The sequence below is a fragment of the Eptatretus burgeri genome, chromosome 2 (genome assembly GCF_056783735.1).
Source record: "Eptatretus burgeri isolate ZD-2024b chromosome 2, Ebu_testis_v1, whole genome shotgun sequence".
Taxonomy (NCBI): domain Eukaryota; kingdom Metazoa; phylum Chordata; class Myxini; order Myxiniformes; family Myxinidae; genus Eptatretus; species Eptatretus burgeri.
This window is the reverse complement of record NC_140962.1, coordinates 3517602-3589690: the sequence shown is the minus strand read 5'-3', so window position 1 is coordinate 3589690 and position 72089 is coordinate 3517602. Positions and strand designations below refer to the sequence as shown.

At 43.7% G+C, this 72089-nt stretch overlaps 2 protein-coding genes across 4 annotated transcripts in view; one reads left to right on the top strand and one right to left on the bottom strand.

Moving 5' to 3' along the window:
* The first annotated feature begins 24726 nt into the window (after positions 1–24726).
* Positions 24727–65193, top strand: UFC1 (ubiquitin-fold modifier conjugating enzyme 1). Its single transcript, XM_085861018.1, has 6 exons — positions 24727–25010; positions 42244–42311; positions 47982–48045; positions 51128–51204; positions 63144–63234; positions 64821–65193. The coding sequence occupies exons 1-6, from the start codon at positions 24888–24890 to the stop codon at positions 64902–64904; spliced, it is 507 nt and encodes a 168-aa protein (XP_085717144.1). The 5' UTR covers positions 24727–24887; the 3' UTR covers positions 64905–65193.
* Positions 65194–69165: 3972 nt separating this feature from the next.
* The window catches only part of LOC147031276 (lipase member H-like), a 75665-nt gene continuing 72741 nt past the window's right edge, over positions 69166–72089 (bottom strand). Inside the window, exons 12-13 of one of the 3 annotated variants that reach the window (XR_015052653.1) lie at positions 69634–69780; positions 69166–69543 (exon numbers count right to left, since the gene is read on the bottom strand). Coding sequence is in view for 2 of the 3 variants with exons in the window: in XM_085860994.1 (XP_085717120.1) it covers positions 69705–69780 (76 nt within the window). In the remaining variant the exon portion in view is untranslated. Of the gene's footprint in view, positions 69544–69573; positions 69781–72089 lie in introns of those variants that run through there. The other 2 variants (XM_085860994.1, XM_085860974.1) reach the window with 2 other exon arrangements.

Genomic DNA, 72089 nt, shown 5'->3' with positions numbered 1-72089 from the left:
GAAATAAAATGACTTTATCCACATAAGAGTTGCAGCTTAATGCAGAATGACCCTGGAGACATCGCAAAGTTTAATGACCCGTGAAATAAACATTGCAGAAAATTTGCCATTTTGCCTACTCATCTGTGCACGTGTCACGTGGTACATCAGTTCAGGGTCCAAAGAAACATAAAGTTTTGTTAAAATGTACGTTTTTTTTTTACCAGATTTACTTTGATTCCCTGTAGAGCACTTTGCGAAACCTCCTAAAATATAGACACAGATCTCGCAGATGCTATGTATGGATCGGCAGTCCCTCAGGGGACAGGGCACGAGGTCGAGCAGTGAATGCATTAAATCATACAGCTCAATGAAGATGGTTCCGTGAAATAAACAGTGCAGAAAATCTGCCATTTTGCCTGCTCGTCTGTGCACCCGTCACGTGGTACGTCAGTTCGGGGTCCGCGCAAACTTTATAACTTTTTTTTTAAGTCCATTTTTTAAACCAGATTTGCTTTGATTCCTTGTATAGCACATCGCGAAACCTCCAAAAATATTGACACAGATCTGACAGACGCAATGGATAGGCAGTCCCTCTGGGGGGCAGGGTATGAGGTCTTGCAGTGAATACGTTAAATCATATAGCTCAACGAAGCTGGTTAATTTTGTTACGTTCCTAAATTTTTGTTCACTCAATATTATTCTCCAAACAGTAGAAAAAGATAAGTTTAATGCTTTGGAAATTTCACATTTTCCTGTGTATCTATGAAGATGGAGGGAACATTGCCTTCCTTGCTTTAAGTAATTAGGTATATCGGGTTAGTTATAAGACTCGTTATTTCTTTAAATTATCAGATTTCACAACAGATTTCGACACTTATTTGGTCAAGACAATGTCCGCTCCTCAAAACCGAAATAATATTTTGATGATATACTTTAATTCGTCCGTGAGAGTTGATCGTGGAAAATCTTATGTAATGCATGAAATCGCTCCGAGCTCCTGATTTGAAAACTTATAGCACTTACAAAAGCGAAGTATTCAGCAATTCATCATACGTCTGATGAACAGGCATTCGATATGAATGAGGAAAGTGAGAAAAAAAAACTATCGTTAAGAAATCGTTGCCACCTGTTCCAAGTCATGGCATGGTTGAGCAGGCCAAAAACATGGTGGCTTCAGACCCCCGTAAAGTTACCAAAGAAATGCCTTAAGATCCAGAGCAAGGTGGCCAAAGATATAATTAAATAAGGCCACAAGTTATCTTCAAAAGGGATGTTTTAATTAACCCAAACACCCAATTTTTACTCTTGCACTTCCTTGGAGTTTTCTTGGTATGCATGCAAAGTTTCAGGCTGCTAGGTTTCATGGTTTTGGAGTCATGGAGGACACACACACACACACGCATATACACACACACACACACACACACACACACACACACACACACACACACACACACACACACACACACACACACACACACACACACACACACACACACACACACACACACCTCAATCTATTTGTCTCTCATCATTGTTCCTCCAGTCTCTGTTCCTTATACTTCCTCACCGAGCCTTCGTTTCAACCCCCTCCCTTCCTTACCACTCCAGCCTCCGTTCCTCCACCCCCCCACCCCACCCAGCCTCCATTCTTCCCTCAACCCCCAGACTCCATTCCCCTCTTTTTCTCCTGGTTTATTGTTAACAAAAATACCTTCCCTTACGGTAAACGGTCATCATTTGATTGCTTTATTATTTCCCTTTGTTTTCCTATAAAGTGATTATGCAAAAAGTGGCACTGCCTTGAGTAATTACATATACAAGGACTCGAGAAGGCCTATTTTAGCCCTTTCAGTGCTCCATCCATCCACACTCCAACCACTCAATCTATCAGTCTCTTCATTATCTCTGATGCCAACCCAACTCCCACCATCGACCAAATTTCACCTGAACATACAAAATATAGTGCAAGCAGTGCCCTCTAACAAGAGCGGAAATGCACCGGTGGAGAGGGGAGGTTAGGGTAAAAGGAAGGAAAGGGAGAGGCAAGGCGGATAAGGCATGAATGGAAAAAGGCCGCCACCCCCCTTTCCCCTCAACACCGGCAAGCCAAGGGGTTTGAGCACAATCATCCAATCTTGATCACCTTTATGTCTCTGCCTACAACCCTGTAATTAGTGAAGAGACAATTGATCTCTAAATGTGACAATCATTTTGGAGATCCAAAATCTTGCCTTTGTTGGTCCCAAAAGTTCATTTTAATATTTTGCAGAGTAGAGGATAAATATGATGTTTTCTGTGAACTGGGTAGCTCAGCCTTGATATGTGAAATGAATAGTCAATGGTAGCTTCAAGGGGAAGGTGTCAAATAAGCAGCTCTTGTGTGGGTTAAAGCTATTTAGGTTCATTTGTGATTTACAGCGTAGAGGAGTTAGGGTCATAAAGAGATCGTGGCGGACGTTATCCGATAACCAGAAATGACGTTTGCAGTTACAATACGTGTCCCCAGAGGCAAAGCACCACAATGAACTGAAAGAACAGGAGAAGTTCAATGACTGACTCGATCCAGAGCACAGACATGGCTCAGCCATGCGCTCAACTTCTCAAAGAGAGAACAGAACATCACGTGACACTTCCCTCATAGAAAGTAAGTTCACAGTCAAATACGAACAAAGATGGAAAGCAAATTCAGTGTGAAAAAAATGCATTCAAATGAAGGTGCTTTTTAAAACTTCAGTAACATCAAAGAATGCTGTCTAGACATTCGATGGAAAATATGAGTGAATATTATTAACAGCTCATTGGAATCCTGACAGGTACTATAGGAGTGGAGAGTAGTAAATGCAACACGGTTATTTAACAAAGTGATCCAAAGAAGAATTGTGGAACTGTAGACCTGTTAGCTTGACTTCAGTTGTAGGGAAGGTGTTGAAGACATTAATTAAGGACCAGATGAGGAACCATTTGAATAATTTCTAACTGATTAAAGGTAGTCAGCATGGGTTTACCAAAGGGAGATCATGTTTAATAAATTTATTGGAGTTCTTTGAATCAGTTTCTGATTGGGAGGATGAGGGAAATGTCGTTCATGTAGTCTATCTAGACTTTTAGAAGGCATTTGTTTTGATATCTCAGAGAAGGAGGTTGTTTGGCAAGGTGAGGGCTTGTGGGGTGACTGATCAGGTAGCTACCTGGATTGGAAACTGGATTAGTGATAAGAAGGCAAGAGTGGCTGTGAGTGGGAGGATGTCTTGCTGGGAGGATTTAAGTGGTGTGGTACCTCAGGGATCAGTACTTGGTTCATTACTATTCATGATTTACATCAACGATTTGGATATTGGGCTGAAGAGTCGACTTTTCAAATTTGCAGATGACACAAAGGTTGGAGGCAAGGTGTATAGCAGAGAAGGGGGTCATTATATTCAGCAAAATCTGGAAACTTTTGGATTGGGCATAAGAATACCAGATACAGTTTAACATACGGAATTTAAAGGTGCTGGAATTGGGAAAAACAAAGAAAACTAGAAGGGCACTCAGTGGAACGCATACCTCCGCCACGCAATGCCTGATCCAGGAGGACGTATTGGGCCCAATACATTTTTGGATGATCATTCAAAATAACGTTTTTGGCCTTATCTCTCAATGGTGAAGAATCACTTCAAAAATTCCAGATGTCAGATCCAGATCTTCACCAAAATCTAATGATTTCATTCTTGTCATGCACCCAACCTGTCCACAAAATTTCATCCAAATACGTCCACAACTTTTTGAAATATCCTGCACACAGACAAACAAACAAGAAGAGGACGTCATGCAGAGCACAGCACAAGCAAAATCCATAAAGCAAATGTGACCGAAAAAATATTTGGTGGTTGGATTCAATGACCACAAATGCACCTCTTCTTCAAATTAAAAGTCGATGGGATGAAAATTGACAATTTGATAAATTTGGGCTATGTTGACCTTTTGGCCAAGGTTGACCTCAAAAATAATTGGCTGGTTGAATTCAGTGAACTGAAATGCAAATCCCCTTCAAATTTCAAGTCAATCGGATGAAAATTGAGGATTTCAGACATCTCACCCAAGTTGTTGACCTTTGGTCTGTGTTGACCTTTGACCTTTTCATCTCAAAAACAATTGGCTTCTTCCTTATGACAAACTCTACCATGTGGTAAAGGTTCGTGAAGATCGGTTTAAAATTCTGACCTATATGTGACAAACAGACAAACAGAAAAACAGACATCGACAAACAGACAGACAGACAAACAGACAGAATAACAAAATGGACTGACCAATATACTTGAAAAATCTTTGATTTTGCAAGTAACAAACAGACAAAAAGGGGTGCAAACATAACCTCTTTCACCTTTGGTGGTGGAGGTAACTAGAACGACACTCGGTGGAGTGCATACCTCTGCAGGATGAAAAGTTTGTTTTATATCCCACTGACAGGCCAGATCTGGATCCTGTCCTGAACCAAAATCAAATCAACTTGTTCTTGTCACCTAACCAACTCATCCACCAAGTTTTGTCAGAATCCGTTCATAACTTTATGATATATCCTGCTATATGTTGTTTTTGGACCGATCTCTCAATGGTGAAGAATCACTTTTTAAAAAAAACTTTAAATTCTCATGTGTGGATCCAGATCTTAACCGAAATTGAACCAATTTGTCATTGTCACACACCCAACCTGACCACCAAGTTTCATCCGAATAAGTCCTCAACTTTTTGAGATATTATACTTTATCGTTTTTAGCCCCGTCTCTCAATGGTGAAGAATCAGTTGAAAATTAAATAATTATTGTATCCAGATCTGGATTTGGATCTTCACCAAAATCGAATCAGTTCTTCCTTGTGGCACTCCCAACCTGTCCACAAAGTTTCCACGGAATCCATCCATAACCTTTTGAGATATTGTCCGAGATATCATCTTTGGCCCGATCTCTTAATGGTGAAGAATCACTAAAACAAGCGCGAATGAGCTAAGATCCTCGTCCTCTTAATGATGACGTCATAAAAACAAATATGACGTCATTGTGATGCATCAGGTTTGCGATAAATTATCTGTGCTAATGCCCGGCTTGATTCCCGCAAACAAAATTCAAACAGCTTGCCTAGTTTCGGAGATAATGGTATAGGCGATTTCCATTAGCGGCGATATTGTGACGTTAACTTTTTTTCTCGGAAGAATTTCCAAAATCGGAGATGGTTACTGCCTGCGCCTGGGTTTCTGCATATACATGGCAGGTTTCACGAAGATCTGATGAAAACTCTGGGTTGTGAAACAAAAAATATCAAAAAAATAGGAATGACGTCATAAAAATTGATATGACGTCATAGTGATGTATCATATGTGCGGCAATTCATCTCTTCTAATGCCCTGTTCGATTCCCACAAACAGAATTCAAAAAGCTTGCCTCGTTTTGGAGATAATTTTTTAGGCGATTTCCATTAGCGGAGATATTTTGACATCATAACTTTTTTCTGGGAGGAATTTTCAAAATCGGAGATGGTTACTGTCTGCGCAGGGTATTTTTACATATATATGCCAAGTTTCGGAAAGTTTTGATGGAAACTGTAGGCGGTGAAACAAATGAAACAAAAAATGTCAAAAAATAGGAATGACGTCATAAAAATTGATATGACGTCATAGTGATGCATCATATGTGCAGTAATTAATCTCTGCTAATGCCCTGTTCGATTCCCACAAACAGAATCCAAAAAACTTGCCTAGTTTCGGAGATAAATTTTTAGGCGATTTCCATTAGCGGAGATATTTTGACATCATAACTTTTTTTCTAGGAGGAATTTTCAAAATCGGAGATCGTTACTGTCTGCGCAGGGTATTTTTACATATATATGCCAAGTTTCAGGAAGTTTCGATAAAAACTGTGGGCTGTGAAACAAAAAAGTCCACAAGAACAACAACGTGAGTAAGACTTAGAGATCCTCCATGAGGATCTAAAAATTCTCAGATCCTTATCTGGATTCGGATCTTCACCAAAATTAAGCGTTGCTGTCCTTAGCCAGTCACCTACACACACAAAAAAAATTCAAAACGATTGCTTGAAATCTGTGGCAAAAAATCGTGTGACAAACAAACAAACAAACAGAGACAAACACGACAGGCCAACCTACTTGACAAAAATTTTCGCCAAGTAACAAACAAACTGGTATACTGTATACTGCATTGGAGTGGCGACCCGTCCATGATTGTGCCCAATAGCCAAGGAGACTGCTTAGGCAGTGCTGCCCGAGAAAGGGTCCAGTGTAGAGCAAACAGATTGATTCCAAGGCTAACTAGAGGAAGATGAGGAGCAGCTGAAGGAAAAACGACTCATACATTAGAAAGGAGGTGGTCAAGAGGGGATCTAGTAGAGATGTGCAAGATAATGAAGGGTATCAACAAAATAAGTTCATTTGGATTTTTCAGCAGAAAGTACACCGACAGGCCAAAAAGGCACAGTTTGATGAAAGAGAGTTGGGACGGTAGTAAGGCAAGGGTCTTTCAATTAGAGTAGTTAACGCATGGAATAGTCTCCCTGGAAAGGTAGTGACAGTAGAAACTGTAGATGTACAGGGCCCAGAATGCTACCTTGAGGAACTCCAGCCTGGACAGGAAGAGGGGATGAAAGAACTCCATTTATGGCCACACGTTGACTGCGACAGGAGAGGAAGTCTGCGAGCCATGAGTGGAGATGCCCTTGGATACCATAGGAAGAGAGTTTGGTGAGCAGGGCAGGGTGCCAGACTGTGTCAAAAGCACGTGATATGTCCATGGATACGGCTCGGATTTCCTGTCTGGTATTGAGGGCTTCCATCCATTGTTGGGAGAGCAGAAGCAGCATATCCAGGGTAGAGTGACCTGGTCTGAAACCAAATTGATGATTGGAAATCAAGCCATTGGAGAAGAGGAAGGATTTAATGTCTGAAGCGATGATGGATTCCATAACCTTGCTGATGATTGGGAGAAGGCCAATTGGTCTGTTGTTGCAGGGATCTGTTTTTGCACCTTTTTTGTGCAGGGCAGTAATGTTTGCTGATTTCCAAGCAGATGGCAGATGACCTTGAGCAAAGGAGAGGGAGAATAGAACAGAGAGAGGGTGAGCAAGAGCAGAGGAGCAGGTTTTTAGGACACGTGGGCTGATGTCGTCTGGACCAGTTGCAGAATCCGAGTTGAGGTTTGACAGCAAGCTCTCCACCTTGTCAGGAGAAAAAGACACAGAGTCAAGGGACAGTTGGGTGCGACTGGGTAAAGTGGGAAGAGAAAGTGATGGGTTTTGGACACAAGATTTAGCTGCAAACACCGAGTTTAGGCATTCAGCCTTTTCACGTGCGGTATCAGCAGTGCGGCCATTTGGGGTAAGGGAGGGGATGGAGGGGGAACATACACAAGAAACAGATTTGATTAGATGCCACCAGGATTTTGAGGAGGGAGAGAGGTTTGGGAGTTCAGACCTGAGATTAGAAAGATGTTGTTTTCTGGCTCTCCTGAGGGTAGATACACACTTGTTCCGAGCTTTATGGAAGAACTGAGATTGGCCTCAGCTGGGTTTCTTTCCATGAAGCAAAGGCAACTTGTTTCAGGACAACTGCCTCGCCACAATCTTCAATGAACCAAGGGCGGGAGGAAAGGTAGGACAACTGAAGACGAGAGGGGATAAATCTGTGCATGAGGGAGAGCAAGTTTCTTTGAAAGAATTCTCAGGATGAGTTGATGTTGGAGAAAGTAGCGATAGGAGACCAGCCTACAAGTTTGATGGCTGCTTGGAGACCCTGCCAGTCGGCGTGAGTGAAATGCCAGACTTGACGGCGGTGAGGTGGTTCTCTGGTAATAGCCAGAGAGATGTCCACTTTGACAAGGATATGGTCAAAAGAACCGATTGGAGTGGAGGAAGAGCAGCAGATATTGTCAGGGAAATTTGTCAAAATCAGATCCAGAAGAGATGGAGTACCATTGGTTGAGATCCGGGTCGGGAAGTTGACCGATTGAGTCAGTCCCAATGAGTTGCAAAAAGCTTTTGCTGAAGTGCCATGACAGGTGAGAGAGGTACCCACACCTAGCCAACTGGCATGATGACAATTGAAGTTGCCACATATGAGGAAGAGAGCGTTTGGATGAGAAGATAGAAGTGGGTCCATGTTTTCGGATAGTGAGGTGTAAATGGAGTCATAATTGTTTGGTGGATGGTGCAGTACACATATAAACATGAGGTGGGAGTGGAGGGGAAGCCGTAGCCAGAGGTATTCCTGGGGGTGTGGGGGAGTGAGGGCAGTGCATGGAGAGTGAGGAATAGAGTCTTTGATGAAGAGAGCAACTCTTCCACCAGGGCGAGGCTCAGGTCTGTCATCCCGGAGGAGGGAGTAACCGGGGAGAGATACTTGGGAGTCAGACACGTCTTGGGGGAGGAATGTTTCTGTTTGGCAGTTGCAACCTGTATAGAAAGATCTGTAAGGTTTGAGCGAAGGCCCTGGATATTTGAGGTCTGCACTGTTAATGAAGAGGGAGAGGAGGAGGCTTTGGGTGCAGGGGGTGGGGGAGGGGGAGGGAAGGAAAAGGGACGAGGGGAGGAGGTAAGGAGCGTTGTTGAAAGAGTGTGGGGGGTTGCAGAATAGCTAGGGGAGGGGGCTGAATGTGGTGCTGGGGGAGAGGGGGGACAAGAGAGGAGGGTAGAAGGCAGTTGAGGATTTGAGGAGGTGGAGTGAAGAGATGGAGGTGAGAGGGCAGTGGAAGGAGGCAGCTTTGAGAAGGATGAGTGAGGGGGTGAATGGAGGGAGAAAGGTGAGGGGGGGAGTTTTTGAGAGAGGTGAGAGGGAGGCTTGGAGGGAGAAGAGTGGGATGGTTGCTTTGAGAGTGAGGGGTGAGAGGGGTGAGTCAGCACTGAAGTTGGAAAAAAAGAATGGTTGATGGAAAGCAAACATTCATAGCAAACTGGGTTTTTTTAAGTTTTAGGTCAGAGATGCGATTTAACACAATTCTTGATGGATGCAATAAAGGCAAATTCAGAGAATGGAGAGAAGAAATGCTGTAACAGTTGGATTTTTTAGGCAAGGTATGAAGGAAAGTTCGAATTGAGAGCAGTCTGTTTAAATAGCAGAAGAGTAGTGCATGATGATGCAGTTAAGAGTACCACACGTGTGAAAGAGGAAGATGAAGTATAAGAGATCGTTTTTATTGTTATTATTATTATTGTTTGAAAGAGTTTTCAACAGATTACAGTAGGTCATGGAATTGTTGTAGAAAAAAATCGTGAGGTGAATGGTGAATTTGGATCGGTAAAACGCAGGGGGTGTAAACGGATCACGTGGTTATGATTACAGGTAAGACACAAGATTATTATTTTTTGATGTATTTTTGAAGAACAAGTAAGATTCGGGAATGGAAGGTTGTGGATCAGAAGAAATCGTGAAGCTAATGGCGAGAGAGGGTCAGCTCAGTCGAACAAAGATGGTGTGCCGGCATGAGGCAGAAGAGGAGGATGAAGAAGAAGCAGAAGAAGAATCGAGACTCGTGAGTGTGCAAGGAGAAAGGTAGTTTTTTAATTTAAATTTAAGACAAGAAATAGTGATTAGTTGGCAGGGATGGGGGACTTTAGGAAAGTAGGGAAGATAGAAATTGAAGGTAATGGCGAGAAAAAACAAATAAACATGATCATACACCGAGGGGAACAAAGGGAAGGCCTCAAGCACCAGGTAAGACAAGGTCGCCAAAATAGCACGATTTTTGAAACAAAACCGAACTAGGAATACACACTAACATGTAGGTGAGAAAATAAAGTTAAAACGGGACAGATAATGACCGGAAACTTAACTTTGACATCGACAGCAGAGAACCCTGAAAGGAGACCCGCCGACGCTCCAAACCCAGAACCGGAAGTGATCTTAATTTATTCTTAATTTAAAATACTCCAAATGCATCGGTAAATACGGTGCCTTGTCCAAATAAGCACGGATACACATGAGGAAACACATGGGCGGAGAATGAATATACATGAGGAAGCACACGGGTGGAGAATGAATATACATAAGGGAAACACACGGGTAGAGCATGAATATACATGAGGGAAACACACGGACGGAGCATGAATATACATGAGGAAACACACGGACGGAGCATAAATATACACGAGGTAACACATGGGCGGAGCATGAATATACATGAGGTAACACATGGGCGGAGCATCAATATACATGAGGTAACACACCGGCGGAGCATGAATATACATGAGGTAACACATGGGCGGAGCATGAATATACATGAGGTAACACATGGGCGGAGCATGAATATACATGAGGAAACACACGGACGGAGCATAAATATACATGAGGTAACACACGGGCAGAGCATAAATATACATGAGGTAACACACCGGCGGAGCATGAATATACATGAGGTAACACATGGGCGGAGCATCAATATACATGAGGAAACACACGGACGGAGCATAAATATACATGAGGTAACACACGGGCAGAGCATAAATATACATGAGGTAACACACCGGCGGAGCATGAATATACATGAGGTAACACATGGGCGGAGCATCAATATACATGAGGAAACACACGGACGGAGCATAAATATACATGAGGTAACACACGGGCAGAGCATAAATATACATGAGGTAACACATGGGCGGAACATGAATATACATGAGGAAACACACAGACGGAGCATAAATATACATGAGGTAACACACCGGCGGAGCATGAATATACATGAGGTAACACATGGGCGGAGCATGAATATACATGAGGAAACACACAGACGGAGCATAAATATACATGAGGTAACACACGGGCGGAGCATGAATATACATGAGGTAACACATGGGTGGAGCATGAATATACATGAGGAAACACATGGGCGGAGCATGAATATACATGAGGAAACACATGGGCGGAGCATGAATATACATGAGGAAACACATGGGCGGAGCATGAATATACATGAGGTAACACATGGGTGGAGCATGAATATACATGAGGAAACACATGGGCGGAGCATAAATATACATGAGGTAACACACGGGCGGAGCATGAATATACATGAGGAAACACATGGGTGGAGCATGAATATACATGAGGAAACACATGGGCGGAGCATGAATATACATGAGGAAACACATGGGCGGAGCATGAATATACATGAGGAAACACATGGGCGGAGCATGAATATACACATGAGGATACACATGGGTGGAGCATGGATATACATGAGGGAACACATGAGCGGAGCATAAATATACACGAGGTAACACATGGGCGGAACATGAATATACATGAGGAAACACATGGATGGAGAATAAATATACACGAGGAAACACATGGGCGGAGCATGAATATACATGAGGAAACACATGGGTGGAGCATGAATATGCATGAGGAAACACATGGGTGGAGCATGAATATACATGAGGAAACACATGGGCGGAGCATGAATATACATGAGGAAACACATGGGCGGAGCATGAATATTGTTACGAATTTCGCCGCCCGGCGTGCGATCGGCCACGCAACTCGAATCGCGACGCGTCGCCCACCGGAACGGACAATTCAGTTGTGACCCTCCTGGAACTACCGCCAGGAGCCAGTCACGGGTGGGGGTTTAACCTCACCACAACCCAGTCCGCATTGTACCCGCGTGAAATAGGATGAATCGCCGAATGTCGATATACCTAAGTACCCGCACGGATAGCGTACCGAGGAGTTGTACCACGCCGCAGGTCGACTTCGGACACGAACCGCTTAAGCGGCTCGTTCCGTGCTGCAGGGATAACCGAGCGGAGTTATCGTCGACCTCGACGGTTCAGATTATTTATTGGGTGTCTACACCGACTACCAATCCCTTCCGTGATGCAAGATGGAACTTTCAACCGAAGGAAAGGACGCAACGAAACGGGAAACAATTTGACAAGCACTTTTATTCACACTCAGACAAGCACGTATTCACAACCATACAGTAATGCACATATAACAGTCAAAGCAAGAACAATACGCAGAGTTACTACCGAATAACGCAATGTACAAGCACTTATGCGGGTTTACTTAGTAGACTGGCGCCAGACACACACATTTACACCAAAAGCAAAGAAAACACAAGCCACCCTCACAGGCAAGGAGGCAGACAGGTCCGTGGACCAAATGAACGTGGGACCTGGGTGATCGGCCAGGTCCACGAGACCGAAGGGGTCTTACCCGCGCCCTCGTGGCGCGATGGCGGGCAAGCCGCAATGTCCGCGTAACGCACTTGACTCCGTGCCCCTGGTATGGTCGGTGAGCTCCTTTGGGCGTGTGTCACGCAGGCACGTGTTGGTCGGTCGACACCACGGTTGGGTTGGGGAACGGACGGGGTTACCGGCGCTATCTCAGCGCAGATGGGGGTGGGGGGGAATTGTTGATGCTCGGGGTCGGGAGAGGAGAATGGCGGACGCTCCGTCCCACTAGCGGGGTCCCGGGACCGCACCGACTCCGGCGAACTCTCGCCCCTAGCCCTCTTCCACGTCCCTGCTTCACGCCGCGACTCATCCCTCAACCTCACCTCCGAGCTCCGTCCCCCTCGCCATCCGATCCCCACAACGACAACCTCTCAGACTCCACGACTTCCGACTAGCTCCACTTTCTGCGCCACTTTCACCACACGGTTTCTGCACCCTTTCTTCACACACGAGCTGCGTTGTTCTCACGTCTTTATAGACCGGGGGAGGAGCTTGTATGCAGATTCGCGGATCAAAACGCGCTTGGAGGCGGGGCCACGCCGTCCGACGCTCACCCATTGGACGGAGAAAAAGGGGCGTGAGCCTCTCCTGATCCGTTTTCCTCTCCAAAAAGGACATCCATGTGCACTCATGGCTTGACGCGTTCAGCAAGAATCACCGAACGGGCCCTGGACTGCACAACGTTCGGTGTTGACAGGTGGTGTGGTTGTTGGTTGTGGAAGGAGAAAGGCGAACGTGGTGGGGGGTTTGCTGTGGTGGTTTGGTTGTTGGCGGGCGTCGTTTGGGAATGGCGGTGAAGCGATGTTTGCGGGATGGAGTTGTGGAGGTAAAGAGGCGAAGGTGGTGGTGGTTGAGTTGTTGGCGGCTTAATGGTCCAAAATAACGATAGAGAAAGAAACATGGCTAACTCAAAGCGTTACAGCCCAGATGAATCACACATATTCCCCCGAAACAACAGGTGTGGACGAACTACACATGAACTTAGGGTCATAACTGATCTCAGGACCCTTAATGGTGTATTATGAATTTCCACAGCCGTAACAATATACATGAGGAAACATATTGGTGGAACATGAATATACATGAGGAAACACATGGACAGAGCATGAATATACATGAGGAAACACATGGGTGGAGCATGAATATACATGAGGAAACACATGGGTGGAGCATAAATATTGTTGCGGATTCGCGCCCGCCGGCGTGCGGACGGCCACGTAACTCGAATCGCGGCACGTCGCCCACCGGACGGACAATCCAGTCGTGACCCTCTCGGACTAACGCCGGGAACTAGTCACGGGTGGACCTTACGGTCTCACCACGATCATGCCAATCGGCCCCCGCGTGGGATAGGGTTGCTCGCCAAATTCGACCTACCTAAGTACCCACACGGAGGGTAGACCGGGCGATCGCACCTCGCCGCAGGTCGACTTCGGACACGGGCCACTTTAAGCGACCCATTCCGTACTATCGGGATAACCGAGCGGTGTTATTCGTCGGCCTCGACGGTTCGATTAATTATCGGGCGTTTTAGCCCACGACCAACCCTTTACGTGAAGCAAGATGGAGATTCAATGAAAGAAAAGACGAAGCGAAGCGGGAAAACAGTTCAACATAACTCACATTTATTTCGCGATGAACGGGAAGCACACATATACAATTACACCAAAAGCACATGTAAAAGGAGAAGAAACACAATACTACACAAAAAGCAAATATAAAAGAGAAACACAATGCAGAGCTATCCGACTACCGAGCACACGGCAACACTTATACAATTTTACTTCACAGACGGCGCCGACAACACAGATACCCAAAGCAAAAGAAAAAGAACCACCCTCCAGGATGAGGGGGGTAGACGGGCCTGGGGCCGAGACCGTGTCGGGCCTACCCATCTGATGATGAGACGCAGAGCGGCGGTGCCGCCCCAACTCCCGGGCCTCGCGGACAGTGTCTGGTAGGGGGTGGGAAAGGGGCCCCCTTGTCGCACTATCTCAGCGCGGGGGGGGGGAGAACAGGAGGGGGTTGTTGATGCTCGGGGGGGAGGAGGATATCACCCTGTCTCGGGTCCCGCGACGAGCGTCTCCACCTCGACCTCGGTCGCGCCGCCGGCCTCTCCCTCCGCAGTCCCCGACTCCGACGCGAGCACCCCCTCGATCGCCTTCGCCGCCGCCACCTCTCCACAGCTCCGTCCTCTTCTTCCCAGCTCCACCGACAACTCCCACCCGCGAACTCGAACTGAACTCTTGGCTTCTCCCCTCCGAACTGAACTGTTTGGCGAGCGCGGCCGTTTATATCCCCCGTGGCCTCGCTCCCCCACCTTTGACCCTTTACCTCCGACCCTTCACCTCTAACTGGCTCCCCATTGGACCGAGGAAAAGTGGGCGTGAATGCTTTTTGATCCATGAATTTGCATATAGCGACCTCACTCCAACGCCCTGGAGGCGGGGCCAAATCGCCCCACGCTCTCCGATAGGACGGAACAGAAGTGGGCGTGAGTCGTTTTTGATCCGTTTTCTCGGAAAGTCTGTGATGTTTCTGAACACGCTGCTCGGTGCGCGCCCTGCACGAGTCCAGTATCGGTGCCCACAAGTGGCGCAAGAATGGTGGTGATGCGATGGTGGCGAGTTGTGACGGTAAAGGTCGTGGCTGCTGTTGTGAAGCGGCGTTGTGGTTGGTGGTTGTTGTTGTGAAGCGGCGTTGTGGTTGTTGGTTGTTGTGAAGCGGCGTTGTGGTTGTTGGTTGTTGTGAAGCGGCGTTGTGGTTGGTGGTTGTTGTGAAGCGGCGTTGTGGTTGGTGGTTGTTGTGTGATGGCTGTTGAGACGTGGTTGGTGGTGGTAGTAATGGCGGCTGGTCCAAAATAAAGATAGTAAAAGAAAAACGGCTATCCTGAAGAGTCGCAGCCCGACTGAATGACATTTATTCCCTCTAAACAACGGGTTTGGGCCTAACTACACATATACTTAGAGATATCTCACCTAAGGGACCTGAATGGTGGTTTGTGAATTTCGTCAACCACAACAATATACATCAGGAAACACATGGGTGGACCATGAATATACATGAGGAAACACATGGGTGGAGCATGAATATACATGAGGAAACACATGGGTGGAGCATGAATATACATGAGGAAACACATGGGTGGAGCATGAATATACATGAGGAAACACATGGGTGGAGCATAAATATACATGAGGAAACACACGAGTGGACCATGAATATACATGAGGAAACACATGGGTGGACCATGAATATACATGAGGAAACACATGGGCTGAGCATAAATACACATGAGGAAACACATGGGTGGACCATGAATATATATGAGGAAACATATGGGTGGACCATGAATATACATGAGGAAACACATGGGTGGACCATGAATATACATGAGGAAACACATGGGTGGAGCATGAATATACATGAGGAAACACATGGGCGGACCATGAATATACATGAGGAAACACATGGGTGGACCATGAATATACATGAGGAAACACATGGGTGGACCATGAATATACATGAGGAAACACATGGGTGGACCATGAAAATACATGAGGAAACATATGGGTGGACCATGAATATACATGAGGAAACACATGGGCGGAGCATGAATATACATGAGGAAACACATGGAGGGAGCATGAATATACATGAGGAAACACACGGAGGGAGCATGAATATACATGTGGAAACACATGGGCGGACCATCAATATACAAGAGGAAACACATGGACGGAGCATGAATATACATGAGGAAACACACGGAGGGAGCATGAATATACATGAGGAAACACATGGACGGAGCATGAATATACATGAGGAAACACACGGAGGGAGCATGAATATACATGTGGAAACACATGGGCGGACCATGAATATACAAGAGGAAACATATGGGCGGAGCATGAATATACAAGAGGAAACACATGGACGGAGCATGAATATACATGAGGAAACACATGGACGGAGCATGAATATACATGAGGAAACACATGGACGGAGCATGAATATACATGTGGAAACACATGGACGGAGCATAAATATACATGAGGAAACACATGGGCGGTACATGAATATACATGTGGAAACACATGGGCGGAACATGAATATACAAGAGGAAACACATGGACGGAGCATGAATATACATGAGGAAACACATGGACGGTACATGAATATACATGAGGAAACACATGGACGGAGCATGAATATACAAGAGGAAACATATGGGCGGAGCATGAATATACAAGAGGAAACACACGGAGGGAGCATGAATATACATGAGGAAACACATGGACGGAGCATGAATATACATGAGGAAACACACGGAGGGAGCATGAATATACATGAGGAAACACATGGACGGAGCATGAATATACATGAGGAAACACACAGAGGGAGCATGAATATACATGAGGAAACACATGGATGGAGCATGAATATACATGAGGAAACACATGGACGGAGCATGAATATACATGTGGAAACACACGGAGGGAGCATGAATATACATGAGGAAACACATGGACGGAGCATGAATATACATGAGGAAACACATGGACGGAGCATGAATATACATGTGGAAACACATGGACGGAGCATGAATATACATGAGGAAACACATGGGCGGTACATGAATATACATGTGGAAACACATGGGCGGAACATGAATATACAAGAGGAAACACATGGACGGAGCATGAATATACATGAGGAAACACATGGACGGTACATGAATATACATGAGGAAACACATGGACGGAGCATGAATATACAAGAGGAAACATATGGGCGGAGCATGAATATACAAGAGGAAACACACGGAGGGAGCATGAATATACATGAGGAAACACATGGACGGAGCATGAATATACATGAGGAAACACACGGAGGGAGCATGAATATACATGAGGAAACACATGGACGGAGCATGAATATACATGAGGAAACACACGGAGGGAGCATGAATATACATGAGGAAACACATGGACGGAGCATGAATATACATGAGGAAACACATGGACGGAGCATGAATATACAAGAGGAAACACACGGAGGGAGCATGAATATACATGTGGAAACACATGGGAGGAGCATGAATATACATGAGGAAACACATGGACGGAGCATGAATATACATGAGGAAACACACGGAGGGAGCATGAATATACATGAGGAAACACATGGACGGAGCATGAATATACATGAGGAAACACATGTACGGAGCATGAATATACATGAGGAAACACATGGGCGGTACATGAATATACATGAGGAAATACATGGGCGGAGCATAAATATACATGAAGAAACACATGGGCGGTACATGAATATACATGTGGAAACACATGGGCGGAGCATGAATATACATGAGGAAACACATGGGCGGAGCATGAATATACATGAGGAAACACATGGGCGGAGCATGAATATACATGAGGAAACACATGGGCGGAGCATGAATATACATGAGGAAACACATGGGCGGAACACGAATATACAAGAGGAAACACGTGGACGGAGCATGAATATACATGAGGAAACACATGGGCGGTACATGAATATACATGAGGAAACACATGGACGGTACATGAATATACATGAGGAAACACATGGACGGAGCATGAATATACAAGAGGAAACATATGGGCGGAGCATGAATATACAAGAGGAAACACATGGAGGGAGCATGAATATACATGTGGAAACACATGGGCGGAGCATGAATATACATGTGGAAACACATGGACGGAGCATGAATATACATGAGGAAACACACGGAGGGAGCATGAATATACATGAGGAAACACATGGAGGGAGCATGAATATACATGAGGAAACACACGGAGGGAGCATGAATATACATGTGGAAACACATGGGCGGAGCATGAATATACATGTGGAAACACATGGACGGAGCATGAATATACATGAGGAAACACACGGACGGAGCATGAATATACATGAGGAAACACACGGAGGGAGCATGAATATACATGAGGAAACACAGGGACGGAGCATGAATATACATGAGGAAACACATGGAGGGAGCATGAATATACATGTGGAAACACATGGACGGAGCATGAATATACATGAGGAAACACACGGAGGGAGCATGAATATACATGAGGAAACACATGGACGGAGCATGAATATACATGAGGAAACACACGGACGGAGCATGAATATACATGAGGAAACACACAGAGGGAGCATGAATATACATGTGGAAACACATGGGCGGACCATGAATATACATGAGGAAACACATGGACGGAGCATGAATATACATGTGGAAACACATGGGCGGACCATGAATATACATGAGGAAACACATGGACGGAGCATGAATATACATGAGGAAACACACGGAGGGAGCATGAATATACATGAGGAAACACATGGACGGAGCATGAATATACATGAGGAAACACATGTACGGAGCATGAATATACATGAGGAAACACATGGGCGGTACATGAATATACATGAGGAAATACATGGGCGGAGCATAAATATACATGAAGAAACACATGGGCGGTACATGAATATACATGTGGAAACACATGGGCGGAGCATGAATATACATGAGGAAACACATGGGCGGAGCATGAATATACATGAGGAAACACATGGGCGGAGCACGAATATACATGAGGAAACACATGGGCGGAGCACGAATATACATGAGGAAACACATGGGCGGAACACGAATATACAAGAGGAAACACATGGACGGAGCATGAATATACATGAGGAAACACATGGGCGGTACATGAATATACATGAGGAAACACATGGACGGTACATGAATATACATGAGGAAACACATGGACGGAGCATGAATATACAAGAGGAAACATATGGGCGGAGCATGAATGTACAAGAGGAAACACATGGAGGGAGCATGAATATACATGTGGAAACACATGGGCGGAGCATGAATATACATGTGGAAACACATGGACGGAGCATGAATATACATGAGGAAACACACGGAGGGAGCATGAATATACATGAGGAAACACATGGAGGGAGCATGAATATACATGAGGAAACACACGGAGGGAGCATGAATATACATGTGGAAACACATGGGCGGAGCATGAATATACATGTGGAAACACATGGACGGAGCATGAATATACATGAGGAAACACATGGACGGAGCATGAATATACATGAGGAAACACACGGAGGGAGCATGAATATACATGAGGAAACACAGGGACGGAGCATGAATATACATGAGGAAACACATGGACGGAGCATGAATATACATGTGGAAACACATGGACGGAGCATGAATATACATGAGGAAACACACGGAGGGAGCATGAATATACATGAGGAAACACATGGACGGAGCATGAATATACATGAGGAAACACACGGACGGAGCATGAATATACATGAGGAAACACACAGAGGGAGCATGAATATACATGTGGAAACACATGGGCGGACCATGAATATACATGAGGAAACACATGGACGGAGCATGAATATACATGTGGAAACACATGGGCGGACCATGAATATACATGAGGAAACACATGGACGGAGCATGAATATACATGAGGAAACACATGGACGGAGCATGAATATACATGAGGAAACACACGGAGGGAGCATGAATATACATGAGGAAACACATGGACGGAGCATGAATATACATGAGGAAACACATGGACGGAGCATGAATATACATGAGGAAACACATGGACGGAGCATGAATATACACATGAGGAAACACATGGACGGAGCATGAATATACATGAGGAAACACACGGAGGGAGCATGAATATACATGAGGAAACACATGGACGGAGCATGAATATACATGAGGAAACACACGGAGGGAGCATGAATATACATGAGGAAACACATGGACGGAGCATGAATATACATGAGGAAACACACGGAGGGAGCATGAATATACATGAGGAAACACATGGATGGAGCATGAATATACATGAGGAAACACATGGACGGAGCATGAATATACAAGAGGAAACACACGGAGGGAGCATGAATATACATGTGGAAACACATGGGAGGAGCATGAATATACATGAGGAAACACATGGACGGAGCATGAATATACATGAGGAAACACACGGAGGGAGCATGAATATACATGAGGAAACACATGGACGGAGCATGAATATACATGAGGAAACACATGTACGGAGCATGAATATACATGAGGAAACACATGGGCGGTACATGAATATACATGAGGAAATACATGGGCGGAGCATAAATATACATGAAGAAACACATGGGCGGTACATGAATATACATGTGGAAACACATGGGCGGAGCATGAATATACATGAGGAAACACATGGGCGGAGCATGAATATACATGAGGAAACACATGGGCGGAGCACGAATATACATGAGGAAACACATGGGCGGAGCATGAATATACATGAGGAAACACATGGGCGGAACACGAATATACAAGAGGAAACACATGGACGGAGCATGAATATACATGAGGAAACACATGGGCGGTACATGAATATACATGAGGAAACACATGGACGGTACATGAATATACATGAGGAAACACATGGACGGAGCATGAATATACAAGAGGAAACATATGGGCGGAGCATGAATATACAAGAGGAAACACATGGAGGGAGCATGAATATACATGTGGAAACACATGGGCGGAGCATGAATATACATGTGGAAACACATGGACGGAGCATGAATATACATGAGGAAACACACGGAGGGAGCATGAATATACATGAGGAAACACATGGAGGGAGCATGAATATACATGAGGAAACACACGGAGGGAGCATGAATATACATGTGGAAACACATGGGCGGAGCATGAATATACATGTGGAAACACATGGACGGAGCATGAATATACATGAGGAAACACATGGACGGAGCATGAATATACATGAGGAAACACACGGAGGGAGCATGAATATACATGAGGAAACACAGGGACGGAGCATGAATATACATGAGGAAACACATGGACGGAGCATGAATATACATGTGGAAACACATGGACGGAGCATGAATATACATGAGGAAACACACGGAGGGAGCATGAATATACATGAGGAAACACATGGACGGAGCATGAATATACATGAGGAAACACACGGACGGAGCATGAATATACATGAGGAAACACACAGAGGGAGCATGAATATACATGTGGAAACACATGGGCGGACCATGAATATACATGAGGAAACACATGGACGGAGCATGAATATACATGTGGAAACACATGGGCGGACCATGAATATACATGAGGAAACACATGGACGGACCATGAATATACATGAGGAAACACATGGACGGAGCATGAATATACATGAGGAAACACACGGAGGGAGCATGAATATACATGAGGAAACACATGGACGGAGCATGAATATACATGAGGAAACACATGGACGGAGCATGAATATACATGAGGAAACACATGGACGGAGCATGAATATACACATGAGGAAACACATGGACGGAGCATGAATATACATGAGGAAACACACGGAGGGAGCATGAATATACATGAGGAAACACACGGAGGGAGCATGAATATACATGAGGAAACACATGGACGGAGCATGAATATACATGAGGAAACACATGGACGGAGCATGAATATACATGAGGAAACACACGGAGGGAGCATGAATATACATGAGGAAACACATGGACGGAGCATGAATATACATGAGGAAACACATGGACGGAGCATGAATATACATGAGGAAACACATGGGCGGTACATGAATATACATGAGGAAATACATGGGCGGAGCATAAATATACATGAAGAAACACATGGGCGGTACATGAATATACATGTGGAAACACATGGGCGGAGCATGAATATACATGAGGAAACACATGGGCGGAGCATGAATATACATGAGGAAACACATGGGCGGAACATGAATATACAAGAGGAAACACATGGACGGAGCATGAATATACATGAGGAAACACATGGACGGTACATGAATATACATGAGGAAACACATGGACGGAGCATGAATATACAAGAGGAAACATATGGGCGGAGCATGAATATACAAGAGGAAACACACGGAGGGAGCATGAATATACATGTGGAAACACATGGGCGGAGCATGAATATACATGTGGAAACACATGGACGGAGCATGAATATACAAGAGGAAACACATGGACGGAGCATGAATATACAAGAGGAAACACATGGACGGAGCATGAATATACAAGAGGAAACACACGGAGGGAGCATGAATATACATGTGGAAACACATGGGCGGAGCATGAATATACATGTGGAAACACATGGACGGAGCATGAATATACAAGAGGAAACACATGGACGGAGCATGAATATACATGAGGAAACACATGGACGGAGCATGAATATACATGTGGAAACACATGGGCGGAGCATGAATATACATGTGGAAACACATGGACGGAGCATGAATATACAAGAGGAAACACATGGGCGGAGCATGAATATACATGAGGAAACACATGGACGGAGCATGAATATACAAGAGGAAACACATGGACGGAGCATGAATATACAAGAGGAAACACACGGAGGGAGCATGAATATACATGTGGAAACACATGGGCGGAGCATGAATATACATGAGGAAACACACGGAGGAAGCATGAATATACATGAGGAAACACATGGACGGAGCATGAATATACATGAGGAAACACACGGAGGGAGCATGAATATACATGTGGAAACACATGGACGGAGCATGAATATACATGAGGAAACACATGGACGGAGCATGAATATACATGAGGAAATACATGGGCGGAGCATGAATATACATGAGGAAACACATGGACGGAGCATGAATATACATGAGGAAACACATGGACGGAGCATGAATATACATGAGGAAACACATGGACGGAGCATGAATATACATGTGGAAACACATGGACGGAGCATGAATATACATGAGGAAACACATGGACGGAGCATGAATATACATGTGGAAACACATGGACGGAGCATGAATATACATGAGGAAACACATGGACGGAGCATGAATATACATGAGGAAACACATGGACGGAGCATGAATATACATGAGGAAACACATGGGCGGAGCATGAATATACATGTGGAAACACATGGGCGGAGCATGAATATACATGAGGAAACACATGGACGGAGCATGAATATACATGAGGAAACACATGGACGGAGCATGAATATACATGTGGAAACACATGGACGGAGCATGAATATACATGAGGAAACACACGGAGGGAGCATGACTATACATGAGGAAACACATGGACGGAGCATGAATATACATGAGGAAACACATGGACGGAGCATGAATATACATGAGGAAACACATGGACGGAGCATGAATATACATGAGGAAACACACGGGCGGAACACGAATATACAAGAGGAAACACATGGACGGAGCATGAATATACAAGAGGAAACATATGGGCGGAGCATGAATATACATGTGGAAACACACGGAGGGAGCATGAATATACATGTGGAAACACATGGGCGGAGCATGAATATACATGAGGAAACACATGGACGGAGCATGAATATACATGTGGAAACACACGGAGGGAGCATGAATATACATGAGAAAACACATGGGCGGAGCATGAATATACATGAGGAAACATATGGGCGGAGCATGAATATACATGAGGAAACATATGGGCGGTACATGAATATACATGAGGAAACATATGGACGGAGCATGAATATACATGTGGAAACACATGGACGGAGCATGAATATACATGTGGAAACACATGGACGGAGCATGAATATACATGTGGAAACACATGGGCGGTACATGAATATACATGAGGAAACACATGGACGGAGCATGAATATACATGAGGAAACACATGGACGGAGCATGAATATACATGAGGAAACACATGGACGGAGCATGAATATACATGAGGAAACACATGGACGGAGCATGAATATACATGAGGAAACATATGGGCGGAGCATGAATATACATGAGGAAACATATGGGCGGTACATGAATATACATGAGGAAACATATGGACGGAGCATGAATATACATGTGGAAACACATGGACGGAGCATGAATATACATGTGGAAACACATGGGCGGTACATGAATATACATGTGGAAACACATGGACGGAGCATATTCACAAAGCAAAGTACAGTGTGAGAGACATATTCACATCAATCACCGAAATTTAATGAAAACCATTTATATTCGTCAACAACCGTTTCCCATTCACAACTTTGACAACTTGCAGTGTTTGTACAATCGTGAGAGACTATAACCGGTTCAAAAGTTAATTTCCGGTGAATGTCGTGACGTATATATTTCCGCCAATGTGTGTCACATACACCGCCCAATGATTCAAATGAGCGTTGCAACACCAAATGACACTTGTTCCTTTCAGTCACTTTGTGCAATTAGCCGCAATTATTTTGGGTCGCACTCCGTCCCTCTCAACAATTATGTGAACGAATTTGAAAAAAAAAAAGAAGAAAAAAATTGTGGAAAACCACACTGGAATTGGTCTCAGATGAGTCACCATTATATAAAATTGTGCGGACAACGTGATCCATTGTTAAAAATATCAGACGATTGATTTCTTCAGAATCAACAAAAATAAAAAATGGTGGATGAGGCGACGAAGCGAACGTTAAGTGGTATTCCAATGCTGCGTTGCACGGCTGGTCCACGGGACCGAACACATTGGCCACAACGACTGAAAGAAGAATACCAATCGCTCATTACGGTGAGGTGTGTGTGTGTGTGTGTGTGTGTGTGTGTGTGTGTGTGTGTGTGTGTGTGTGTGTGTGTGTGTGTGTGTGTGTTTGTGTGTGTTTGTGTGTGTTTGTGTGTGTGTGTGTGTGGTGCAATATGTGTCTGTATATAATGTTATGATTACATATTAATATGTGTCTGTATATAATATGTTATGATTACATATTAATATGTGTCTGTATATAATGTGTGTATGATCACATATCAATATGTGTATATTGTTACGAATTTCGGTCCGCCCGGCGTGCAATCGGCCACGTAACTCAAATCGCAACCGCGTCGCCCACCGGAACGGACAATTCAGTCGTGACCCTCCTTGGAACTACCGCCAGGAGCTAGTCACGGGTGGGTCTTTCGACCACACCACAATCGTGCCAATCGGCCACCCGCGCAGGATAGGATTGTTCGCCAAACTCGACCTACCTAAGTACCTGCGCGGGTAGTTAACCGGGCGATCGTACCTCGCCGCTGGCAGGCCTAGGACACGAACCGCTGAAGCGGTCCGTTCCATGCTTCAGTGATAACCGAGCGGTGTTATCGCCGGCCCCGACGGACGTGATTATTTACCGGGTGCTTACACCCCTCTACCAATTCCTTCCGTGATGCAAGATGGGACTTTCAAACAAGGGAAAGGATGCAACGAAACGGGGAACAGTTCAACAAGCACATTTATTTCACACCCAGACAAGCACGTATTTTACAGCCATACAGAAAATCATGCACGTATAACAGTGAAAGCAAGCAAAGGCAGAGTTACAACCGAATACAGTCTTTATTTCACACGCACACTTAGACAATTCTACTTACAAGACGGCGCCACCACATGCATTTACACAAAAGCAAGGGAAAAAACCACCCTCAAAGGCAAGGGTGGCAGACAGGTTCGTGGACCAAATGTGTGTGGAACCTGGATGAGTGGCCAGGTCCACGAGACCGAAGGGTCTTACCCACACCCTCGTGGTGCGATGGCAGGCAAGCCGTGATGTCAGCGTAGCTGCGCCTGGCTTCGTGCCCCTGGCGTGGCCGGTGAGCTCTCTCCGGCGTTCTCTGCGCAGGCACGTGTTTCACTGTCGGCACCATGGTTGGGGAGGGGAACGGACGGGGTTACCGGCGCTTTCCTAGCGCGGAGCACGGTAAGGGAGAGGGGAATTGCTGACCCTCTGAGCTCCTTCCTCTCCGTCGATCGGCCCCCCTGCCTTCAGACTTCAGCTCTGAGCTCCGTCTCTCGACACTGCCGCACCGACACTGCCGCCGTCTGCCTCTTCGAGCTCCGTCCTATTCTCCGACCCCTCCAGACTGCCACTCTACAGACCCGACTTGACTGCCTGCCGACACTGCACTCGACTTGACTGCCCCACCGACACTGCACTCTGCCTCGAGCTGCGTTGTGCTCGCGCTTATATAGGCTGGGGGAGGAGCGCATATGCAAATTTGTGGATCACAGCGGGTTTGGGGGCGGGGCTACACCACCTGATGCTCAGCCATTGGATGGATGAAAACTGGGTGTGAATCATTCTTGATCTGATTTTTCCTTCGAAAGGATCCCATTCACAACCCATGGCACGACGTTTGGTAGAAAGGCGAAGGCGGTGGGAGTTTGCTGTGGTGGTTTGGGAAGGGTGTTGGTGGTGGCGATTTGGTTGTTGGCGGGCGTCGTTTGAGAGTAGGGGTGAGGCGATGTTTGCGGGGTGGGGTTGTGGAGGTGAAGGGGCCGAAGGTGGTGGTGGTTTGGTGTAGTTGTTTGGGGGCATTGGTGGTGGCGATTTGGTTGTTGGGGGATGATTGGTCCAAACTAACGACAGCAAAAGAAAAACGGCTATCTCAAAGGATCGCAGCCCTGTGAACATGGAAATTCCCTCTAAACAACGGTGGGGAAATCTAACTACACAATTACTTATCGTCATAACTGATCTGAGGTCCTTATGGTGGTCTACGAATTTCCACAGCCGTAACAATATAATAAGTGTATGATCACATATCAATATGTGTATGATCACATATCAATATGTGTGTATATAATATGTGTATAATCACATATCAATATGTGTGGATATAATGTGTTTGATCACATATCAAAATGTGTTTACAATACTTCAATGATCACATGTCAATATGTGTGTGTATAATATGTGTATGATTCCATATCAATAGGTGTATATAATATTTGAATGATCACATATCAATAGATGTATATAATATGTGTGATCACATATCAATATGTGTGTATATAATATGTGATCACATATCAATATGTGTGTATATAATATTTAAATGATCACATGTCAATATGTGTGTGTGTTTAATATGTGTATGATTACATATCAATATGAGTGTATAATATGTGTGTATAATATTTGAAATGATCACACGTCAATATGTGTGTGTTTAATATGTGTATGATTACATATCATTATGAGTGTATAATATGTGGATGATTAAATATCAATGAGTGTATAATATGTGGATGATTACATATCAATATGAGTGTATAATATTTGAAATGATCACATGTCAATATGTGTGTGTTTAATATGTGTATGATTACATATCAATATGAGTGTATAATATGTGTGTATAATATTTGAAATGATCACATGTCAATATGTGTGTGTTTAATATGTGTATCATTACATATCAATATGAGTGTATAATATTTGAAATGATCACATGTTAATATGTGTGTGTTTAATATGTGTATGATTACATATCAATATGAGTGTATAATATGTGTGTATAATATTTGAAATGATCACATGTCAATATGTGTGTGTTTAATATGTGTATCATTACATATCAATATGAGTGTATAATATTTGAAATGATCACATGTCAATATGTGTGTGTTTAATATGTGTATGATTACGTATCAATATGAGTGTATAATATGTGGATGATTACATATCAATATGTGTGTATATAATATTTGAATGATCACATATCAATAGATGTATATAATATGTGTGATCACATATCAATATGTGTGTATATAATATTTGAATGATCACATATCAATAGATGTATATAATATGTGTGATCACATATCAATATGTGTGTGTGTATAATAATTAAATGATCACATATCAATATGTGTGTATATAATATGTGATCACATTTCAATATGTGTATAATATTTGAAATGATCACACGTCAATATGTGTGTGTTTAATATGTGGATGATTACATATCAATATGAGTGTATAATATGTGGATGATTACATATCAATATGAGTGTATAATATTTGAAATGATCACATGTCAATATGTGTGTGTTTAATATGTGTATGATTACATATCAATATGAGTGTATAATATGTGTGTATAATATTTGAAATGATCACATGTCAATATGTGTGTATATAATATTTAAATGATCACATATCAATATGTGTGTATAATATTTGAAATGATCACATGTCAATATGTGTGTGTTTAATATGTGTATGATTACATATCAATATGAGTGTATAATATTTGAAATGATCACATGTCAATATGTGTGTGTTTAATATGTGTATGATTACATATCAATATGAGTGCATAATATGTGTGTATAATATTTGAAATGATCACATGTCAATATGTGTGTGTGTTTAATATGTGTATGATTACATATCAATATGAGTGTATAATATGTGTGATCACATATCAATATGTGTGTATATAATATTTAAATGATCACATGTCAATATGTGTGTGTTTAATATGTGTATGATTACATATCAATATGAGTGTATAATATGTGTGTATAATATTTGAAATGATCACATTTCAATATGTGTGTATATTGTTACGGTTGTGGAAATTTACAGATCACCATTCAGGTTCCCCGAAGATCAATCATGTCGATAAGTGTGTGTTCCAGGTTAGATTTCCCCACCGATGTATAACGGGCATTGTTCGTGTGTCAGGCTGTGAACCTTTGAGGTAGTGTTATTCTTTTCTGTCTTTTATTTTAAACAAACATCTCCTCACCATCTTCTCCACAACAAACAAACATCTCCTCACGATCTTCTCCACAACAAACAAACATCTCCTCACCATCTTCTCCACAACAAACAAACATCTCCTCACCATCTTCTCCACAACAAATAAACATCTCCTCACCATCTTCTCCACAACAAACAAACATCTCCTCACCATCTTCTCCACAACAAACAAACATCTCCTCACCATCTTCTCCACAACAAGCAAACATCTCCTCACCATCTTCTCCACAACAAACAAACATCTCCTCACCATCTTCTCCACAACAAACAAACATCTCCTCACCATCTTCTCCACAACAAACAACCATCTCCTCACCATCTTCTCCACAACAAACAAACATCTCCTCACCATCTTCTCCACAACAAACAAACATCTCACCATCTTCTCCACCACAAACAAACATCTCCTCACCATATTCTCCACAACCGCCATCATCTCCTCACCATCTTCTCCACAACCGCCATCATCTCCTCACCATCTTCTCCACCACGGCCATCATCTCCTCACCATCTTCTCCACAACAAACAAACATCTCCTCACCATCTTCTCCACAACAAACAAACATCTCCTCACCAGCTTTTCCACAACAAACAAACATCTCACCATCTTCTCCACAACAAACAAACATCTCCTCACCATCATCTCCTCACCATCTTCTCCACCACGGCCATCATCTCCTCACCATCTTCTCCACAACAAACAAACATCTCCTCACCATCTTCTCCACAACCGCCATCATCTCCTCACCATCTTTTCCACAACCGCCATCATCTCCTCACCATCTTAACCACGTCCGCGTGAAGCCGGTGATTTCAAACACGGCTGCGTTCTGACGGTGATTCCTAACACGGCCGCGTTTGACGGCAAGGTCGGATCAAAATGGCGAAAGGGGCGGAGCCAGCTGGGGGTGAAGGGTCGAAGGTGAAAGAGCGAGCACCTCCCCCCCCCAGAAACCCGATAAAAAGCCATGCTGGAACGCCAAGATGTCAGTTGTTGGAGTGTTGGAGTCCGCGGAGTCCAGTTGAGAAAAAACGACTTGGAGAAGAGCGCTGGGAGAGGGCGTTCAAGTTCGCGCTGCACTGGTGTGGTGGAGTCGCAGTTGGGGTGGGTTGCTGGAGAGTTCGGAGGTTGGAGTGCGGGCAGAGACACCGAGGGTCGCCGAACCAGGTAGCCCGCTCGGTCTCTCGGAGCCCCTTCGGCCATCCCGGCTCCGAGCGAATTATAAAGGCTCACGAGCCCGGTTCTTCCTTTCTTTCTTGGGTTTTGCATGAAAGTCTGTTGTGCTTTGTCCATAAGTAACAAACTGATTAAGTGCATGTACATTACATAATAGACATCAGCTGTAGGTTTTTGCTCGTGTCTTTTTCCTCATTCCCCCCCCCCCCCCCATTCATTGCATTGCTTGTGTTTGAATAAATGTTCCCCATTTTTGAATGTTAATCTGCTCGTCGTGTCACTTTCTGCCATAATTGCGTTCGGGATATTAGCTGGCTGACTATAAGCCGATAAAACGTACATCTGGTCCGACGGGGCTTGGAGATATAAAACCGCTCGGCAATCGCAAACGGAACGAGCTGCTTAAAGCGGCACGTTTTCGTACAGGTCCCGTTGAGGTATAAACACCCGGCATTTCTGTCCGCACGAATAATTAGGTACATCGACAATTCGGCGATCAACCCTGTAGCGCGTGGACAGTAGAGTTGGCTGGTTTATGGTGTGCTAAAAACACCCGTACCTGGGTTTCGGCATTGATCCGGAAGCTACAACTAGATTGCTCGTTCGGTGGGCGCGCGCGGCCGCAATTGAGCTAAAGGCGGTCACCCGCACACCGGACGGGCGGAAATCTACAACAACATAATGTGTATGATCACATATCAATAGGTGTGTATAATATGTGCATGATTACATATCAATAGGTGTGTTCCTAATATGTGTATGATCACATTTCAATGTGTGTATGATTACATATCAATATGTATGTATATAATATGTTATCACATAACAATATGTGTGTGGATATAATGTGTTTGATCACATATCAATATGTATGTATATAATATGTTATCACATAACAATATGTGTGTGGATATAATGTGTTTGATCACATATCAATATGTATGTATATAATATGTTATCACATAACAATATGTGTGTGGATATAATATGTGTTTGATCACATATCAATATGTGTATAATATGTTATCATCACATATCAATATGTGTGTGTAATATGTGTATGATCACAGACATATGTGTGTATAATATGTGTATGATCACAGACATATGTGTGCCAGGCTGAACAGTTTACATTTTGTATCCCTCTGGTATGCCAAATCACCTGACCTGAACCAAAATCTAATTGGCTTGTTCTTGTCGTCTAACAAACTCATCCACCAAGTTTTGTCATCCATTCACAAATTTTTGAAACATTGTGCTACATATCGTTTTTGGCCCCAATTCTCAATGGTGAAGAATTACTTAAAAAAATTAATAAAATTATTGTATCTACATCCGCATCTGGATCTTCACCACAATCTAATTTATTCGTCCTTGTCACTCACCCAAGCTGTCCACCAAGTTTTATCCGAATCTGTCCATAACTTGTTGAGATATTGTGCAATATTTTGTTTTTAGCACGAGCACTCTCAGTGGTGAAGAATCACTTTTAAAATTCTCGTATTTCGAACCGGATCTTCACCAAAATCTTATAACTTCTTCCTTGTCACATTCCCAACCTGTCCACCAAATTTCATCCAAATCCTCACACAACTTTTGGGATATCCTGCTCACAGACAAACAAACAAGCGAAAGATGTGCATGGCATGATATTTGCAAAATCCAAATAAACAATCGTTGCCATGGAAATAGCAATTTGGTAATTTGGAAAATTTGACCTATCAAGTGTTTTACATGATGGAATGTTGTGCATAACAAATTTGGTTGATACGTTTTATTTTTGTCACCTTAAAGGTGTTGAGTACGTTTTAGATGGTGTTGACCCTGTGCTAATTTTGACCAGATTTTATACACATATTATACACATGCGTATAAATAAGCTTTGTCTGTTTCAATTTGATATCTTGAAAAATTGTTGAGGTTTGGCAATAATAGAAATCACAAAAAGTCCCATCTATCTATAATTCCAGCTGTGTGTGTGTGTGTGTGTGTGTGTGTGTGTGTGTGTGTGTGTGTGTGTGTGTGTGTGTGTGTGTGTGTGTGTGTGTGTGACCGCCGTTTCTCAACAACCGCCGGTCCGATCTGATTGAAACTTGCCAGGAATATTGCCGGGGACCCGCGGATGTGCCTTTTCGAGGTTTGATATTAATCGGACGAGCGGTTCCCAAGTTACGGCCATTTTATTGCTTTTTTTCAGTGTTGGAAAGGTGTATATATCGCAGCTGAAGTGTCGTTCCACCTTATCATGCCATTTTTTCCCCAAAGATATCTCAGAATAATGATAACAGCATATTAATAATAATAATAGCACAATAATTGGCAGTAATAAAAAGAATAACGTGATACAATGACCAATGTCTGTCAACCAATAACGACCTATATATTGTCTGTCAACCAATAATGACCAATAACGTCTGTCAACAAATGACAGGACACAGTGCTATGACGTCACGAATGACGTCACAATGAATGTTTTTTTTTGCATGGTTGACGTCACAATTCTTCTTAGTTTGGTATGACGTCACAATCGACACTGGGGACCTGAGTATGCACCTTTAAAAGGTTTGATATTGTTCTTCATCCATTTCAGCTGTTTCTCAAGTGTTTCCCAAGGTTTGAATTAATTGTTCAAATTATTAATTAATCCCAAGGTTTGAATTTTCCCAAGGGAAAGAGCTGTTTCCCAAGGGTTTGAAAGCTGTTTTTTCCCAAGGTTTGAATTAATTGTTGTGCTTGGTAGACATTTGTGAATACATTTACAGAGAGAGGAGCAAGAGGGGGGCAAGAGAGGGGGGTGAGAGAGAGGGGCGTCACAATTCAAGAGAGGGGAGAGAGGAGGGGGCGAGAGAGGGGATGGGAGAGGGGGTAAGAGAGAGGGGCGAGAGAGGAGAGGGAGAGAGGGGAGGGAGAGAGGGGGTGAGAGAGAGGGGGTGTCACAATTCAAGAGAGTGGGGGCAAGAGAGAGAGGGGGGAGAGTGGGGGCAAGAGAGAGGGGTGGGGAGAGAGGGGAGAGAGGAGTGAGAGAGAGGGGGACTAGAGGCGGTGCGAGAGAGGGGGGCGAGAGAGAGGGGCGTCACAATTGTTCTTCTTCTTCTTCGTTTGATATGACATTACAATCGACGCTAGGGACCTGAGTGTTTCCCAGGTGTTTCCCAAGTTATGGCCATTTATGATACGGTTGGTCCGATCTAATTGAAATAATGTCCCAATCCAGTCGTCGTTTCCGAGAGCGAAGGAACGAAGCTGCACATACTGGCACACACCGACGGGCACGCACCTACGGGCCCGCGCTAGTTTGATTTAAATGGGGTAAAATTGTTGCCATGGAAACCGTTGACGTGTCAAAAGAGCTAAATCGATCGTTCTGATTTTTGGTGAACCAATTAATTGACCCAATATGCAAATTCAGATCAAATTTCGAGTCAATCGGATGAAAATTGTTGATTTTATGCAACCTTTGAGCCTTTGACCTTTTGACCTCAAAAATAATAGGCTTCTAGTTTTTCTTGCAGGTATTAAAAATAACGAGAAGGGGTCCCCTGGCGAAAAATTAACCTTCACCCTTTTTAAAAATCGTGCAAATAAATTATTGAATTATCAGCTGCTTTTTTTTCGTATCCTTTTCTCACCTGTGTTGCAAGTTGAGCAGAAGGCGGTGTTTCATCAAACCTACTGTTTAATATGGCGATATATTACTGTTACATGAATAATGTGGAAATGTTTTAAAAAACAAACCCAGTATTGAATATAGCAAGTGTTTTCTGAATTTAATCGACATGAGAAACGGGATTGATTGAGACTGTTTGCAGATTGGGCTTGATTAGTGGTGTCCCCTGTAGGACAATTGTTGCCGAAGGGATGCAGTGATGGACGGACAGACACGCTAAGACTGAGCTCCTTTTATATTAAAGATGGGATGGTTTACCATTGAGCAGCACATCTTTATATATGTACTATATATATATATATATATATATATATATATATATATATATATATATATATATATATATATATATATATATATATATATATATATATATATATATATATATGACACGGACATTGAAACAGTCACCGAAGAGAATGCAGAGATCATTTCAGAGAAGATTCCCAGAATTTCGTGTACTTGCTGACAAAATAATAGAGGTACACAGTGCTTATCGGAAGTCTACACCCCCTTTAAAATGTTCACCTTTTGTTGCCTTGTAGCCTGGAATTAAACTGCATTCAATCAAACTTTTTCCACTTTTATTTACACATCGTAACCCACAACTTCCAAGTGACAAATTAATTCCACAAATTTTCAAAAATTAATTAAAAATACAAAACTAGAATATATTGGTTGGATAAGTGTCCACCCCCCCCCCCCCCCGAGTTAATACTTGGTGGAAGCACCTTTGACAGCAATTACAGCTGTGAGTCTGTTGGGATAGGTCTCTCCCAACTTTGCACACCTTGATTGGGCAACATTTGTCCATTCTTCTGTACAAAATTGTTCAAGATCAGTCAAGTTGCGTGGGGACCGTTGATGGACAGCAATCTTCAAGTCATGACACAGATTTTTCGATTGGATTGAGGACGGGGCTCTGACTGGGCCACTTAAGGACATTAATCTTTTTGTTCCTTAGCCACTCCAGTGTCGCTTTGGCTCTGTGCTTTGGGTCGTTGTCATGCTGAAAGGTGAACTTCCATCCCAATGTCAGCTTTCTTGCAGATGGCAGCAGGTTTTCCAGAAGGATTTTTCTGTATTTTGCTACATCCATTTTCCCTTCTACCCTGAAGAGAAACATCCCCATAACATGATGCTGCCACCACCATGCTTCACAGTAGGGGTCGTGATTTTTGGGTGATGTGCTGTGTTTGGTTTGCACCAAACTTAACATTTTGCATTTTGGCCAAAAAGTTCCATCTTGCTTTCGTCAGACCATAAAACGTTTTACCACATGGCTTCAGAATCTCCAGAGTGGTTTTAGGTATACCTTAAACGGGACTCAAGGTGGCCTTTTTTGAGTCATGACTTCCTTCTTGCCACCCTTCCATATAGGCCAGACTTGTGGAGTGCTTGGGATATTGTTGTCACATGCACACAGTGACCAGTCTCTGCCAGAAAGGCATGGAGCTCTATCAAAGTTGCAATTAATGGTTAGGGTGGTGGGCTTGGGATCCCATGATCCTGAGTTCAAACCCCACTCGGCTGTTGAATTACTACCAGGTGGGGTTGATTCTGCCTTTTATCCTTCTGAGGTTGGCAAAATGAGTACCAGCATGCTGGTATACTGTGTCGGAGTGGTGACCCATCCAGGATTGTGTCCATTAGCCAAGGAGTCTGCTTCGGTAGCACCAACGCTCTGCACAGAGTATGGTCCCAATGGATGGATGGAAAGTTGCCATTGACCTCTTGGTGGCCTCTCTGATCAGTCTCCTCCTTGCTTGGTCATCCAGTTAGGTGGGACGGCCTGATCTAGGCAGGGTCTTGGTGGCACCAAACGCCTTCCACTTCGTAATGATCGTCATGACTGTGCTCCAAGGGATCTTCAAGGCCTTTGAAATATTTTTATACCCATCCCCTGATCTGTGCATTTCCACAACTTTATCTTTGAGGTGTTTTGAAAGCTCCTTGGTGCTCATGGTTGAGTTTTTGCTGTGAAATGCACGACCCAGCAGAGGAAACCCACAGGAACAGCTGATTTTATTCTGAAGTAATCAGAATCACTACAATTTAACACAGTCAAGAGGCCAATTAACTTGGTGTGTGATTTTGAAGGTGATTGTTCACACCTGAGCTAATTTACAATTGATATTATAAAGGGTATGGACACCCAACCAAGATATTCTCGTTTTGTATTTTTTATTAATTTTCTGAAATTTGTAGAATTTGTTTTTTATTTTGGAAGTTGTAGGTTACGATGTCTAAATAAAGGTGGGAAAAGTCTGATTTAAGGCACTTTAACTCCAGGCAATAAGGTAACAAAAGGTGAAAATTTCTATCCCAACAATGGAAGGAGGTCCTCAATGTCGGACATGAAATCAGAGCCATATCCCTAGACATATCACATGCTTTTGACATGGTCTGGTACCCTCCCTTGCTCACACCAAACTCTCTTCCTATGGTATCCAATGCCATCTCCACTCATGGCTCGCACACTTCCTCTCCTGTCGCAGTCAACGTGTGGCCCTAACTGGAGTTCTTTCATCTCCTCTTCCTGTCCAGGCTGGAGTTCCTCAAGGTAGCGTTCTGGGCCCTGTTCTTTTTCTGGTTTTCATCAATGATCTCTCCAAGCCTGGTGTTGGCTTAGTGGTTAGGGTGGTGGCTTGGGATCCCAGGGTCCTGAGTTCAAGCCCCGTTGGCTGCTGAATTAACACCAGGGGGTTGACTCAGCCTATCATCCTTCCGAGGTCGTCGAAATGAGTACCAGTGTACTGGTCCCGGTGTATGCCCCGGTTAGAATAGGTGTACCATATCCCTGTGTCGTAAGAGGCGACCAGGGTTGGCGTCAGGAAGGGCATCCGTCCATAAAACATTGCCTCAAGAAAAAGCCCAACCCCTGCACAGCAGGGAAAAATGGCTGTAAAAACGGTCAAAAAACGGTCATCAATGATCTCTCGGACTCTCTGCAAAATTCTCTTTATCTACTTGCTCCACCCTCTGCCACCCACCTTTATGACTCCACCCTCTGCCGTACCATCTGTCATCCTTCAGACCGGTAAGCAGAAGCTTCTTTGCTCACTGCAGATCTGGGTAAAATCACAAACTGGTCCAACATGTGGAACATGTTTTTCAATCCTGACAAATCTCACACTCTCACTATGTCTCTCCGAAAGGACCGTTTGGAACCCCTCCCCCCATCCACTTTCTCAACAATCCTCTTGAAGTCCTTTCTTTCAAGCTTCTGGGTCTCGCTATCTGCCATGATCTTTCCTGGGAAAGCCACATCTCCAACCTGGCCTCCATAGCCAGTCGCCGACTGGGAATCCTCCGTCGTGCAAAGTCTTTCCTCGGCCCACCTGAACTCCTGACCATGTACAAAGCTTTTGGCCGCAGCCTGATGGAGTACTGCTCTCCCACCTTTCTCCGCTTCACGCTGTGGAAACCAAGGCATTTCAGATCATTGGCATCTCCCGCGATGAGGCTGAGACTTTGGACCTCTCACTCTCTCACCGCAGGCAGGTCGGTAGTCTTTTCTGTCTTCTGCCCTCTCCTCTCCGGTCTCACCCCCCCCCCCCCTGCTGTCTCTGCGATTTGTCCCCACCATATTTCTGCAGGGTGCTCAAGGTCCGCCAACAACCCCCTTCTGGTAAAACCACCAAAATCACGAATCACTGCTCACCTTCACTCTTTCATTCCTCTTTTTTCCCGCCTTTGGAATAAACTCCCTCACTCTGTGCAATCCCATTCTTCCCTCCAGGCTTTCAAAACAGCTGTTCACCACCACCTCTTATCGTCCCCCATCCAAATCCTCAATCTTTTCTACCTTCATTAATCCACCCAAACCCACCTCCTTCAAATTCCCTGCTTTCCTTCCTGAAAGTCCCTGTAATGTCCATATTGTATTCCCCATGTTCCCCGCTCCATCCCTCTCTCTTCCACAGATCTCCTAATGTCTCTGTTCCCCACTGTTTTGTCCTTCCCACTCCCGCCCCTCTTGTCTCATGCCCCCTTTGCTGTGAATTGTGTGTTATCTCTCATGCGAGCCTCAACAAGGTGTACAAAAAAAATATGAAAGGACATGTGGACTTTCTTTCGGCACTAAGTGTAAAAGCTGAAAGATACTGGTTTGTTATAAAACGCGAATGTGGGCTTATCAGGACGGCGTATTAACGTTCATGTCCAGAGATTATTGAACCTGTCTGGCAATGCATGGAGAGAAGTCCACACAAGTCAACAAGATAATTCTCATCTGAAACGGGAATCGGTCACCCGTCAGTGTGATGATTACTGAAGGAAGACATTTGGCTTTTTCCTTTAAAAATTCAACTTATCAATGCTCATCATGAAAATGGTCACAGAAGATGGAATGGATGTTGTATCCGCTTTTCTGAAGAGAGCTCTCACTGGGAGCGATCTGTCAAGGGTTTGGGCAGAGGCCGCCTGCCCACAGTTCAGGCCATTCACTGGCCCATATCGTCGGGAGGTTTTGTAGTACAATCAGCTGCAATATCTCAGCTTAATTGGTGAGCTAAGAAAGTTCTCCAACTCTAGTTGTGCAGAGGCACACCACTTTCTCTCATTTACCTTTCCAATTACTTATGGCTCTTTTTTTTGAAGATTTATGAGCCGTTTTAAGTTACAATCCTTATCTCTCACACACAATACTCGTTAACATGCCCTAGTCAACATCGCTGCTCAGGAGTTCTGCGCATGCACGCCGAACATTCTGGAGCGGATGACATCATTTTGAAATTCCTGTGTTGGTATCACCTCCCCGAACACGAATTTTTTTAAAAAACAACCATTGTTCACAGCCACATCCACAGCATTCAAGGTGAAGAAGACTTTGGAAGGAATCAAAAAGTTGGTGGACTGCCGGACGAAGTGAATTGAAGACTATGGGAATTGTTTTGAACTAGTGCGGGCCCGTAGGTGCGTGCCCGGAGGTGCGTGCCAGTATGTGCAGCTTCGTTCCTTCACTCTCGTAAACGACGACTGGATTGGGGCATTGTTTCAATTAGATCGGACCAATCGTATCATAAATGGCCATAACTTGGGAAACACCTGGGAAACATACTCAGGTCCCTAGCCTCAATTGTGATGTCATATCAAACGAAGAAGAAGAAGAAGAATTGTGTTGCCTCTCTCTCTCGCCTCCCCTCTCTCGCCCCCCCTTTTTCTCCCCCTCTCTCTTACCCCCCTCTCTCTCCCTCCTAGTCTCGCCCCTCCTTTCACCCCCTCTCTTGAATTGTGATGCCCCTCTCTCTCACCTCCCTCTCTCCCTCCCCTCTCTCGCTCCCCTCTCTTCCCCCCCTTAAAAAAACAATAAATATAAACATTCATTGTGACGTCATTCATGACGTCATAGCACCGTATCCTGTCATTGGTTGACAGATAAATGGCCGTAACTTGGGAACCGCTTGTCTGATTGATATCAAACCTTGAAAAGGCACATACTCAGGTCCCCAGCGTCGATTGTAACGTCATACCAAACGAAGAAGAAGAAGAAGAATTGTGATGTCAATCGTGCAAAAAATAAATCAATAAATATTGATTGTGATGTCATAGCACCCTGTCCTGTCATTGGTTGACAGATAAATGGCCGTAACTTGGGAACCGCTCGTCCGATTAAGATAAAACCTTGAAAAGGCACATCCGTGGGTCCCCAGCAATATTCCTGGCAAGTTAGTTTCAAACAAATCGGACCAGTGGTTGTCGAGAAACGGCGATTGCAGACAGACAGACAGACACACACACACACACACACACACACACACACACACACACACACACACACACACACACACACACACACACACACACACACACAGATATTGATGGAATTATAGATAGACTAGTGTAGGGGCGGGGCGGGCCCGTAGAGGCGGGCCTGTAGGTGCGTGCCAGTATGTGCAGCTTCATGCCTGCAGTATCAGGTCCCCAGCATCAATTGTGACATAATATCAAATGAAGAAGAAGAATTGTGATGACCCCTCTCTCTCCCCCCTCTCTCCCCTCCTCTGTCCCCCTCCTCTCTCCCTCCCCTCTCTTCCCCCTCTCTCGCCCTTCTCTCTCCCCCCTCCTCTTTCCCTTCTCTTGCCCCCCCTCTCACGCCCTCTCTCGCCCTTCTCTCTCCCCATCCTCTGTCCCTCCTCCTCTCTCCCTCCCCTCTCTTGCCCCCTCTCACCCCTCTCTTGCCCTTCTCTCCCCCTCCTCTCTCCCTTCTCTTTCCCCCCTCACCCCTCTCTCGCCCTTCTCTCTCCCCCTCCTCTCTCCCCTCTCTTCCCCCTCTCTCACCCCCTCTCTCGCCCTTCTCTCTCCCCCTCCTCTCGCCCTTCTCTCTCCCCCTTTTCTCTCCCCCTCCTCTCCCCTCCCCCTCTCCCCCTCCTCTGTCCCCCTCCTCTCTCTCGCCCCTCTCCCCTCCTCTCCCCCTCTCTCCCCCTCTCTCCCCCTCTCTCCCCCTCATCTCTCCCCCTCCTCTGTCCCCCTCCTCTCTCCCTCCCCTCTCTTGACCCCCCTCTCACCCCCTCTCTCGCCCTTCTCTCTCGCCCCCTCTCTCCCCTCTCCTCTCTCCCCCCTCCTCTCTCGTTCCTCTCCCTGTAAATGTATTCACAAATGTCGACCAAGCACAACGATTAATTCCAACCTTGGGGGAAAAAAACAGCTTTCAAACCCTTGGGAAACAGCTGTTTCCCTTGGGAAAATTCAATCCTTGGGATGAATTAATAATTTGAATAAAAATCAAACCTTGGGATTAAATAATTAAATAAGTTAATAATTAAATAATAACCAAACCTTGGGATTAATTAATTAAATAAGTTGATAATGAAATAATAACCAAACCTTGGAATTAATTAATTAATTCAAACCTTGGGATAAAACAGCTTTCAAACCTTGGGAAACACTTGGGAAACAGCTGAAATGGATGAGGAAGAATGATATCAAACTTTGAAAATGCACATAATCAGGTCCCCAGTGTCGATTGTGACGTCATACCAAACAAAGAAAAAGAATTGTGACGTCAATCGTGCCAAAAAAAAAAAAATTTTTAAAAACATTAATTGTGACATCATTCGTGATGTCATAGCACGGTGTCCTGTCATTGGTTGACAGATAAATGGCCGTAACTTGGGAACCGCTTGTCCGAATGATATCAAACCTTGAAAAGGCACATCCACGGGGCCCCGGCAATATTCCTGGCAAGTTTCAAACAGATGGGACTGGTGGTTGTCGAGAAACGGCGGTCGCAAATAGACACACACACACACACACACACACACACACACACACACACACACACACACACACACACACACACACACACACACACACACACACACACACACACACACACACACACACTGCTGGAATTATAGATAGATAATGTGATGTGAATATGTTCTGTCAATTGTCAATCCTTCCTTTTCCCTCTCGTTTTGGACCTTACTGTCTTTCCTCTTGGTGGCTGGTGGTTACTGATTCATTGAACTGTCTTTTTTCAGTGTCAATATTATTCGGGATGCCGACATGTATCATTGTTTGTTTGTTTGTTTGTTTGTTTATTGATTGATTGATTTTTTTTTTTTATTGGAATGATCTCAGGCTCACGGAGGAGCTTGTACATAAGTCACGTTCAGCAGACATCATTAGACATCATTGTACTTGTGAGTGAATTTCAACGTTGGTAGACAATGGGTAAACACATATGATGTGTGGAAGTTGACCTTTGGTTCTTCGCATCATGTTGTGCTAGTTGTTCAGATGTAACACTACACAGGCCAACCCGAATGAAAATCATCCTGATAACTTGTTTTATTCACTGTAAAAATACAACATCTTTTTTGAGTTGCATTTTATGGTTCTTCCTCCCCTTCTGGCTCACCTATTTTAACCTTAGTGTCTTTCTCTGTACGAAGAACACTGCCTTGGGGTACTCTAACCTTGAGTTTGTTTTCTTTAATAATTGCAAAGGAGAACATTTCCTTCGCAAGGATTAAAGAATATTACTTTTGGCATTGGGAATTTTACAAGTCAAATAGAAGATGCTAATTCAAAATAGATGGCACCACCAACTTGTATACTTGCCCATCAGGCAAGGCTCCAGTCCCACGTTACGACCAAACATTTGGTCTCACCATCTGCTTATTGCAGTAATATAATTTCCCCCTTCCTCTTGGGAAGACACGTAACACCGGGCACACAATTTCTTGTCTGAACAGTCATGGATAAAGGCTACTCTATCGTCAAAACATCAGACGTGAGCCTTTCCTGCTGGGCAACTATACTTGGTGGTTGTGCCTTGAGTTTTGAAGATTAATATTCCCAATTGCAACCAGTTCTTGCAAACTTGAAGCAAACCTATGCTGATGATTGCACATGCATTTGGCAGTACGTGGAGAATAACAAATCTGCAGACAACGACTGGTTTCGGCTGCAGTCAGACAAAGATGGTACACGGTGAGTCACTCGTCTTAAATATTTTTGATGACAAATGTAGGCTTTTAAATGATAGTTTTATTCATCACTCTTATTACTTTCTCCACCTGAAATTGTGTGGCTAATTATTTTGTACCAGCAAGTAACCCGTACTTACGAACGTACGTTTGAGATTTTTTGTTGACTCATTCCAACAACAAATAAAATACCTCGCACAATTACACAAATCTACAACTCACTCCCACATCGACGTCTTTGGACAATTGTTACTATTGCCACACAGTCACCCATGACAAAAATGTCTAATATTTCATGTGTAGCTGCTGGTTGCATCATTGCTATGAGTGCAGCTCATGTAGTGCCCCCTGTTCTCAGTAAACTGGTCTTTTTTTTTTTCTAACGATCTTTAAAATTATTAATTTATTAAAATTGAAGTAGTGTCGGACCCTGCTATTCACGGGGGATATGTTCTTGAAAAATGCCACGAATGTCAGGGCACAAATATTTAATTTTTTTAATTTTTATTAATAGAATATATATATATATATATTTATATAGATATATATGTATATTGTTACATGATCGAGACTTGTGGAAGAGCGATAACACAGAACAAATCGGGGAACAGCACGAGAAAGGGGAAATGATGACAGCAGGGCATAGGGCGAAAGTAGACGTTGACAGACAAATAAGTGATGCAGCAAACAAGAGGGAAAAGTGAGAATGCAAACGATGGACAAGATGGATACATCAGCAAAATTGTTTGACCAGTTTATGATTTTGTCAAGGTCTGAGGAGAGGGAAGAGGTTGCTGCCTGTCTGTCAGAAGGATGAGAGCTGTCACGGCAGAGTGTGGAGTCATCGACAAAAAGATGAGGATTTTCCAGAGTCAGTGAGATCATTGATGAAGATTAGGAATAGGATGGGGGCCTAGAACACTGCCTTGGGGTACTCCAGCCTTGACAGGGAGAGTTGATGAAAGGGTTCCATTGAGAGCTACCTGAATAGTCTCCCTGGAAAGGTAGTGACAGTAGAAACTGTAGATGTACAGGGCCCAGAACGCTACCTTGAGGAAATCCAGCCTGGACAGGAAGAGGGGATGAAAGAACTCCATTTATGGCCACACGTTGATTGCGACAGGAGAGGAAGTCTGCGAGCCAAGAGTGGAGATGCCCTTGGATACCAAAGGAAGAGAGTTTTGAGAGCAAGGCAGGATGCCAGACTATATCAGAAGCTCAAGATATGTCCAGAGAGATGGCCCTATTGCCATGTCTGATATTGAGGGCATATACAATTGTTGGGAGAGTAAAAGCAGCATGTCCAAGGTAGAGTGACCAGGTCTGAATCCTAATTGATGATCTGAGATGAGGTTTTTGGAGAAAAGGAATGATTTTATGTCAACTGTCATGATGGATTCCATGACCTTGTTGATGATTGGAGGTACAGTAAGCTTAATGGGTTGTAGTTAAGGGGATCCTTTTTTTTTTTTGCACCTTTTTATGTGATGTTGGATGATTTTCCCCTTTCCCAGGTGGATATAGAAGACCAGTCCTGAAGTGTAAAAATTGAAAAAAATTAATAACAATAATAGTAAGAATAAAACACGTGAATACATGAAGCGCGAATGTAGTTTTGCCCCGCGAACCATGAATCCGCGAATTGCAGGGTCCGACAGAATATAAATATTTTAACACTATGTAGGGTATCGTGTTTTATGAACTCTAGTTTTGTCTTTGTTTTGATTTACTCTCTGTTTATAACCTCATCCACGGTTATTATCCCCTTCGTACTTTTTCTAATCTTTCCCACTAACTTGGCTTGGCCAGCCAACATTTGCCCTCTCATATTGGCCAAATCAGCCGAAATTCTGTCCTGTGTGGCACCCATTCTCCGCAGCATGGCCATTAAGAGGCCCCTATCGACTTTGCTGGGCAATGAAGGCTTGTTCTTCTCGTGGAGTTTGTGGGAGGGGAGCTCTGGTGTACCAGGTGGGGGGGGGGGGTGTGACTCTTCTGCACTCTCTTTTGGGCCCACCATTTCCATCTCCTTTGGGGCCACGGTGGTGTCGGTCCAACATCCCTCCTCCAACGGGGAACTGAAGTTTCTCTCCACAGCACTTGTTCAATACCAAAAACGATGGAAAAAAAAAATCAGAATTCCGCTTCTGGGCACCAGTGTTATGATGTCAGGATTTGGGCCAGCATCCAGATTGCACTCCTGACCTGCAGAGTAACGGCCACAGGTTCTCTAATACTGCCGACAAACCGCTCCGAGGGTAGGGGAAAAGAGATCACTGTGTCTGCCCGCAATTCACGACCAGTCAGTGGTTTAAGAACCATGCACTGCTGGCCTTTCCGAATTTGGCCGAGCGATGCCAGAGGACACTTTGGTTTTAACTAATGGTGCTTTAGCGAGCCAATTCCCAATTGTTCCTGCGTACGGATTTAATTGCCTAATTACGTATTGCACTGCAGAGCCCCCGTTCCCTCAGTGACCACAAGATAGGTTCTCATAAACAAAACATTTATTTCAAGCAATAAATTAGAGACTGGGGACAAGGGAAAATAACGCGACCGGTGAAACAAACTGAAACTAGAACGGCACTCGGTGGAGCGCATACTGCCGCCAGACTGAACAGTTTACATTTTGTATCCCACTGATCGGCAGGATCCGGATCTGGACCTCCAAAATCGAATTGGCTTGTTTTTGTCACTGACCTAACTCATCCACCAAGTTTTTTTTTTTTTCTGAAGTTTTGTAACTTTTTGAGAGACACTATGTATCATTTTTAGGCCCATCACTCATCACTCAATCACTTTGTTATGGATCCGGGGTTCGAGTTCCTCCCGAGCACTTGGTCTTGAGGTCACCGAGCACGGACAATTCCACGTTCCGACAGATTACTAAGCATCCGCGAGTGCCGATTGGTGCTACCAATCCGGCAGGGTTACACTACCTTGCGTGATACCTTACCTGTGGGCGGCAGCACCAAGGGGAGGCCTCGTGCCTTCGATGCTTACTTACGTTAAACTTACCTGATCACGTGCAGCCAAGTGGAGTTGCCAAGTACACGCTGGCTCATGGCCAATCGGAGGGATAAAACTTCCCGGCGAGCTGCTTGCGACTACACTGGACCAATGGAGGAAAATATTCGACAAACTGGATGCATTTATAACTAGCAGGTTTATTTATATTTAAGGTGAGGAAAGGGAATGTTGCACAGTAATCAAAGGTTTCATTACAAAAGCAATATGTGTAGCAGGGGAAAGCAAGGATTTGTGTGGTGCAGCAAAAGAAAAACAGTTATGTACAAAGGAGAAGACACAGGGAAGAGCTAAACCGATACTAAACTTCTAAAGTCTTAATTATGCTAACATGATGGGTGCCACCAGACACACACCCGAGGAAATTAGTAAACGAAGGAAAAGGGAGAAAGAAAGTGCGAGGTGTTTGCGACCTCTTTTTGTACCTGGCCTGGCTGATGGGCCCACGCTTCAGTCGCTTAGGAGGGGGGAGGAGGGAGGAAAACTGGGGGGTGTCTACGGTGGGTGATTGGAGGAGGTGCGATGAGATGGTGTGCAGTGATTGGCAGATGAGGCAGAGAGGAAGGTGTAAAGATGTGTGTCAGGGGGTTTTGGAAACAAGGAAAAGAACGTGTGAGAGGATAGTCCTAATGAGGTGTGAGGAAGTCTGTACGTGTAGATGTTTATCCTATCTAAATGCACTCTGTCTGGCATCTGGCTCTTCTGCTCAGTTGTGGACTCTATGTTGCTCCATAACCCAATGATCAGAGAGGGGCGGGCGGGCCAGGTCAGAGAAGGGCGGGCCAGGTCAGAGAAGGGCGAGCGGGCCAGATGGGAGAAGGGCGAGCGGGCCAGATGGGTGAATGGCGGATGGGCCAGATGGGTGAATGGCGGACGGGCCAGATGGGAGAAGGACGGGCGGGCCATTTCGGAGAAGGGTGGGTGGGCTAGGTCGGAGAAGGGCGAGCGGGCCAGATGGGAGAAGGACGGGCGGGCCCTTTCGGAGAAGGGTGGGTGGGCTAGGTCGGAGAAGGGCGGGCGGACCAGATGGGAGAAGGGCGAGCGGGCCACATGGGAGAAGGGCGGGCGGGCCAGATGGGTGAAGTGCAGAGAAGAGTGCAGGCCAGATCAGAACTTTATTTTATACTTCCCCAGTGGGGATGGTGCTTGAGAGTGGAGGAGGCGTGGTGATGGGTGTTTCCCCATGCCCTCATTGGCATGTGGACTCAAACCGCTGTGTTGGCCTTGCCCCGACAACAATTTCACATGGGAAATCGCCTCATTTGCTCTGTGCTTTGCCACACGAAGGAGCTCCTAGACATAGAATAACATGGGGTGATCGCATCTGGTGGTGCTCTCTGGCCAGGAACATGAGCTGGCCACCAAATGGGGTCACAGTAGAGTGGAACACTAGGGCTATCCCGACTTTGAACTGTTCCCAGCTTACACCCGTGCACCGAGCTAGATGCCAGAATGTCCAGCCCCGCGTATCTATCAGGGTATGGGCCACTCCCTGGTCTTATGCCGGTTCAGAAGGAGGTGGTGGTCGTTAATGGTGATGATGATGGTGATGGTGGTGTCGCGTAGCGTAGCGATTGTAGTGGGCAAGTTCGTGATGGTGATCGCAGTTGTGGTCGAGATTGTCGCGACAATAGTGAGTGTAGGTGTATTTGGGTTGTGGTCCGATGATGTGGGGATTATTATAAAAGGCATTGCGATGGTTGTGGAAATGATGTAAGGTTGGGGTTAGAGTGCGGCGAAAGTCTGAGGTGAGCGTCGGTTTGATAATGGTGTGATGTTTGAATGGGAAGTGGCACACATATGCAAATGAAGCTGTTTGTTGCTGTGATCTGCATGCTTGTGAGAAGTAAAATAAAATAAAGAATGTGAATAAAGACCTGCCCTTTGTCTCATAAACCCACTGGACATAAAGGAAGGGCAATCTCAAACGGATACTGATGAAATAACTGTCTTGGTACCGCAAATATGTTGTCTGCCATTGCCTTGGGGAGCGATGGGTTAAAGGAACCACAACAACTGTAAAAATTCTTGGATCCGCATCCGGATCCGGATCTTCACCAAAATTTAACCAATTCTTTCTTGTCACAAATCCACCTGTCCACCAAGATTCACCCAAATCCGTCCACAACTTTTTGAGATATCCTGTTCACAGACAGCCAAACAAACAAACGGTTGTGAAAACATAATCTGCACCCACCTTTGGTGGCTGAGCTAACAAATTGATGAATAATTAACCCTCGCACCCACGATGCCAACAATGGACTTATTTATTTAATCTTAAAATGGGAGGTAAAAACATAACCACTGCCCACCTTAGTTGGTGGAGGTAACTGTTCTCCTTTTGCCCCATTAAGCCGGTCCTGCAACAATAATCTTGAAATGTTCATAAATTATTTTTGAGTTGCCTCCTGTCTCTTCAACTTGTGAAGAATTTTAAGGTGTTATTTTAGAACGTGCGAATGTATTTGTATAACATGGAATGACTGAAAATGATGATTTATATCTGTTTAGCATTTGTTGTGCATGGATGAATCATCTTGATGAAATGAAAGCAATCAGTGGAGTTAACTTTATGCTGGAAGTATTGCTTGAATTAATTATGTTTCCCCTGCACCCATCCTTCTCCCTCCCCTCTTTTCTCAAGCAGATGGTTTGGAAAAGCTTGGTTTATTCATGAGCTGATGAAATATGAATTTGACGTGGAGTTTGAGGTGTGTTTCCTTTTTGAGAGGGAATGCTAAGGACTGATATTCATAAAGCAAAAATAATTCCGTAATTAAATGAAAAGCACAATCGCATCAGTGGAGATGGTAAAGTGTATATAAATAAATATATAATTCAACTTGGTATTTCAGTAGTGGAGAAGGCAAAGTGTGAACCACCAACTGTACTCAATGACACCTCGGCTTCTTGCAATTTCTCTAAAGGAAAGACCTACACTTTTAAGGGTTATAATGGTCTGTCTGTCTTCCTTTGTTAATTGTCTTTTTCTCGCCATTGTGAAAGCAATATACTACTTCCTGCAGTGCAATGTTGTAAAAATAATGCTTCAGAGAGTGTAGCAACACAGTCTGTTCCAACACTGCTTTTATACAGACAGAGAGAGCGTTTGTAACAAATCAACAAAAGTTGGGACACCTGAAGGAAATTTACATTATTTATCAGTTTTTGGTAACCTAAACTTTGTTTTTTTTTAACCTCTGGCAGTTTACCGCTTAGCTTTGTACCATTTCAGGTTATTCACTGGACTTGAGCTGCTTAAATTTCAGTAAAAACTGGAAAATGGGGGTGTTCTAAAACTTTTGACCGGTCGTGTATTTTCAATAGTTATGTGTATGTGCAACTGACTTGAGTGGTCATCTGACATGGAAGATTGTTTAAGATTGGGTTATACAGTCATGAATATGAATGATGTAGGTCACGTAGTTATATTGTGTAACATAGTTGGTCACGTGACATGATTGATGTTTTCGATTGTGAATGCAAATTTCGCACAGAAGGGATTCAATGTTCATATATTTTGGAGGAGACATACTGGATTACACAAACAGTATAACATTTAATGATATTTATTTATGCTATAAGAGAGCCGTGTGTGTGTGTGTGTGTGTGTGTGTGTGTGTGTGTGTGTGTGTGTGTGTGTGTGTGTGTGTGTGTGTGTGTGTGTGTGTGTGTGTGTGTGTGTGACCATTTTTCTCAGAAATGACAATGGATCTTCGTCAAACTTTCAGGGGTTTTTCAGTGAGTGCCAGGGAGTGGTTTAGCGAAAGTAAAGTTGAAATATTAAAAAAGGTGGATTTTTTTGGGGGGGTGAGGGGGGATAAAAAAACGCTCTATAGTGTGTAAGCGTTTTTGATTAATGACAGCATCAACAGTACATTCCCGAGCATCTAATTCCACTTATATGTTAACACTGTTAGGCCGAAGTCACATTTGTTCTACGGCGAGCATTCGGCGGCCGTACGCCCTCTGAATTGACAGAAACGTGTGGCGGCCGCAGAGTTTCTGAGGTGGCCTCAGGGTGGCCCTACGCCATTTGGCTATATTTTACAGGCCGTAGGGTCGCCGTGGAATTATAGCGCGGAGTTATAACTTTTTTCATTTCTACGTTCGCCGTAGCAATTCAACAAGCCGAAACAAAAGAACTGGTAAAAAAAAAAATAATAATAATAATAAAAATGAACCCACTCGTTACCGTCCGTCTGGCAGCACGTTCGCCTTAGGGCCCCCCTGCGGTCGCCTTGCAGGCACCTTGCGTCTGCCTTGAAAATTCTATGGCCGCCGCAGGAACGCCCTAAGGTCACCATGCGACATCAAATCAAAGACCGTACGGCACCCCCACGTTTTCGGTCTCCACAATTTCTAAATACGCCGTGCGGCTCCCCGAAAAATAAAAACATGTGTGAGCGTGGACATACTGCGGACACTGTGTAATTGCGAGTGGCCGTAGATTTTGGAGACCCCACTGCCGCCGTGGCAAATGTGACTTAGGCCTTACAATGCCTCTTAATCTACTGGGTGTTTCGAAAGTCCTGTTACCCCCTCCGCAGAACCTGATAAATGAATATAATGAAAACACAAGAGGTATGAATGTAAACTATGAATACACAAAACTTTTATTGTCTTCAAAATAAAAATAGGTCACTGGACCTGTAGCTTATCTGGGCCCTGGCCTAATGTTGTAACCCAAATTTGGTAGAATTCTGATTTGTGGGTTTGGTGAGGAAGATTTTTGCAGGAATTTACATGATTTTCCAAAAATTTTACGAAGTCCGCCATGTTGACACACTTCCAGTCATGTGATTGGCATGACCTCCGTAATTTAACATCACAACCTTGTCCTAATGTTGTAACCCAAATTTTGTAGCATTCTGATCTGTGGGTCTGGAGAAGAAGATTTTTAAAGGAATTTATGCGGTTTCCCAAAAGTTGACCAAGTCGGACATTTTGACACACTTCCGGTCACGTGATCTGCATGATTTCCACAATATAATTAACATCCCGACCCTACCATAATGTTGCAACCCAAATTTCTTCGCGTTCTGACAGGTATGTCGAGAGAAGAAGATTTTGGAAGGAATTTGCGTGACCACCATTTTGACACACTTCCGGTCACGTGATCAGCATGGCATCACCAATTTAGCATTCGGACCTTGTCCTAATGTTGTTACCAAAATTTGGTAGGATTCTGAAGGGTGGGTCTGGAGAAGATTCTTGAAGGAATTTATGCGATTTTCACAAAAATTGTTTAAGTTGGCCATTTTGACACACTTCTGGTCACATGATCGGCATGACCTTCGCAATTTATCATCCCTACCCTGGCCTAATCTTACAATCAAAATTTGGTAGCATTGAAAACGGAGCACCTGTGATATGTGACTTTCAGCCACCTTCACAAAAAAACATTTCCGGCCAAATAATAGGATATCAGAATTATTTTGCATATTTGTACTGTATTATATGGAAACACAAAGCTTCCTGTTCTTTAACATGGGCTTTGAGGGAGATGTGCTCTCATCACACCATCTTCTCCATGCCCTGCGGAGATGTTTATCCCCACCTTTATCAAGTCTATTATCATCGTGTTGAAAATGTTTTCCCTTTACTGTATTTTCTTCTGTCAAATTTTGTGTTCAGAAGCCCATCATCATTAGGAGCTTTTTTGTATTTGAAAGTTATTTATCATCTTGTTATTTTTTTTGTTGTTGTTCAGTGGCAGATGCATTTGGAGAACTTTACTCAAATTAACTGAATAAGTCATTGGAAGTTTTTTTTTCCTTGCTTTGGCTGCAGATACCTGTGACATATCCAGGCACTGCCCCTGAGATTGCCTTGCCCGAGTTGGATGGAAAAACTGCCAAAATGTATCGGTGAGAAAATACATCTCAACAGTTTTCAACCCAGACTTTTTACCTCCGCCACCAAAGGTGAAAGAGGTTATGTTTCACCCCTTTCTGTCTCTTTGTTACTTACGAAATCTACAGATTTCGTAAGTATATTGATGACTTCCGTTTCTGTTTGTTTGTTTGTTTGTAGGCACGATAACTCGAGAACAGAAGAAGCTACCAATGTCAAATTACACCACGTGATTCAGGAGGGTGATGGCTAGTGCTGATTAGATTTTGGTCAAATTCGGTGAAAGGTCAAGGTCACAGTGAGGTCAAACATTCGATTTTTGATGGTTTGGTACAGAATCATCGCAGAAACTTCTGGTTTGCATTGCTACCTTCTCCAGAGACAGCTTTTATTAGACAAGGTCAGAGGTCAAGTTGACGATTTTGTGAGTACCAGTCTATGACTGCTTGTTTGTGTGTTTGTTTGTGTGTGTTTGTGTGTTTGTTTGTTGGCACGATAACTCGAGAAAGGAAGAAGCTACCAATGTCAAATTACACCACGTGATTGGGGAGTGTGATGGCTTGCACTGATTAGATTTTGGTCAAAATCGGTCAAAGGTCAAGGTCACGTTGAGGTCAAACATTCGATTTTGATGGTTTGGTACAGAATCATCGTAGAAACTTCTGGTTTGCGTCACTACCTTCTCTAGCGACAGCTTTTATTAGACAAGGTCAGAGGTCAAGTTGACGATTTCGTAAGTACCAGTCTATGACTGCTTGTTTGTGTGTTTGTTTGAAGGCAAGATAACTCGAGAACGGAAGAAGCTACCAATGTCAAATTACACCACATGATTCAGGAGGGTGATGGCTAGCGCTGATTAGATTTTGGTCAAAATCGGTGAAAGGTCAAGGTCACAGTGAGGTCAAACATTCGATTTTTGATGGTTTGGTGCAGAATCATCGCAGAAACTTCTGGTTTGCGTCGCTACCTTCTCCAGAGACAGCTTTTATTAGACAAGGTCAGAGGTCAAGTTGACGATTTCGTAAGTACCACTCTATGACTGCTTGTTTTTTTTAGATTTCGTAAGTATATTGATAACTTCCGTCCTCTGTTTGTCACTTACGAAATCTAAAGATTTCGTAAGTATATTGATCAGTTCCGTTTCTGTTTGTTTGTTTGTGTGTGTTTTTTGTGTGTTTGTTTGTTTGTTTGTTTGTTGGCACGATAACTCGAGAACGGAAGAAGCTACCAATGTCAAATTACACCACGTGATTCAGGAGCATCATGGCTAGTGCTGATTAGATTTTGGTCAAAATCGGTCAAAGGTCAAGGTCACAGTGAGGTCAAACATTCGATTTGTGATGGTTTGGTACAGAATCATCGTAGAAACTTCTGGTTTGCGTCGCTACCTTCTCGAGAGACAGCTTTTATTAGACAAGGTCAGAGGTCAAGTTGACGATTTCATAAGTACCAGTCTATGACTGCTTGTTTGTGTGTGTTTGTGTGTTTGTTTGAAGGCACGATAACTCGAGAATGGAAGAAGCTACCAATGTCAAATTACACCACATGATTCAGGAGGGAGATGGCAAGCACTGATTAGATTTTGGTCAAAATCTCTCAAAGGTCAAGGTCACGGTGAGGTCAAATATACGATTTTTGATGGTTTGGTACAGATAACTCGAGAATGGAAGAAGCTACCAATGTCAAATTACACCACGTGATTCAGGAGGGTGGTGGCTCGCGCCGATTAGATTTTGGTCAAAATCGGTCAAAGGTCAAGGTCACAGTGAGGTCAAACAACCAAAACATTCGATTTTTGATGGTTTGGTACAGAATCATCATAGAAACATCTTGTTTGTGTCGCTACCTTCTGAAGTGACAGCTTTTATTAGACAAGGTCAGAGGTCAAGTTGACGATTTCGTAAGTACCAGTCTCTGACTGCTTGTTACTTACGAAATCTTTAGATTTCGTAAGTATATTGATGCCTTCTGTTTCTGTTTGTTTGTTTGTTTGTTTGTAGGCACGATAACTCGAGAACGGAAGAAGTTACCAATGTCAAATTACACCACGTGATTCAGGAGGGTGATGGCTAGTGCTGATTAGATTTTGGTCAAAATCGGTCAAAGGTCAAAGTCACAGTGAGGTCAAACATCCAAAACATTCAATTTTTGATGGTTTGGTACAGAATCATCGTCGAAACTTCTGGTTTGTGTCGCTACCTTCTCAAGAGGCAGCTTTTATTAGACAAGGTCAGAGGTCAAGTTGACGATTTCGTAAGTACCATTCTATGACTGTTTGTTTGTTTGTATGTTTGTTTGTTTGTTTGTAGGCACGATAACTCGAGAACGGAAGAAGCTACCAATGTGAAATTACACCACGTGATTCAGGATGGTGATGGCTAGTGCTGATTAGATTTTGGTCAAAATCGGTCGAAGGCCAAGGTCACAGTGAGGTCAAACATAATTCCGTAAATTCATGTGGAGAATTGGAGTATTTTTGCTTCGATCGACATTACGAGTTCTTTTTAACTTCGATTTTAATTTTGTCTTCGGTTTTTGCGATCGCTTAGGACGCTTAAAACGCAGTTATCGAAATTCTGGTAAAAAAAATCGGATGTTTTGGAGAGGTTTCAAGATTGTATAAAAAATATTTCACTTGCCGCGTCACGGGTCGTCATGTGGTGCAGCGCGCTCGAGCAGAGGCGTCCTTGATCACGTAAAGGTTTTCCGTGTGCGTGCTGATTGTGTTTTCGATAAAGATGGTGTTTAAAAGTCATTTTTTATCCCAATAAAGGTTATCGTCACATGCCTGACTCGCTAAGCCGTCGGATTATGAAAAGAGTGTTGGTGGATGTTCGAATATTACGGTTTTGTGACTTTGATAAAATAATATTAAATAATTGTGTGGAGAAATGGAGATTTTTGCTTCGGTCGACGTTACGATTTTTGATGGTTTGGTACAGAATCATCGTAGAAACTTCTGGTTTGCATCGCTACCTTCTCAAGAGACAGCTTTTATTAGACAAGGTGAGAGGTCAAGTTGACGATTTTGTGAGTACCAGTCTATGACTGCTTGTTTGTGTGTTTGTTTGTGTGTGTTTGTGTGTTTGTTGGCACGATAACTCGAGAACGGAAGAAGCTACCAATGTCAAATTACACCACGTGATTGGGGAGTGTGATGGCTTGCACTGATTAGATTTTGGTCAAAATCGGTCAAAGGTCAAGGTCACAGTGAGGTCAAACATTCAATTTTTGATGGTTTGGTACAGAATAATCGCAGAAACTTCTGGTTTGTGTCGCTACCTTCTCTGGAGACAGCTTTTATTGGACAAGGTGAGAGGTCAAGTTGACGATTTCGTAAGTACCAGTCTATGACTGCTTGTTTGTGTGTGTGTTTGTGTGTTTGTTTGAAGGCACGATAACTCGAGAACGGAAGAACCTACCAATGTCAAATTACACCACATGATTCAGGAGGCTGATGGCAAGTGCTGATTAGATTTTGGTCAAAATCGGTCAAAGGTCACGGTAGGTCAAATATTCGATTTTTGATGGTTTGGAACAGATAACTCGAGAACGGAAGAAGCTACCAATGTCAAATTACACCACGTCATTCAGGAGGCTGATGGCTAGTGCTGATTATATTTTGGTCAAAATCGGTCAAAGGTCAAGGTCACAGTGAGGTCAACATCCAAAAAATGATAACTCGAGAACAGAAGAAGCTTCCAATGTCAAATTACACCACGTGATTCAGGAGGGTGGTGGCTCACGCTGATTAGATTTTGGTCAAAATCGGTCAAACGTCAAGGTCACAATGAGGTCAAACATCCAAAACATTCGATTTTTGATGGTTTGGTACAGAATCATCGTAGAAACTTCTGGTTTGTGTCGCTACCTTCTCAAGGGACAGCTTTTATTAGACAAGGTCAGAGGTCAAGTTGACGATTTTGTAAGTACCAGTCTATGACTGCTTGTTTGCGTGTTTGTTACTTACGAAATCTATAGATTTCGTAAGTATATTGATGCCTTCCGTTTCTGTTTGTTTGTTTGTTTGTTTGTTAGTTAGTTAGTTAGTTAGTTTGTTTGTTTGTTTGTAGGCACGATAACTCGAGAACGTAAGAAGCTACCAATGTCAAATTACACCACGTGATTCAGGAGGGTGATGGCTAGTGCTGATTAGATTTTGGTCAAAATCGGTCAAAGGTCAAGGTCTCAGTGAGGTCAAACATAATTCCGTAAATTCACGTGGAGAAATGGAGTATTTTTGTTTCGCTCGATGTTACGAGTTCGTTTTAACTTCGATTTAATTTTGTCTTCGGTTTTTGCGATCGCTTAGGACGCTTAAAACTCGGTTGTCGAAATTCTGGTAAAAATCGGATGTTTTGGAGATGTTTTAAGATTGTGTCAAAAATATTTCACTCGACGCGTCACGGGTCGTCCCATGATGCAGTGCGTTCGAGCAGACGCGTCGTTGAGTGACGTTAAGGTTTTGCGTGGAGAAATGAAGTATTTTTGCTTCGTTTGACGTTACGAGTTCGTTTTAACTTCGATTTTAATTTTGTCTTCGGTTTTTGCGATCGCTTCGGACGCTTAAAACTCGGTTGTCGAAATTCTGGAACAGCGATGAATAACTGATATATATATATATATATATATATATATATATATATATATATATATATATATATATATATATATATATATATATATATATATATATATATATATATATACATATATAATCAGTCTTTTATCAGATTCTTCTGAAAAGTAATACACCTATTATTATCTGGCATATCCTGCTGGTGCTGAATCACATTTTAAAAAATAAAAACAAAAAAATGGAATTTTTATAAGAAATCTAGTTTTTGTCTGGGACTCATTATCTGCAAACCACAGTGTAAAATCGTAGACCACAATGAATTCAGAATTCAAGCTCCCCTTGGGCTTCTGACTGATTCATGCTTTTATTAGACAAGGTCAGAGGTCAAGTTGACGATTTCGTAAGTACCAGTCTATGACTGCTTGTGTGTGTGTTTGTTTGTTTGTTTGTAGGCACGATGACTCGAGAATGGAAGAAGCTCCCAATGTCATATTACACCACGTGATTCAGTATGGTGATGGCTAGTGCTGATTAGATTTTGGTCAAAATCGGTCAAAGGTCAAGGTCACAGTGAGGTCAAACATCCAAAAAAAAGTTATAACTCGAGAAGGGAAGAAGCTACCAATGTCAAATTAGACCACGTGATTCAGGAGGGTGATGGCTAGCGCTGATTAGATTTTGGTCAAAATCTGTCAAAGGTCAAGGTCACAGTGAGGTCAAACATCAAAAATTAATTATAACTCGCGAACGGAAGAAGCTACCAATGTCAAATTACACCACGTGATTCAGGAGCGTGATGGCTAGCGTTGATTAGATTTTGGTCAAAATCGGTCAAAGGTCAAGGTCACAGTGAGGTCAAACATTTGATTTATGATCATTTGGTACAGAATCATCGTAGAAACTTCTGGTTTGCGTCGCTACCTTCTCCAGAGAAAGCTTTTATTAGACAAGGTCAGAGGTCAAGTTGACGATTTCGTAAGTACCAGTCTATGACTGCTTGTTTGTTTGTCTGTCTGTCTGTTAGCAACTTTACGGCAAAACGGCTTTCGCAAACACTATCAAATTTAATCCACAGGTGGGCAATGAACCTTGGACGACCCCATTAACTTTTGGGTCCAATTGGATCAAAGGTCAAGGTCACAAAAAGATCAAAATCGTTTTACGCTCATAACTTCGTCAAAATGATCTGATTTACTTCAAACTAAGCTTATAGTGAACCTTATTCTATCTGCCACTTATAATCCTACCCATTCCTATAGTGAAAAATGCATATTTGTGAAGATCGGTAGGGTCCGAAGTTTTGGGGGTCATGGTCATCGGTCAAAATTACAAATTTTCCATTATAAATCAAAAAAGGTTAGGAATATGCGTGTTTACGATGGAAGACATGTATCAAGTCCTTTATTGGCTTTCATTTGACACCATGACCTTTGACCTTACATGGCCTTGAAAGGTCAAAATCATTTTATGGTCATAACTTCGTCAAAAATGGTTTAAATGACTTCAAACTAAGACTAAAATATTCCTTATTCTATTCCTTAAAATCAACATTCAGGTTAAGGATGTATTGGTTCACGAAAAAATATTTTCACGAAAAAAATAAGTGACCACTATCTTCGTTATTGTTGTGTGTCTGTCTGTCTCTATGTCTGTGTGCTTGGCTGTCTGTCTGTCTCTCTGTCTGTCTGTCTGTCTGTCCCGAGCATAGCTCCGTGGGTTTTGATCCGATCCTGACAAAATTTTGGTGGGAGGTTTTTATCATGATCTAGTGTTTTCCTGAAAATGGGCGTGGTGCACCCATTATGGGCGGAGCCACGCCCACAAAACGTGTTTTTAGGGGGTAGCCGATTTCACTTTGCATCTTCTCCTTGGGGTTTTGTCGAATCTGACAGGGGTTTCGGTATTTGGTTCGCCCAATGGAACCTGCATAGCCCCACGGAGCTCGATTTTTCATTTTCGTCACGAGGTCACGAACTTAGAAAATTGCCAATTTTGACATAAAATTTTTTCTTCTCCGACGGGTTTGTCGAATCTGGCAGGGGTTTCAGTATTTGGTTAGCCCAATGGCACCTGCATAGCCTCACAGAGCTCGATTTTTTTTTTTTTCATCCCAAGGTCAAGGCCACAAGGTCACGAACTTAGAAAATTGCGAATTGTGTTTTTAGGGGGCAGCCGATTTCAATTTGCATCTTCTCCTCGGGGGTTTGTCGAATCTGGCCGGGGTTTCGGTATTTGGTTAGCCCAATGGCACCTGCATAGCCCCACGGAGCTCGATTTTTTTTTTTTTTCATTTTCGTCCCAAGGTCACGAACTTAGAAAATTTTGAATTTTGACATAAATATCATACGACCGCCCAAACTTTGAGAGCTAGGATGACAATATTTTCTATGCATAATCTTGAGGTCATTCCCCACCTCCAGTCTTGAAACCATTTTGCTCTATCTCGAACACCTTGCCCATGGCGCCCCCTTCAAGTTTGTTTTTACGCTGATTTCATCAAAGTATGGATAATCCGATGAGTGCGAAATGCCATAGAGCCTATATGACATTATATTGTTCCTGGAATGTTCCAGAGCAATTTTTGCACCAAAGGTCATAATCCTTGACCTTTGACCTTTAAAGGTCACAAAGGTCAAATTTTCAAAGTTGTGGGAATCGAACCGGGTTTTCGACCTTCTTCGACGAACTAACTCCAATAAGCTATAGCACGTATCCTGTTTCCTTATTTTAATGTCCACAACATTGTTTTGTGACCTTTCAAGGTTATGCAAAGGTCAAATTTTTAAGGTTGTTGAACGAAACCAGTTTTTCGATATTTTGCAGCTAATACCTGTCACTCGTACCACATCATGTTGATCATTTTTATCACTTGGTCAAACATTGTCTCATCCTTGACTTCTGAAACAATCGACATCGTCAAATACCGCTCATGAACCATCGTCGTCTTCAGACTTTTAAATTTAAAATTGATCCCCAAAATAACTTTATGCCTTAAATGGGCGGGATTTGTTGTGCCTGGCACCACTTGTTGGTAATATTTTAACTTTGTGCCCACTTCTAAAGCGGTTGTTTCTTTTCTATTGTCAAGTCAGGCCAGATCAGATCTGTAACTTGTTGCAAGTACCATGTCAACCTGTACTAACCTGCTTCATGGTCGAGTTGTCGGCGACTAAACTGTCTCCCCCACCAGGTTTCCTGGTGAGGAGGGTTTATGGATACGGGCATTAAAAGAGGATTATGGATAAGTCGGATTAAAAACAAAACCTGGCAAAGGGCGGAGGAGCTCCTTGTGAGCCAACTGCCATCCATATCTAGTGCCAAACTGTGTCTTGGGACATCCTCCTGCAGTTGGGTACCTCTTTCTAGGAGGTTGGTGGCAGGATTTGCACTCCAGCCACTGTAAAACACTTCATTCCTGAAAACTCTTTGCGAAAAAAAAAACGCAAAGAAAACTAAAAACTCACTCTGTGGGAGTACCTCCTGTGTAGATGTCCTTCACAAGGTAGCTCACTGGATGACGGGATTGGGGCAAAGCTTTCTGGACCCCCATTCTTTTATGATAGGAAGAAAAGCATGGGTTAACCTTCCTGGGTCAGATTGCGGTGATGTGTGTCGGAATGGTGCTGAGGTGTCATCCGCCAGACAGCAGTCTCCTTGGGTGGGTGCCTGGAATGTCCTATCCCTAAGAGAGGATGATCACCTGTCTCTGCTATCACCTGAGCTCCAGCGTTTGGACATCAGTATTGCAGCACTATTTGAGGTTCAGAGGCCAGATAGTAGTGAGGTCATGGTGGGTGGTTACATCTACTACTGGTCTGGTCACTCTGATGGTTACCATACCTAAGGGATTGCTGTAGCTTTGTCCAATAAGCTGACTCCAATGATAATTGAGGTAACACCAGTCGATGAGCATTTTATGAGACTAAGGAGTCGTCACTCCTTGGGTGTCTGTCATTTCCCTGGTCTCTGTCTATGCTCCGACTGAGGTGAGTGATCTCACCGTGAAGGACGCATTCTATGCTACGCTCGAGTCTGTGGTTGATCGGTGCCCCAGGTGAGATACTCTTCTCTTCTTGGGGAATAATCGACTGGCACTGATAGGGATGGTTATGAGATGTGTGTGTTGGTCCCCATGGGTCGAACTGTGAACTAGAATAGCACTAAGTTCCTTGACTTTGCAAGAACTCGTGGACTTTGGTTGGCTGATTCATCGTTAAAGCGTACACAGGCTCATCGCTGGACTTCGTATACCAACGCTGGTGGTGTGGCAAAGGAGATTGACCATGTGCTCATTGATCGGCACTGGAAGATGATTCAGAACTGCATGGTCTACCAAAGTGCTCATTCCTCAATACTGACCACAGGCTTGTTGTAGCAACTCTGAAGTTGCAGCTGAAATCCAGGAGAATGCTACCATCCCAGCCTTGGCTGGATGTTGGCAAGTTCAAGGATGAGAAGGTAGCTGAGGAGTTTGCGAACAGGCTGAGTGGGGGTTTGGGGGTCTGTGGGTTTTGGGGAATCTTGAAGAGTTGTGGAGTGCCTTCAAAATGACCATCCTTGATGTTGCCGTTGGATGCCTAGGAACCCACCGTCAGGCAAAAAAGAACTTTGTCTCCCAAGGGACACTGGATGCCATTGACCAGTCACAGGACCAGGCTTAATGACAAAGCGAAGTTGTTCAGTGAATTGAGGCCTAAAATTGTTTGTGCGCTGAGGGCAGACAAGTAGACCTGTGTGTGAGGAATCTGTAAAGGGGGTAGAGCATCACCTGTGGTCAAATTATTCTTGTCCTGCTTACAGAGGAATTCGTGCGTTGCGTTCCTCCAAGGCCGTCCCTTGGTGTACTGCAATTAGAGCGAAGGGTGGTGGGCTCTTGACAGAGGAGGCAAAAGTGATGGCCTGCTGGATCGGTTACTTTGAGCGGCTGTACCAGGCTGACACACCAGCTGTTGAGTTGGACGTCAGTTGTGTAACTATCGCTATTGCTGACTCTCCAATCAACTGTGAACCATCTTCGTTTGTGGAAACACTGGCTGCAGTGAACCAGTTGAAAGGGGTTTGGCTCTTGGGATCTGTGGCATCCATGCTGAACTTCTCAAGGGTGGTGGAAATGCTGCATTTGTGTCATTGCATGCAGGTCTGTGCTCTGTCTGAAACACAGACATCATCCCACCTGACTGGAAGAAGGGCCTACTTGTCCCTCTCTGGAAAGGGAAGGATGAGCGCCAAGACTGCAACAGCGACCGAGTGGTGACGTTGCTCTTTGTGCCGGGCAAGGTCTTTGCTCGGATAATTATTGATAGGGTTCGCCACCATCTGCTTGAGCACCAGCTCCCAGAGCAGTCGGGCTTGAAACCAAAGAGGTTAACGATTGACCGTATCCTTGCTCTTCGGGTCCCAACCGAATGCAGACGAGAGTTCCGGCAGGGGCTGCTTGCAGCCTATGTCAATTGCCGCAAAGCATTTGATTCAGTGAATCGAGATGCCCTCTGCTACATTCTCTGTCTTCATGGGGTGCCCTCAAAACTGATCAATCTGATTTCTCAACTATTCTCTGGTACTGAGTGCTGTGAGGTCTGGTGGCTCCATCTCAGACTTATTTCCAGTTGTTACTGGAGTTCATCAAGCCTGGTGTTGGCTTAGTGGTTAGGGTGGCGGCTTGGGATCCTCGGGTCCTGAGTTCAAGCCCTGTTAGCTGCTGAATTAAAATACACTGGGAGGTTGACTCAGCCTGTCATCCTTCAGAGGTCAGCAAAATGAGCACCAGTGTACTGCTAAGGGAGACACTGCATCAGCGGCTTAGCCGCGTCCCAACCAACAATGCAACCAGCAGCCACAGGCTGCACTCGAAAGAGGGAGAGACTGGAGTTCATCAGAGGTGTGTACTGGCCCTGACACTTTTCAGCACTTGTATGGCCTGGATTCTGGGGAGGATATCTGAGAGATCAAGCTGCGGTGCATCGTTCGGGAATGTCAAGATCTCTGACCTTGATTTCGCAGATGATTCAGTCATCTTTGCGAAGTCCCTGGAGATCCTTTTGCGGGCCCTCGATGTGCTGAATGAGGAGTCAGAGCCTCTGGGATTATGGGTTTCCTGGGTCAAAACTAGGATCCAGGCTTTCGAGGACATCTTTGATGCCGTTATCTTGTCTGTCTCCTGTTTGTGGTGAGGATGTTGAGGTCACGGAGAGATTAACTTACTTTGCCAGTGATATTGATGTCTCCGCATGTTATTAGCCAGAGGTCAGTAGATGTGTGGATCAGACCTGGGGAGTCATGGATTCACTGCATCAGGTCTGGGAAGTCATGGATTCACTGGATTATGGGGAGTGGCGCTGTTGCTCCCTATGCAGCAGGACGAAAGTCCGAGTCTTTAAGTTCCTGATGCTGCCCATCTTGCTCTGGATGTGACTTGAACTCTGACCAGGGATCTGAGACGGAGACTTAACTCCTTCCGTACCGCATCTCTTCGGAGAATCCTTGGCTATCGCTGCTCAGAATTTGTGTTCAACGAGCGGTTGCTGAGAGAGACTCAGATGAGATTTGCTACCTGTTTAGTCCATGATCGTCAGCTGTGGCTGTGAACATGTGGCTCATTTTCCTGCCGCTGATCCTGCTCACCAGATTCTCTCACGAGACAGCCCTGTGAGTGGAGGAGGCCAAAGGGTCGACCACGTGCCTCTTTGTTAGAGCAGGATGATTGGCATCTCGAGGAGATGGGGATGGGCCAGATGGAGGCTCCTGGAGTACCGGAAGAAAGTGGATGCAGCAATGCACTGTTCCAGCGCATGCTTCCACACTTAACCTGACCTGTTTGTTATCAACGTGCAACAAACTGTGAAAGGATTCTTCCAGGATTTTTTTTTTTAATCACATTGGGATGGTTAACTTTGGATACTGAGCATAATTTTATTTTGATAAATTTGGAGATTTTTGCTTGAATTGACTGAAAACTTTTCAATATCAAGGCTTGTGGAGGGTATTTGTGTCCCAGACGTGTGTTTGTCACTCGCTTTGGCGTGCAGTGGCTTGCTGTTAAGCCAACACAATGCTTTGAGAATAAATGTATGTGTCCCATATATGTACATATATATATATATATATATATATATATATATATATATATATATATATATATATATATATATATATATATATATATATATATATATATATATAAAAATATCACATTAATTCAATATGGAGATGGAGAAAACTGTCCAGTTTTATTCTGAAGATTGTTAGATTGCATACATGATTTATGTATCCGAAAGCCAGTGAGGAAGGCAGGACATTTGTTGAACATTTGAATAAAAAACATTGCTCATAAAAATTTAAAAATTCTCACTCTAATCTGAACTTTCTATTTTGCAGTGGTGGCAAGATCTGTCTCACTGATCATTTCAAACCACTCTGGAGTCGAAATGTGCCAAAATTTGGAATTGCACATGCTCTTGCACTTGGGGTGAGTTTAGCATCTTGGACACAGATACTACCACACTGTTCCTCTCACGTCTGTGTTGCTCCCCTCATTATGCCCTTTGTTCACGTGCTGCCCTTCCCTTTCACTCACACACCATACCCCAATTTGCACATGCGCTATCTCACCCCCTTCCCTTTTGCTCACATGATGACCCTGCCTTCGCGCACGCAGTCCCGCTCCCTTCGCGCGCATCGCCGCGCTCCCTTCGCGCGCGCACTCCCTCTCCCTTCACGCGTGCAGTCCCGCTCCCTTCGCGCGCGCAGTCCCACTCCCTTCGCGCGCACAGTCCCGCTCCCTTCGCCCACGCAGTCCCTCTCCCTTCGCGCGCGCAGTACCGATCCCTTCACGCACGCAGTCCCGCCCTCCTCACGCGCGCAGTCCCGCCCTCCTCACGCGCGCAGTCCCGCCCCTTCTCACTCGCGGTCCCGCCCCCTTCTCACGCGCGGTCCCGCCCCCTTCTCGCGCGCGGTCCCGCCCCCTTCTCGCGCGCGGTCCCGCCCCCTTTTCGCGCGCGGTCCCGCCCGCTTCCTTCGAGCGCGCGGTCCCACTCGCATCACGCGCGCAGTCCCGCTCCATTCGCGCGCGCAGTACCGCTCCCTTCATGCACGCAGTCCCGCCCGCTTCTCTCGTGCAGTCCCACCCCCTTCTCGTGCGCGCTCCCGCCCACTGCCTTTGCACGCGCGGTCCCACTCGCTTCGCGCGCGCAGTCCCGCTCCCTTCGCTCGCGCAGTCCCGCCCGCTTCGCGCACGCAGTCCCACCCGCTTCGCGCACGCAGTCCCGCCCGCTTCGCGCACGCAGTCCCGCCCACTTCTCTAGCGCAGTCCCACCCCCTTCTGGCGCGCTCCAGTAAACACGAGTAAACACTCCAGTAAAACACGCTCCAGTAAACGAATGCAATCATCCCCCCTTCGCGCATGGAGCCACACGTGTCGTGCTCCCGCCTCCCTTCGCATGCGTGCCGTGCCCCCATCTCCTTTCGCATGCACGCCATGCCCTGCCCCCTGTCACATGCGCACCGTGCCCCACCCCCTGTCGCATGCGCGCCATGCTCCGCCTCCTGTCACATGCGCACCATGCACCGCCCCGTCGCATGCTCACCGTGCCTCCATTGCTTTCGCTCACACAATGTACCTCCCTCCGCTTGTGTGCTGTCCCTTCCCTCTTTGCCTGTGTGCTGCCCCCACTTTGCCCACACTGTGCCCCCCTTTGCTTGCACACTGTGCCCCCTTTTGCTTGCACACTGTGCCCCCCACCCTTTGCTCGCAGGCTGTCACATCCTCCCCCTCCCCCTCCTGTTCTCCTGCTGTTGCTCACTTATTCCTGACAAATCCACCTTACTGCTGCCCAAATCTACCTTTTAGCAGTGGCCTCTTCTCACTCTCCATACTGACCCAACCACTCTCTCTTTTTCCCAGTCTTTTCTAGTCTTGGCATTGTTTTATGGAATTTATAAATTGATGGCCATCTCTTTTTATATTATATATATATATATATATATATATATATATATATATATATATATATATATATATATATATATAAACATATATCTTTTTTCAACCCTAAGCTCGCTCCATGGTTGGCTGTTGAAATTCCCGACCTCATTGCAAGGGGCAAGGTGGTGCACAAGGATAGACAGTCATCTGGGTAGCTCTCATTCTTCTCCTATTTCATCTCTGATGATACAAATGTTCATCTTTAATTCCTGATCATAATTTCCTGTTTGGACAACATGAAAAGCCTTCCAAAACTGTAAATGATTGAGAAATGTTGTGATGAATCTTGTTATGAGTTGGGTGAAACAGGAATGTATTTTTTTTGTTTTGTACCTCGAAGGAATGCTCTGGATTTTATTGATGTTTTCAAAGGTTTTCATCATGAGATGAAGCCTTGTCTGACTTGCACAAGAATAATAATAAAGAAATGCTTAAATGTAAAAATTTGCTTTTGTCCACCTCTTTCCTGTGCCGGATGGGTTACTTTATTGATGGAGCTTGTCATGCTGAAGAACAATTTGGTATTTGGAGCACAGATCTGTGCATGCAATTTGGTATCTGTGCATGCACAAGCACTTACAACAACTTCTCTGAAACCACACACACAATTTCGATGAAACTTCACCACAAACCTTCATCACCCGTGATGTCCCAAAGTTTGTTCACGGCATTTCATAAAATCCATAGGTATTTACTTTCTTCTCCGTTACATATGCTGTGGCACACCTACCAGTGGCTCACTGGTTCTCTTATCCAGCCACTACCAGGTGAGCACCCAGGTGTATTGCCCCTATTTTTCATTTTTTGATCAATACAATAAGCATTCATAACTTTCCAGTTGAAACTTATGTGGAACAGTTGGAGTAATGTTTGAAGTCTTGTTTAGTACTCAACACGTCCCCCTTTTTCAATACACGACATTTTCTACATGATGTATGAATGCTAATGAGGTCTTTCGTGCATGTGCTGTGTGTACATTTTCAGTTACCCATTTCTGCTCAACCGGGCACTTTCAACCTGCCTTTGTAAGCGTGAAATCTGTTCGTGAAATGGTCTTCTTAACGTCATTTTAACGAAAAGAGCATTTAAACTAAAGGGTGGCAATTTTAGAATGGTTAACCATAATTGTTGTGTTCCTGGATGCAAATTGGAAGAACAAAAATATAGGACATACGAGAAATATCCGTGGATGAGATTGAGAAGTGTCGAGTTCCTATAATTCCGTGTTAATACAAACCAGCAGTAGATATATAAACTACCCCCCCCCCCAAACCCCCTACCTGGACAGCATCGCTTTGGAATTACAGACGTCCATTAAATATATCACCAAGCCTGCCATGTTCACAGGAGGCACTCCCACAAGGTTCAAAGTCCATTCACTGGTAGCGATCTGTCAGGGGTTTGTGTAGCACACACCCGTCCACTCGGGCCTTGCACCGGCCCACATGGTTGGGAGTTTGCAGTATGAGCAGCTGCCCTTCAACGAGTTGAGAACATTATCCAAGTGTTTTGTTGTGCAGAGGCATGGCCGTTTCTCTCAGATACTTTTTCAAGTATTTTCAGCTTCTTTTAATGCTTAGTGCGTCATTTTAGGTCCTTATCTTGCACACATGATATACAGTACTTTGTTGTACCCTGAACGCCACCGTTTCTCGGGGTTTCTGCACATGCGCACCGAGCATTCTGGGGCAGATTACGTCATTTCAAAAGTTGCGTATCAACATTTTTAGATCCTCATGAATGATATCTTAGTCTTACTCACGTTGTTGTTCTTGTGGACTTTTTTTGTTTCACACCCTTCAGTTTTCATCGAAACTTCCTCTTGGCGTATATAAGTAAAAAAATACCCTGCGCAGACAGTAACCATATCCGATTTTGAAAATTCCTCCTTGAAAAAAGTTATGACGTCAAAATATCTCCGCTAATGGAAATCACATAAAAAAATTATCTCCGAAACTCAGCAAGCTTTTTGAATTCTGTTTGCGGGAATCGAACAGGGCATTAGCAGAGATGAATTGCCGCACATATGATACACCACTATGATGTCATATCAATTTTTATGACTTCATTCCTATTTTTTGACATTTTTTGTTTCACAACCCAGAGTTTTCATCGGTTATTCGTCAAACTTGCCATGTATATGCAGAAAGCCCACGCGCAGGCAGTAGCCATCTCTGATTTTGGAAATTCTTCCTAGAAAAAAAGTTAACGTCATAATATCGCCGCTAATGGAAATCGCCTATACCATTATCTCCGAAACTAGTTTGTTTCACAGCCGACAGTTTTCATCGAAACTTCCTGAAACTTGGCATATATGTGTAAAAATTCCCTGCACAGACAGTAACCATCTCCGAGTTTGAAAATTCCTCCTAGAAAAAAATGTTATGACGTCAAAATATCTCCGCTAATGGAAATCGCCAAAAAAATTATCTGCGAAACTCGGCAAGCTCTTTGAATTCTGTTTGTGGGAATCGAACAGAGCATTAGCAGAGATGAATTACCGCACATATGATACATCACTATGACGTCATATCAATTTTAATGACGTCATTCCTTTTTTGACATTTTTTGTTTCACAACCCAGAGTTTTCATCGGATCTTCATGAAACCTGCCATGTATATGCAGAAACCCACGCGCAGGCAGTAACCATCTCAGATTTTGGAAATTCTTCCTAGTAAAAAAGTTGACGTCATAATATCGCCGCTAATGGAAATCGTCTATACCATTATCTCCGAAACTAGGCAAGCTGTTTGAATTTTGTTTGCGGGAATCAAGCCGGGCATTAGCACAGATAATTTATCGCAAACCTGATACATTACAATGACGTCATATTCGTTTTTATGATGTCATCATTAAGAGGACGAGGAGCTTAGCTCATTCGAGCTTGTTTTTTGAAGGAATTAGCTGTTTCTAAATTCCTTCCACTGCCAAAAATAATTTTCTTCATAGGAAAATGTTTTCTTATCCGAAGAAACGTTTTCATGAAACAAGAAAACAAGAAAATTTTTCTCACGCTTTTCTTGTTTCAAGAAAAGTTATTTAAAGAAAATATCTTCTCATGAATTTTTTTTTTCCGCACTGTGATTCGATGTTCCCCAACAAGTGGATCAGCTGTGGTGAACCCATTGATTGGCCCCCAAGATCCCCAGATCTAACTGCCTGCAAATTTTCTTTGAGTGGTTTTATCAAGGTTACGCCCCCACAGAGTTTATGTTATGTCCCCACAGTCACCCTCACAGTTTATTTTACACCTGCACAATCCTTGGATAAGCTCTGAGATTGCATCACTAACACTGTTCAGGACATTTCCCTTGGCATCTGTGCAAAAGTTATGGACAATTTTGTTCAACATCTCCAGACGTGTATTGAAATAGAAGGTGAACATATTCAGCACAAAACAAAACTTCAACATCACTCGAACTGTTTTATATATTCAACTGTGAAGTTGTGTATGCTTATTGTATTCAATAAATAAACATGGGTACCGAGTTAAGGGACACCATGTCGAGGTCCACCTCTTTCCAAAAGCTTCAATCTTCTGCTACAATGTCATCCATCAACTTGGTATCGAACCCCCAAAACAACATTCATGAAATTATTAGCATCTGACCCGTGCAATTTGCCCTCGGGTGCTTTTCTTCCCCTCCATATTTGGAAACGAATAAAAACCATGGAGATCTGAATCAGAACAAAAATAGGGTGAATGAGGTAAAAATTACAATTTGCAATCTGTCATGGCCACCTTCCCAATTCTTGAAGTATAAGCAAGAGGCATTGTCCTAAAATGATGTAATTTTCAGAGTTTATCACATTGTGGGTTTTTTTTTTTTGTTTGTTTCTTTTCTTGATGGTTTACTTCATCTTGTGCAGGGATCCAGCAGTTATCTTGATTTTTAAATCCACCAGTCTCCAGTTATTCCAACTAATGCTGTCTGATGATCTTCCCAATTGTAACCATGTGGTTGTGTTCCTGGATATCTAGCTCATGGTGACAGCTTGGAAGCCAAAAGGTTAACGTCACATCGGCCAGATTTCTAAAATTGTCAGTTTTCATCTGATTGACTTGAAATTTGTACATTCTGTGAATACCATCTAGTTCTCTACATGATGGATGATGAGTATGAATCTTGTAAACGGCCGAGTTGTTTGGTAGAGATCGTATGAATTATCAAGATGAAAGTATGGGTGTTAAAGTTTCGTCAGGAACAGTAAGGTACATCTTTGTGAAAAATCATCTCAATGGATGTGTAGCTGCCTGAAAACTTTTTCTGAGGAGAGGCAAAGGTGTCTATATAACCAAGCAAGCTTTTGTTGTGTGTTAGGGTCCTCAGTTCCAAACACGTTTTCATTTTAAACAAAAAGATAGCCTGTGATATTTATTATTTCAATCTCAAATCCCAGCTTGTCAACACAAATTGTGCTTTGATTGGCCCAATTTATTTATGAATGTAAGTACAGATCTCTTTCCACCCACCCAGTTTCATTTGCTTACTATCGTACTTCTGCCCAACACAATCTTGATTCTTAATGTTGATAAAACCAAATATTTGAAGTGGAGCAACATGAGTACTGCTTACAAAACTTTCCGAGTTTGTATTGATCATTGATGTGGTTTTCTTGGGGGTGGGGGGGGGTGATGCAGGGGGGTTATGAAGGAAAAACATCTTAATAAATCTTTTTACTGTGCTTCACAAAAATTGAAAGTAGTTATTTAAAGTGTGTTCTATTCAAAGTCATAATGTCCTTGTGATGCTAATAAACAGGACTCCGCAGATGTGTATATATATATATATATATATATATATATATATATATATATATATATATATATATATATATATATATATATATATATATATATATATATATATATATATATATATTGATTCACAGCTGTGCTGAATGTCCATTGGTTCAGAGACAAATTCAGGAGCATAAATAAACATGTGCTCATTTAACAGTTGGCTTTTAATACCAGGTCAACTATGCGATCTTCTTTCAGGTGCACCAACCGGGTGCAGTACGTGGCACTAAGGGCAAGAGGGCAAGGAAGAAAATGAAGATAACATTAGATCTGTGTATCGGCATTCTCCATTTCCATTTGTTTTAATCTTGAAGGTCCAGGAACACGATGATGATGATGATGACCAATAACCAACAACAATTAGGGGCACTCTACAACACAATTGCCATTGGTACTGGGAGTGCTCTTCTGGTATCGGGAGGAGGTACACAAGTGGGATGGGTCTGTTTTGAATAATGCGTGGTCACAACAATTAAAATAGTTGTTCATTTATCTTTCCATCATACATACGTCGTATCTGTTCAAAGTTTTCTCACTCAAATTTTGGTAATTCATTAGCAATGGCAGATAGTAGTAGTAAAATTGTGAATGGAAAAGCTGAATGTTAATACCTATTTTTACCTTTGCCGCTGAAGGTGAAGGAGGTTATGTTTTCACCTATCTCTGTCTTTGTTTTTGTTTGTCTGTCTGTGTGTATGCAGGATATCTCAAAAATTTGGTGGACAGGTTTGGTGTGTGACAAGGACGAACTGATTAGATTTTGGTGAAGATCCGAATCCGGATCTGGATACGATGATTATTTAATTTTAAAGGTGATTCTTCATCATTGAGTGATCGGGCCAGAAACGATATATTACTGTATAGCATGATATTTCAAAAATGTATTGTGTCTGATATGTTCTCGTTCATCAGGTATTACGTGGCGGAGGTATACGCTCCACCGAGTGCCCTTCTAGTTTCAAAATGTAATAACTTATTTTCAAAGATAACCGGACGAAATTTTCTCCAAACACACTTTGGTGACTGGAGGGTATATCATCCACGAGGGATGAGAAAGGAAGTGCACTTTCAAAATAAACTCGGTCACAGGTGTGAGAATAGATGTGGCTCATCACATCTGCAGTCGGGTTTCACGTTCACACTCCATCGAGTAACTTTTTCTTCTTATTCTTCTTAAATCCTGTTTATGTAATTTTTTTTCAAACAAACAGACCAAAAACTGGCTGGAACTTCATGACTGAGACCCGGCGGGATCGGGAGCAATCATTTCTCATTTCCAGGCTGACGTCGTACACAACCGAAAACAAAATTCAGCAGTAAGTTGATAAAAAGCAAGTTTTACAAACGAAGTTTGTTGTTGAATTGCATGTTCTCCCAAGTAATGAGGAATCCACGTTATTGTTGAAAGCTCTTGTTTGTCGTCTTTGTGTACTGTTTGGCCTTGCCTTCGGGCCACCTCCCATATGCTTGGAAGTCGGCTAACATCACAAGAAGAAGGGTGCAAAAACAGATCGTATCAACTAAAGACCAGTAAGTTTACTTCCAATTGTAAGCAAAGTAATGGAATCCATAATTACTGCTGACGTCAGCTTTCCTGTTTTCAAACAGCCTGATCCCCGACCATCAGTTTGGATTCTGTGCTGGTTACTCGGCTATGGATATGTTGTGGCTCCTCTCTCAGCAATGGCTGAAGGCCCGAGGTCTCAAACAAGAGGTCAGGGCATACCTCGGGTCTTAAGTCTCCAACTTAGATTTGAATGCCTTTTTGTAATCTTCCAGAATAATGTTTTGCTAACCACCATTTTTTAATGGTTGTATGTATTTACCTCTGTTACTGAATGTGGATGGAGGTTGTTTTCACCATTGTTTGTTTGTCTGTGAGCAGGATATCTCAAAAGGTTGTGGACAGATTCAGACGAAACTTGGTGGGCAGGGCTGGCTGGGTGTGTGATGAGGACAAATTAATTCGATTTTGGTGAAGATCCAAATGTGGATCCACATACTATGATTTTAAAGTGATTTTTCACTATTGAGAGATGGGGCCAAAACAATATACAACATGATATCTCAAAAAGTTATGGACGAATGATGACAAAACTGGGTGGATGAGTTGTTTCGGTGACAAGAACAAGTCGATTATATTTTTATATGTGAAGTATGATGGATAGGAGAAGGTGACTTCATGGGTGGGGGAAGTGAAAATCATCCACTCATGAGAAACAATAGTGCTCGACGAGGAAGCTTCCAACTGTGTGAGTGAAGTGAAATGTGAGTCAGAGAGACTGATGATCATGAAACTTAAGGGGCAACCAGTGGAAATTACCATCATTCAAATATATATAATTATATTTATATACCCACAAGTGAATATCCAGACGAGGCGGTTGATGAAATTGATAACAGAATTGAACAGCTAATCGAACGGGAGAGTGGAAAGAGCTATGTGATTGTTCTGGGAGATTGGAACAATGGTGTTGGAGAAGGAAAATATGACAAAGAAGTAGGACCATATGGACTTGGTAAAAGAAATGAGCA

What these genes read in the sequence shown, in the direction of transcription:
- UFC1 (XM_085861018.1), top strand. Translation starts at nt 24,888, where the DNA reads ATGGTGGATGAGGCGACGAAGCGAACGTTAAGTGGTATTCCAATGCTG. An exon ending in AATTTGACGTGGAGTTTGAG is followed by an intron (nt 48,046 to 51,127) that starts GTGTGTTTCCTT and finishes CTTTGGCTGCAG; the next exon opens with ATACCTGTGACATATCCAGG. An exon ending in CACATGCTCTTGCACTTGGG is followed by an intron (nt 63,235 to 64,820) that starts GTGAGTTTAGCA and finishes TTCAACCCTAAG; the next exon opens with CTCGCTCCATGGTTGGCTGT.